Here is a 72,089-nt window from a genome sequence, read left to right as displayed (position 1 = left end):
TTCATATGCAGTCTCTGTGCTTGCAACAGAAAAAGAACTCCACCTACATTAGCTCTCATAACGACGGAACACCTTCTGATTCAGCTTTTTTTAAACTGGCTACCGGTAACAGAATAATCAAATTCAAGATGTGCATTCACCCCACCAAGGTGCTGTGCAGTGACAATAAAAAAGCTGTCTTTTGTATCCCGCCTGGGAGGTGGCGCGTGGGTAAGGGACAGGAACAGGAACAGGAAAAGGTACTAATCTCTCGGTACTGCAAATACGGTTTCAGCACCTTTACTAATGGATAAACATATGAAAACACATTACATAACTTGCAAGGTGGTGCGAAGTTGAAGCGAAGTGTCCTGGCTGGCTGCACCTGATCAAATGGGCTGAAGCAGTCGCGGAACTCTTAGACTTCGACAGCATCGGCTAGAGGGCGCTGTCGTCGGTGTCGTAGTGCCAACCTAGCAGAGCGGAGCTACGTTGTGGCATCGTAGCTATCGATACCACACTGTATGTGAAGTTAGACATTGTCGAATGCTGTGTGCGACTTCACTTGGACGCTGGAGCTCCCGTTACATTGCTTAGTCGTGCCACTTATGAACAGTTGGTCTCGCCACAGTTACCAAAATCTCGCACGCAACTTACTGTGTATAATGGTCGTGATATTCCAGTGCTTGGTACTTGTAGTTTGCCTGCCACGTTCCAGTCTCAGACCAGAACAGTGACATTAACAATTTTGCGTTTGCGAGAGTGAAAACGTTTCCGGATTAGATTCATTTGATTTGTTTCTTCTTCATATTCAGGACAAAGTACTTTGTTTCTATTTTAAACCCAAAAGGCAGTTTTACTCAGTTGATCGAGAAATTTTCTGAATTATTTTTTGGAGAACTTGGCCGAGCAAATAATTTTGTGGTGCACGTTACAATGAAGAACAATGCGTCCCACCCCTCATGCACTGGGAGACAAACTTGCAATTGAACTTAAAGAATGGGAAGACAGTGGAGTTATTGCTCCTACCCAGGCTAATCAATGGGCTTCCCCTTTAGTAATCTTACCAAAGCCTACTGGAAAATTTCGTCTTTGTGTTGACTTTAACTCCACTGTGAACCCACAAACAATAATTGATACTTATGCGTTGCCTCACCCTGAGGGATTAATGGACAGGCTTGATGCAGTCCGCTATTTTTCAAAAACTGACTTACGCGACGAATACTTGCAAATTCCGCTGGATGAGGAGTCTCAGAGTGTGTGTTTAAAACACGTTTAGAACTTTTCACACTTTTGCGCTTATCCTTTGGCAGAGTTTCCGCACCTACCATATTCCATTGCTACTTAAAACAGCTTACTGTAAAAGTTCCATTCTGTTCCAATTATTTGAACAATATTGTGGTGTCACGACGTACACCAGAGGAACATATCAGTAACCTTCGTACAGTTTTTCAAGTTCTTTCAGCTCCAGGTTTGAAGTGTCGACTGGACAAATGCGCCTTTTACAGACTGAAATTGAATACTTGGGCCATGTTTTTAATAACCTAGATGTTCGTCCCATTCACTCACATTTGCTGGCAGTCCGGGACCTCCTGCACAGCGGAACGTTACGGAACTGCAGTCATTTCTCGGGAAGATGACGTTTTATATCCAGGTTGTATCCATTGCAGCCCAGATTGCGATTTCGTTGCATCGGTTGCGCTCGAAGAATATGCTTCCTGTTTGGACCAAACAATATCAGGGAACTTAACAATGGCTTGTTGAGTGACAGATAACTGGTTCATTTCGATCCCGCTAAGCCTGTGCTATTTGCAGTGAACGCTTCTTCATATGGGATCAGAGCTGTGCTCACGCAGGTTTGGTTCACAGGACAGGACGACTGCGTTCACTTTCAAGGTATTGCCCAAGCTCAATGTAACTATTTGAAAGTCGGGAAGGAAGCTCTCGCTATTATCTATGATGTGACGAAGTGCCAGTATTATCTATGTGGTCGAAAGATTTACCTAGTGATGGACCATAAGCCGCTTCAGTCTGTTTCATCCGTCCAAACCTATTCTGCCACACAGAGCTCAGATGCTGCAACTTTGAGCTTTGTTATTGTCACAATATCGGTACGAAATACTGTTCTGGCCTAAGGTGAGGGAACAATTGACAGGAATGGGGGAAAGAAATACAGTAGAAGAAGAATGGGTAGCTTTGAGAGATGAAGTACTGAAGGCAGCAGAGGATCAAGTAGGTAAAAAGACGAGGGCTAGTAGAAATCCTTGGGTAACAGAAGAAATACTGGATTTAACTGATGAAAGGAGAAAATACAAAAATGCAGTAAATGAAGCAGACAAAAAGGAACACAAACGTCTCAAAAACGAGGTCGACAGGAAATGCAAAATGGCTAAGCAGGGATGGCTAAAGGACAAATGTAAGGATGTAGAGGGTTATCTCACTGGGGGTAAGATACATACTGCCTACAGGAAAATTAAAGAGACCTTTGGAAAAAAGAGAACCACTTGTATGAATATCAAGAGCTCAGATGGAAACCCAGTTCTAAGCAAAAGAAGGGAGAGCAGAAGGATGGTGGGAGTATATAGAGGGCCTATACAAGGGCAATGTACTTGAGGACAATATTATGGAAATGGAAGAGGATGTAGATGAAGATGGAATGGGAGATACGATACTGCGTGAAGAGTTTGACAGAGCACTGAAAGACCTGAGTCGAAACAAGGCCCCGGGAGCAGCCAACATTCCATTAGAACTACTGACAGCCTTGGGAGAGCCAGTCCTGACAAAACTGTGCCATCTGGTAAGTAAGATGTATGAGACAGGCGAAATACCCTCAGACTTCAAGAAGAATATAATAATTCCAATCCCAAAGAAAGCAGGCGCTGACAGATGTGAAAATTACCGAACAATCAGTTTAATAACTCACGGATACAAAATACTAACGCGTATTCTCTACAGACGAATGGAAAAACTGGTAGAAGCTGACCTCGGGGAAAATCACTTTGGATTCCGTAGAAATATTGGAACACGTGAGGCAATACTGAACCTACGACTTATCTTAGAAGCTAGATTAAGGAAAGGCAAACCTACGTTTCTAGCATTTGTAGACTTAGAGAAAGCTTTTGACAATGTTGACTGGAATACCCTGATTCAAATTCTGAATGTGGCAGGGGTAAAATACAGGGAGCGAAAGGCTATTTACAATTTGTACAGAAACCGGATGGCAGTTATAAGAGTTGAGGGGCATGAAAGGGAAGCAGTGGTTGGGAAGGGAGTGAGACAGGGTTGTAGCCTATCCCCGATGTTATTCAGTCTGTATACTGAGCAAGCAGTGAAGGAAACAAAAGAAAAATTCGGAGTATGTATTAAAATCCATGGAGAAAAAACAAAAACTTTGAGGTTCGCCGATGACATTGTAATTCTGTCGGAGAGGAGGAGGAGGAGATTAGTGTTTAACGTCCCGTCGACAACGAGGTCATTAGAGACGGAGCGCAAGCTCGGGTCAGGGAAGGATGGGGAAGGAAATCGGCCGTGCCCTTTCAAAGGAACCATCCCGGCATTTGCCTGAAGTGATTTAGGGAAATCACGGAAAACCTAAATCAGGAGAGCCGGAGACGGGATTGAACCGTCGTCCTCCCGAATGCGAGTCCAGTGTGCTAACCACTGCGCCACCTCGCTCGGTCTGTCAGAGACAGCAAGGGACTTGGAAGAGCAGTTGAACGGAATGGACTGGGTCATGAAAGGAGGGTATAAGATGAACATCAACAAAAGCAAAACGAGGATAATGGAATGTAGTCGAATTGAGTCGGGTGATGCTGAGGGAATTAGATTAGGAAATGAGACACTTGAAAGTAGTAAAGGAGTTTTGCTATTTGGGGAGCAAAATAACTGATGATGGTCGAAGTAGAGAAGATATAAAATGTAGACTGGCAATGGCAAGGAAAGCGTTTCTGAAGAAGAAAAATTTGTTAACATTGAGTGTAGATTTAAATGTCAGGAAGTCGTTTCTGAAAGTATTTGTATGAAGTGCAGCCATGAATGGAAGTGAAACGTGGACGATAAATAGTTTAGACAAGAAGCGAATAGAAGCTTTAGAAATGTGGTGCTACAGAAGAATGCTGAAGATTAGATGGGTAGATCATATAACTAATGAGGAGGTATTGAATAGGACTGGGGAGAAGAGAAGTTTGTGGCATAACTTAACTAGAAGAAGGGATCGGTTGGTAGGACATGTTCTGAGGCATCAAGGTATCACCAATTTAGTATTGGAGGGGAGCGTGGAGGGTAAAAATCGTAGAGGGAGACCAAGAGATGAATACGCTAAACAGATTCAGAAGGTTGTAGGTTGCAGAAGGTACGGGGAGATGAAGAAGCTTGCACAGGATAAAGTAGCATGGAGAGCTGCTTCAAACCAGTCTCAGGACTGAAGACCACAACACAACACAAGATGAGGCATACAAATGCTGACGCCCTTTCTCGTCTTCCTGTTGGTCCTGATTCAGAATTCGATTCTACTGCAGCATGTTGTTGTCAGATCGATGCGCAAGACAATGAACTTCTACAGTCTTCTCCATCGCACTACAGGAAAATTGCACAGGCCGCAGAAGCTGATCCTGACCGTGGGTGAAGCAGCTGGAACCATTTAGAAGGTCCGCTGGCGACGGACCGTCGAGAGCTTTAGCGCAATCAGTTGAAGAAGAGCAGCAGCGCTTGCTCCCGTGTGTGGGAGGCACGGCCGACAGCTGTGACCGAGCGGTTCTAGGCGCTTCAATCAGGAACCGCGCTGCTGCTACGGTCGCAGGTTCGAATCCTGCCTTGGGCATGGCTGTGTTTGATGTCCTTAGGTTGGTTAGGTTTAAGTAGTTCTATGTCTAGGGGACTGACGACCTCAGATGTTAAGTTCCATAGTCCTTAGAGCCATTTGACCCTTTTTTTGTGGGAGCTACATAGTTTCTTTATCTGTTGCTTGAACATACGCAGAAATCGTTCAGCTTCTCTGTTCGAATGAGGATGAAAAAACGGAGCACTGGTAAGGTGAGTGATAGCATTGGCTGTACAAAATCGTTCAATGTCCCGTAAACTGTGGTCCGTTGTCTGTAACCAATACTTCAGGCAAACCTCCCAAGCAAATAATAGATGAGAAAGCCTGAATGGTACCACGTGACGTAGTCGAGTTCATGGGCACTCCAAACGGATATTTGCTGGAAGCTTCCACAGCAATAAAGCAACGAGTGGTCCAAAAGGAACCAGCAAAGTCAATATTCACTCACTGCCGTGACGATTGAGTCTTTGGCCAAGCTGAAAACGTTTTCGGCAGGGGCGGCAAATTTTCAGCACAAGCGCGACACTGTGACGTCATCCGTCCAATGTGGGCGTCGATGCCCGGCCAAGTACAGCGCCGATGCGCTAAGTCTTTCGAGCGTACGTTTCCCCAATATCCTTGGTGGGGCAATCTCAAGACACATTTTTGCAACATTTTGACATAGGAATAAGCAAACGCGATTGTCCAGATAAATCTTCCAACAAAGTCACACCGTGCTGGACGGAGAGGCTACGCAGCCAAGCAAAATATTCAAGTACAAAATAATTCTGAACGTTTTTCGTTGTTCGAGGCCAAGCAGTAAGGATGTAGTGCAGCAGAAGAATCAAGTCAGGATCAGCTTCTGCGGCCTGTGATGTTCTACAAGTATTGTTTTACGCATAATAAGCATATTTTATCAGTTTTGGTAAACATTTTTGGAATACAGTGATCAATAGATTCTTATATTTTGACTAAAGTTCAGTCTTGATCACACCATTTACGTTTCAATGAGATCTCATTGAAACATAAATGGTGTGATCAAGACTGAACTTTAGTCAAAATATTTTTTATCAGAGTTTTTGGTCTCACCAGACGCTGGGAGAGAGGATCAATTCTTCGAAATTTGGGGGTTTCCATGTATTTAATTCAAGATCCTGCTGGGTTGCTGCGCCGGCATCAGAACCAGATTCTTACTTGTCGATTGCGAGATGGTTCCGCAGATTTTCTGTCGCCAGATCCGCATCCTACAGCTATCTTGCGGCCGACAAGGACGCCCCCAGGTGCCTCTTCGGCACCGCCTGCGGAACCGATGGATCTGAACCCACTGCCTTCGTTGCCGCAGCAGCCCAACTTCCCGGAACTCGTCCCGGCGCCCACTATGGATCCTGCGCCGCCGCCGTCATCGCCGCCTTCTCCGTCTTTCGTTGGACCAGCTGAGGAAGAGCGTGGGCGCCTTTTTGGGGGTTATCCGACCGATGTTCGCCTCAGAGTGCAGGACGGATGTAGAGGAGCCGCCGGGGGGTTCGGCGTCAGTCCCAGTTACGGCTCCCGGCTCTTCACGCAACACAGCTTCTTGTCCCCGCCCAGTCCCCCATCCCCCCACCACAAGCCCTGTTTTTGTAACATGCCTCCCTACACGACACCGGCGCGGCGTATTGTGTGGAGGAAGGTGCACTTCTAAAGCGTCGACTGCACTCCGACCAGCGCAGCTCGTCCCGGCGGAGGTTCGAGTCCTCCCTCGGGCATGGGTGTGTGTGTTTGTCCTTAGAATGATTTAGGTTAAGTTGCGTGTAAGCTTAGGGACTGATGACCTTAGCAGTTAAGTCCCATAGGGTTTCACACACATTTGAATTTTTGAACCAGCGCAGCGCTGCAAAATGGCATCAACAAGGCGCTGACCCGCGAGCCAATGGAAAGAGCGGACTGCGCCACACCTCCAGGAAGACAGAGTTCAGCGCCCCATGTCAACGCTGTCCATCGCTGGTCGTGCCCCAGTTTGGTCGTAGATTTCGAGAGAATCAGTATAGAGTAAATAGGAAGATGATACTTATCCTGCGTTCTGGCAGCAGTGAAAGTGTACGAGGTGTGGCTAGAAAAAAACCGGACTAGTACTGGTGAAACAATAAAACGAATGCAATAAGGCTGAAAGTCGCGTGGCCTGTCACGTGACTCTCGCTCCGCCTACTGCTCGACTTTCATCTGCCTCCTGCACTCAGTCTGCCCGTGGCGTCTGTTTTAAGTAGTTGACGTTTTGTCTGTGCGTCGGAAAATGTTGAGTGTACAGAAAGAACAGCGTGTTAACATCAAATTTTGTTTCAAACTAGGAAAATCTGCAAGTGAAACGTTTGTAATGTTACAATAAGTGTACGGCGATGATTGTTTATCGAGATCACAAGTGTTTGAGTGGTTTAAACGATTTAAAGATGGTCGCGAAGACACCAGTGATGACACTCGCACTGGCAGACCATTGTCAGCAAAAACTGATGCAAACATTGAAAAAATCGGTAAACTTGTTCGACAAGATCGCCGTTTAACAATCAGAGCAGTGTCTGAGTTAACAGGAGTTGACAAGGAAAGTGTTAGGCAGATTCTTCATGAAAGTTTCAACATGAACAACGTGTGTTCAAAAATGGTTCCAAAGTGTCTCACAATTGAACAGAAGGAACGCCGAAGAATGATTTGTTCTGACATCCTGGAAAACATTGAAAGTGATCCCACCTTCTTACAAAATGTTATTACATGCGATGAATCGTGGTTTTTTACTTACGATCCCGAAACTAAACGCCAATCGATGCATTGGAAAACTCCCGGTTCTCCACGACAAAAGAAGCACGAATGTCAAAATCGAAATTCAAGGCAATGATGATTGTTTTTTTTTTTGACATCAAAGGGATTGTGCACATTGATTGGGTACCAGAGGGACAAACAGTGAATCAGCATTACTACATTAGCGTCCTGGCTACCCTACGTGAGCGAGTACGGAGAAAACGGAACGATTTGTGGAGAAAAAAGTCATGGATCCTTCACCAAGACAATGCCCCAGCTCACAGTGCGTTATCAGTGAAGACGTTTTTGGCAAAACACAACATTCCCATCTCAGATCATCCACCCTACTCACCTGATTTGGCCCCCTGTGACTTTTTTCTTTTCCCTAAAGTCAAATCAGCTTTGAAAGGAACTAGATTTGAGACTGTTGAAGCAGTAAAAGAAAAAGCGACGGAAGTAATGTATGGACTTACCGAAAATGATCTGCAGCATTGCTATGAACAGTGGAAAATTCGTATGGAGCGGTGTAGAGACCGAGTAGGAGAGTACATTGAAGGAGATAACATGAAATTGTAAATAATTGTAAATAAATGTTTTTTCCAGCATCAGTCCGGTTTTTTTCTAGCCGCACCTCGTATAATACAAAAGAAGGGTTTCAGCCACAAAGGGTGCAGGCCGAACACAGGAAGAACGTAGATACAGGAAACATCGGTATAACAGTCGTAAATTGTCGTAGCTGTGTTGGGAAAGTACCAGAGCTCCAAGCGCTAATACAAAGCACTGATGCTCAAATCGTTATACGCACTGAAAGCTGGCAAAAGCCGGAGACAAGTTCAGCCGAAATTTTTGCGAAGAACCTAACGGTGTTCCGAAAGGATAGGCTAAACAGGGTTGCCGGTGGAGTCTTTGATGCTGTTAGAAGTAGTTTATCTTGTCACGGAATTGAAGTAGATACTTCCTGTGAGTTAGTATGGGCAACCGGAATAAAATAATGATTGAATCCTTCTACCGACCTCCCAATTCAGATGATACTGTTGCTGAAAGGTTCAAAGAAAACGTGAGTTTGATTTCAAACACGTACCCGACTCATACGATTCTAGTTAGTGGTGACTTTAATTTACTCTCGATATGTTGGCGAAAAACATATTTACCTCCAGAGGTACGCATAAAACACATCCGAAATTGTGCTAAACGCATTCTCTGAAAATTATTTCGAGCGCTTAGTTCATGAGCCCACGCGAAAAGTAAACGGTTGTGAAAACACACTTGACCCCTAAGCAACAAATAATACTGAGTTAATAACGAGCATCAAAACGGATACAGGGATTCGTGAACACAGGGTTGTCGTAGCGAGACTGAATATTGTAACCCCCAAATCCTCCAAAAGTAAACGAAAAGTATACCTATAAAAAAAACAGATAAAAATTCACTGTACGTCTTCATGAGAGACAAACTCAACTCCTTCGAAATTAATAATATAAGTGTAGACTAGACGTGGCGTGAATTCAGAGAAATAGTATCGGCAGAAATTATGAGATATATACCAAATCAATTAACAGATGAACGAGTTGATCCTCTTTGGTACACAAGCAAATCAGAACACTGACGCAGAAACAACGAAAAAAGCATGCCAGATTTCAACAGACGCAATATCCCCAAGACTGGTGTTCTTGTACAGAAGCTCGAAATTTAGCGTGGACTTTAGTGCGAAATGATTATAACAGTTTTCACAATGAAAATTTGTCTCGAAACCTGGTAGAAGATCCAAAGAGGTTCTGGTCATATGTGAAGTATGTTAGCAGCAACAAACAATCAATGCCTTCTCTGCACGATAGCGATGGAGATAGTATTGAAGACAGTTCTGCCAAAGCAGAGTTATTAAACATGGCCTTCCGAAATGCATTCACAGTGGAAGACGAAGTAAATATTCCAAAATTCGAGTCAAGAACAGCAGCCAACATGAGTAGCGTAGAAGTAAATATCCTCGGAGTAGTGAAGCAACTTAAATCACTTAATAAAAGCAAGTCTTCTGGTCCCGACTGTATACCAATTAGGTTCCTTTCAGAGTATGCCGATGTATTAGCTCCAAACTTGACGATCATATAAAACCGATCGTTCGAGGAAAGATCCGTACCCAAAGACTGGAAAGTTGCACAGGTCACACCAATATTCAAGAAAGATAGTAGGACTAATCCTCTTAATTACAGGCCCATATCATTAACGTCTACATGCAGCAGGATTCTAGAACATATATTGTGTTCGAACATTATGAATTACCTCGAAGGAAACGGTCTGTTGACACACAGTCAACATAGGTTCTTGTGAAACACAACTAGCTCTTTATCCGCATGAAGTGTTGAGTGCTACTGACAAGAGATTTCAGATCGATTCCGTATTTCTGGATATCCAGAAGGCTTTTGACACTGAACCACACAAGCGGCATATCGTGAAATTGCGTGGTTATGGAATATCGTCTCAGTTATGTGACAGGATTTGTGATTTCCTGTCAGAGACGTCACAGTTCGTAGTAATTGACGGAAAGTCATCGAGTAAAACAAAAGTGATTTCTGGCGTTCGCCAAGGAAGTGTTATAGGCCCTTTGCTGTTCCTTATTTATATAAATGATTTGGGAGACAATCTGAGCAGCCGTCTTAGGTTGTTTGCAAATAACGCCGTCGTTTATCGACTAATAGTCATCAGAAGATCAAAAGAAACTGCAAAACGACTTAGAAAAGATATTTGAATGATGCGAAAATGGGCAGATGACCCTAAAACGAAAAGTGAATGATCATCCACATGAGTGTTAAAAGAAATCCGTTAAACCTCGGTTCCACGATAAATCAGTAAAATACGAAGGCTGTAAATTCAACTAAATATCTAGGAATTACAATTACAAACAACTTAAATTGGAAGGTTCAAATGGCTCTGAGCACTATGGGACTTAACATCTGTGGTAATCAGTCCCCTAGAACTTAGAACTACTTAAACCTAACTAACCTAAGGACATCACACACATCCATGCCCGAGGCAGGATTCGAACCTGCGACCGTAGCGGTTGCGCGGCTCCAAACTGTAGCGCCTAGAACCGCTCGGCCACTCAGGCAGGCAAATAGGAAGGAACACACAGAAAATGTTGTGGGTAAGGCTAACCAAAGACTGCTGTATATTGACAGGACACTTACAAAATGTAACAGTTCTACTAAGGAGACTGCCTACACTACGCTTGTCCGTCTTCTTTTAGAATACTGCTGCGCGGTGTGGGATCCTTACCAGATAGGACTGACGGAGTACATCGAAAAAGTTCAAAGAAAGGCAGCACGTTTTGTATTACAGCGAAATATGGGACTGTCACAGAAATGACACAGGATTTGGGCAGGACATCATTAAAAGAAAGGCGTTTTTCGTTACAACGGTATCTTCTCACGAAATTCCAGTCACCAACATTTTCCTCCGAATGCGAAAATATTTTGTTGTCAGCGACCCACATAGGGATGAACGATCACCACGACAAAATAAGGGAAATCAGAGCTCCTACGGAAAGATATAGGGTTTCGTTCTTTCCGCGCGCTATACGCGACTGGAATAAAAGAGAATTGTGAAGGTGGTTCGATGAACCCTCTGCCAGGCACTTAAATGTGATTTGCAGAGTATCCGTGTGGATATAGATGTAATTGCCTGTAGGAGGCACAGGAAGGACATCAAACCATCTCGTAACGATTAGTTATGTTTCTTTCCTTTTTAGAAATAAAGTGTGGTACGAATCTGCAAGTGTTAGGTATGATCAGTCTGGATTCTTTCCACCGTCGTCGAAACTTCTCTCCTTCCTCGTCTACGTCGGTGCTGACTGTCACAGTAGCCGAAAGAAGTTTTACCATCATTCCTGCAACATACACCTGAAGCCATTTGCGGACTGTAGGGCCGTCTGCCTTTTCCGGCGAGATGTTGACGTTGAGTAGCATAACACTCGTTTTATGAGTAAATTCTGTCTTTGCCTGCCGTTTCATTGCTAAAGTGCTTAATTTACGCTCTAAATGTTGGTAATTTTATAACAATTTTCCGAGACAGTGTCTTCTTCTCTCACTATATACGAGCATTACAAAACTTACGCGTTAAAATATTGCTTTCCAAAACCTATAAACTTTCACTTGTAAACTGTGTAACTCTGCTGTGCACCGTATACTTGTCGTACGTCCAATCTTTGCTACTACTCGTAAACTATAACTCGTATTTGGCCAGCGGATGTTTTAGGGAGCGGGCAGAGCGGATAGGGTATCTTGCGCGGTAGGTGGGAGGCTGAGGGGACACAAACTCCGCCTTCACGTACTGTAAGTATGCAGTGCAGGCAACAGAAACTTGTGTTTGAAGCTTCCACGAGCTGCTGATAATTGGCTTTCTTTCTGAACTGGAGTAAAAGATAACCCTGGAATGTGCCAAAAACGACATCATGACTCATTTTCCAAAAAAAATCGCAATGAAAATAACGTAACGAAACACCAACAGTGACGTTACGGCTCAACAAGCAATCAGACGACAATGCAGTTACAATCGCGCTAATTGTAAGCTGTCAGCAAACATCTAAAAAGCCACTACGGCACGGAGTCTACAGACGGTTACCGACTGCTACCGATTAGAACAATAAGAGTCCGCGTCGCACGTTACAGTTTCCACTTAGAACTTACTTTGGTCACTTTATTTATTGCCCGTAAACCAGGGCTCGGAAGTACACCCACCCTTTGTGCAGTCGGCCGTGCAGCCAGTAGACGACATTTGGAATTTCCAAGAATATGAGCACTGCAGCATGAGGAGACAGGCTGTGATGGGATTCCCAGGCACACCGAGAACAACATTCCAAATATTTCGTTCCGCAAGAGGTCTGGAATCAACGTTGCTAATGCTTTGTACGAATTACTTAGAAAGCGCCTAGCCCTCCATAAACCCTTTCATTCTTTGGCATCATCCCACAAACAGACTTTCTGGAATATTAAAGGGAACAGGTATTCCTTCCTTGTAGAGGAATTCTTGTTCTTTCTTCCCTTTTTTCTTCTTCCCCGGAACAAAATTTCAAGCTCATTATTCTCTACAAATTCGCTGTAATATCGCGAAGTAAGTAAATTTCTCTTTAAAACGACCTTATCGCTTTAATTCGCGGAAATGAGGTCTTTATTTTCTTAACCAGAACATTTGATTCATAAACACTTCGCAGAATTGCTTAAAAATATCGTTTGTCGCCTTTATCGTTAACGCAAAAAAAATATAGGTTGCCGCATCCAGCAGTAAAGCATGTGGCTACCAATTAATGTAACTAAAACTAATTTGGCATATTGTACTTGAAAGCCTTTTACGTTGGGAGCCATCTAGACAAATTTCATCAATCGTACATGACACGCTATAATTTTCTTCCTTAATTATGCCCTATGTAATCTATTCACTAGTGGTATATCCGAAGCCTGGTATTTAATTACAACAACCTTTCCGGTGTAGGAGTAACACCGAGAAAAGCTAGAATTAACTAGAGGAGTGGCAATGCTCCGGAGCAATATTGAAGCTAACTTGCACTTTCACCGATGCCAGTCCTGAGTATGGGCAGCAAAGCGATACATTCTGATCTATCCTTGTTCTTTGGTGTTTAGCTCACCCGTAGATTGCACCAATTGTTTACCTGCAGATCTGATCTGCAGTGAACACCTGTCACGAAATCACACGCCATGGGTAAGTCAGGTATGTGTAACAGAAATGACGGAAACTTATATTGAAATGGAATTCCAGTTGAGTGGATGGCTTACAGGTGGGAGTAATGATATAACATAGGGAACTATTAAAATCAGTCTGTTTCTGGCCGAAGCGAAACGGTATGTCTGGGGTACAGATGCATGGTAATGTTAGATTAAAGTGACAGTTGACGTCATAGGCATAAAGCACAATCTGCTGTTACCAACGGGGGTAAACATATGTGACTGCAGTGCAGCCACTAATGTAAATCCTGTCAACATAAAGGCAAAGCACAGTTCGTGGGGCCGGGGGTTTAGTGAAGTTGCCAACATAACGACTGAGTGTCTCTCGGTCAGAACCGCCAGTTCCAATCCTCCGAACACAATTGATTCTTGGGTCAGCAAGCGATAACGTGTATTGCGTGCGCCGATCTCTGTTAACAGCCGGCAAGTCGTGAGACTTCCAAGTAATGTGTTACTTCACGGTTTTCCATGCAACAGGAAAGGTATGTAGCAGGAAGAATTCAAATTCTCAAGTGGTACAAGTTGTACTACCCCACCATCTACGCGTTTAGGGGGCCGAGCGGTTCTAGGCGCTACAGTCTGGAACCGCGCGACCGCTACGTCGCAGGTTCGAATCATGCTTCGGGCATGGATGTGTGTGACGTCCTTAGGTTAGTTAGGTTCAAGTAGTTCTAAGTTCTAGGGGACTGATGACCACAGCAGTTAAGTCCCATAGTGCTCAGAGCCATTTGAACCATTTTTGAACGCGTTTAGGTAAATTAACATTTATCCGTATGTAAATCCCCAATGAATACTGCAAACTATGATTTGTTGCTAAAAGATTTTTTTTTATCAACGCCAGTTTATAACTCTACAGACTTCAAAAGGGTGGTGAAATTGTGACACTGTAATTTAATTTTGTGACCGGTTGAGATACGTATGTAATGAAAGTCAAAGTTGTTGTAAGTTTTATTGTTTATTAAAAATCCCCACACAAAATAGGTGGAATAGTTGCTCCAACGTATGAAACGAACATGTTTAATATGTTTAATAACATTCTGTTCACTGACAGATCATCACAAGAGCATGAAACAGTTACAAATAACTAAGGTTAGTGTAGATTGAAGGAACCGGTAGGTGGGTTACTACATTATTAGCACGTTGGTCCGTTTCCATGATCTGACGACAGCGACTGTCAAAATCTGAGTTCGCAAAATTAAGAAGTCCAGAAGGACGTCTTCCTCCTATTCACTAACACCGTAACGTTTACTGAGCACACCGAAGCCGATTGCAGATCTTACAATTTTTTTTTTTTTTTGAAAGCGTTGTTGTGTTTTCCGCCAGTGCTGTTGTCGGCGTCCGCTGTGTCGTGTGAATCCCGAAAAGCTACAAACTTTACTCCATGTTCCAGTTGGAGCTGCAAAGTGAAATGACTACTTCTCACATCGAATTTTACAAGCAAAATTATAAGTGATTCTCTCACTAGCAGTGGACGAAGTGTCACCTTAGTTACTCCTTTCTTCCATCGTAACATTCGTTCCTTCTTCGAGAGCCAATCGTAGCTTTTCACGAGCAGTCAAAACATGGTTCAAATGGCTCTGAGCACTATGGGACTTATCTACAGTGGTCATCAGTCCCCTACAACTTAGAACTACTTAAACCTAACGAACCTAAGGACGTCACACACATCCATGCCCGAGGCAGGATTCGAACCTGCAACCGTAGCAGTCGCGCGGTTCCAGACTGCGCGCCTAGAACCGCTAGACCACCGCGGCCGGCACGAGCAGTCATCTAATGGTAAGTGTCAGACCTGGAACGTCCTTCTAGTTCTCCATAATTTTACGAAACTACTATGTTAGACCAGGCTGACCGATGAAGTCCCCACATTTTCGCTCCCAGAGGCCTACAGGTAAAGAAAGGAATGTGTTTTGGCTCTGTCATATCGGTGCCTTAAAAAAGCGCGTTAGCTTGTAGTTTCTCATGACCGTATTAGGGTTCCTATGTACTCTATAAACATGAGGTGCCAGCGAAGGCATTTGTGGGACGAGAAAGTTGCAATCTCACACGTATAGAGTCCTCATGCTTCTTCTGCCATGTTCTGCCGAGTGCATAGAGCCACAAATACCGGTATTTTTCAGTGAGCCTGCATAGTGTCCACAGGTACTTTGCTCTCCTACTGACAGACTGGCGCCGTCTTCTCTGCATTCTCTGCCCAAGGTTCACTGTTGCCCGACTTCTGAGGCCTGTACTGTGCTTTACTATGCACGCACCATAGAAAAACGCGTTATGAATGTGGGAGAGGTGGTCATTTCGTGCAAAATTCCGAAGACTCCTCTGCAGCCGTCCGGATGGCCGCGGGTTACATGCTGTCCACATTGTGTTGGCTCGCAACGGAACCCCTCTCGTCCTGTCCTACCTGGTGTCGGTGTCACCTTCTACAGCTTCCATTAAGTTAATGGTTGGCTTCGGCTCACTTTGTTATACTGCCTGTCTGTGAAACTGCCAGCCCAGCCAAACATAATCCTCAAGAAATAAAAGCCTACTACATTACTTCATGTATTGACAGTCACCATCCGACATCTTTAATAAGAAGAAAGGATTACACTATTTTCAAATCAAATTAATTCGATCTCCATACCACTCTATGTAATTTGCATCTAAATTATCGATAACATGAAACTCGAAGAAATCATCAGTTTTGCGGTCTTTCAAAGTCACTGGCGCACGATCCAGTCACATTAATGTGACCCATGCGTATGTTCGACACGTCAACATGTAATAACCATCCACAGATGGCAGGTGGCAGTGGTATTGGTGAGTATGTAAAGTGTGTCAGGGGATGCAGAAAACAGTACAGTCTTTGTCGTAATGCACAAATAGGGCGATCTATTTGACGTACAAAAGGGCATGATCTTTGGCGTCCGCGGCAGGGTCGAAGCATTTACGCAGCGCCTTAGCTTGTAAACTGTGCCGTGGTTCTAGTATACCCTACGTAGTAAAAAGGTGCCATCCAAAACTTGCACTGAGACGGCTGTGGTGCACCATGGGCCATAGGGGTGAGTGACAGTTCCACATAAGTATACGGCCGAACAGACGTGCAACTGTTCAACAAATCACTGGCCAGATGAACCAAGGGGCTACCAATTGTGTCACCTCAATGACTGTTCACGAATGTTGGTGCGTATGCGCCTTCTCAGCGAGTGCCTGGTTCCTGCACTCATGGTGACTGCTGTTGGTCGGCGGGATTTGCACGCCAGTACCACAACTGGACATCCAGTACGCGCTGATAGGTGGATTTTTTTAGATGCTGAAACGTCTCTGTGAAGTCGTTTCATGAGACACTTGTCGAATTCGGCACAACTTATTCATTTTACTACCTGATTTTAGCTCAGTTCTTGAGCTCTTCCAGACTGAGCACTCAAATATGGCCTATTGAATATTATATGCGTGTTTCAATGTGGGGTTTCGGTTTTGTTTTGTGGGAAACGCTGAGTTCGTCATCGTCTGCTGGGAGCTGACGATGTTGCTTCTCGTTCGAAGGAGACCACAGGATGACCAACTTAGGTTTCCAATACCTGAACAGAGAGGTTTACCCATTTTAGTAGAAGGCTGTTTTTGTGTGTGAGGTTAGTGACGGAGGACTGCCCCTCTGGTAGCTTCCGCTGCACGGGGAGCTAGGTAATCTCGAAAGAGAAAGGGGCACTCTTCGGTGAATGCTTGGTGAGTACGGATCGCAGCTCTTAAGGGGGTTTCAGGTGATAGGAAGCAGGTTGAGTTAGGACTTCGTTATGTGTAACTGTTGAAATACTTAAGAACTTCACCTTAACTGCAACGTGTGAAGCGAGTTATTTTTACGAAAGTGCCATAATTATGTTGCGTTAAATAGGCGACTTTTGGGTGTTTGAGTTAAAAGTGTGGAAGTTACTTTTTTTCATTTTGAACAGCGATGAAGTACAATTACAAACGGTAAATCCGATTAGGAAAAGCTGGTTAGGATCACTCCAACCGTACGTGATTGTAATACTCTGTCGAAGCAAGTATGATTTTTAATGATTTTTAATCTTATATTTTGTGGAAGTTGCTTTTGTCTTTGTGTGTCGATTTTGTGCCACGTGTTTGGTAATCAATGACCCTTCTGGTCCACCACGGCAGCGCAATAGGCTTTATTTTAACAGTTTGCTTGTTTAATGAGCTATAATTTCTGCAAGAATATCTGTTCTTTCGTGCACTTTCTACAAAGCAGCACAACAGTTTGATTCGGAATGCACCACGTGCTCTTGTTCGGCCTTTTGCAAGCAGCACACGCAGTTAGTATGTTGAATAATTCAAATGGTTCAAATGGCTCTGAGCACTATGGGACTCAACTTCTGAGGTCATTAGTCCCCTAGAACTTAGAACTAGTTAAACCTAACTAACCTAAGGACATCACAAACATCCATGCCCGAGGCAGGATTCGAACCTGCGACCGTAGCGGTCTTGCGGTTCCAGACTGCAGCGCCTTTAACCGCACGGCCACTTCGGCCGGCTTGTTGAATAATTATCGCACAATCTCGTGCATTGGTTAATCCTCTGTCCAGAGTAGTGCATGCGTAGAATCGTAATGCGAATCTCACTGAGATATTTTTATGGTATGAATGCAAGGGAGATGATAGCACCATTGTCTCCCACCCCTGTGTTTCTTCTTGCTGTAGTTAAATTGTGCTCTGTTACATTCTCACATAATTCTTACTTAAACATTTCTAGTCACGCACCAGTTATTTGCAGTTAGGATGTGCAACCAAATACTTAGATAAAATAAATAATCTACGTGAAAGATAAATTCTGTTGTGTTGATCTTACCCACTTACTCCGATCTCCAATCCTGAATTAATCAAGTTGCTTCATGCACGACATGGAGTGCTATTTCTCTGGCAACTTAAAGAACTTTGCATACTTGTAATTAAATTAATAAAGTAATTAAACTAATAATTTTCCAGCTCCGTTCTTTTCTAAATGCTTAGGAAGGGCTTGGGCTGGTGGCGACCCCGAATTTCTGAATTTTTATCATTATTTGTGTGAGAGAAGCAGCTAGAAATGCGAGATAACATATATGGCTCGATGAGAAACGTCGTAAAGATAGTAATACGTTACAATGCATCACGTTTTATGCTCCATTTGACAGGTGGTCGTTGCCGTGTACGGTGTGAAACGTCTAAATGTAAACGCCGTGCGCAATCGCCGGAAGGGTCCAAGCTAGAGGAGGGAATCTTATGCTCTGGGGAATGTTTACGTGGCATTACCTGCGTGATCTCGTCAGTTGGGAAGTCACAATGGATCTACACAAGTCTGTATCATGTTCATCCCTACATGCAGTTTGTTTTCACTCGGGACGATGGCAACTACCAACTGGACAATGCGATGTGTCATACAGCTCACAATGTCGGAGCGCGGTTTGAATAACAGCAGGATGAGTTTACCGTGCTCCCTTGACCACCAAACTGCCCGGATTTCAACGCAGCTGATAATCTGTTGGACCACCTCTATCGGGCTCTACCCACCATGGCTCCTCAGCCGGGAATCCTAGAGCAGCTGGTTGGTTGTTGGTTGGTTGTTTTTGGGGAAGGAGACCAGACAGCGTGGTCATCGGTCTCATCGGATTAGGGAAGGAAGTCGGCCGTGCCCTTTCAGAGGAACCATCCCGGCATTTGTCTGGAATGATTTAGGGAAATCACGGAAAACCTAAATCAGGATGGCCGGACGCGGGATTGAACCGTCGTCCTCCCGAATGCGAGTCCAGTGTCTAACCACTGCGCCACCTCGCTCGGTAGAGCAGCTGGCCACGTCACTAGAGTTGGCAAGGCTCCAGGGCCCCGTTGGTACCCTCCAGAGTTTCACTGACTCTCTTACTGTACGTCTAGTCCGGTCCGCACAGCAAAAGATAGTTATCATGGCTTCTGACAGGTGGTCACATTAATGTGACTATGCTATTTGGATTTACCTGTACGATAAGCTTGTGATAATACGAGGGCGCAGCATAATAGTAAGGCAGGTAGGGTTTCGTAAAGGGATAGATCTTCTTTGAAGTTGCCATAATGCAAGCAGTGATATTAATTTAAACATGCACCAACAGGTTGTAAGGCAAGAGGGCTGGGGCTTATATTAAGGAATCGTTGCTTTATTAATAAATATTTGTTATTTTGGCTATCCATTGATTGATTGGTAAGTGAAGTTTTTGTAACTGATATTTTATGTGGTTGTTAAACAAAATTTTGAAAGCATATGTCATTCAGAACTCGACCCAGACATACCCCTTCCCTTATCACCGGCACAGCGATACCCCATACATGTACGGTTTGCTGCTCTGAAAACTGAAGCTGACGCAGGAGTAACAGAGCTACCATATATAGGAAAAGAGCAGTACAATATCATCACTCATGCAAATTGATTTAAGAAAGAAATTTTACAATTCTAGATTTAAAAAGTTAATGCAGTACCAAAAGGTTAATCATTACGCCACATTTTCAAATATGAAAGATTCTACGGTTCAACGGAACTCTTAAAAATAAGATGTTCAAAACATTTACTACATGAGATTCCTACAAATGGATTAGTATTGTTCAAGACTTTGTTAGACAGTACAGCCACACAGAACTTGATGTAAAGGATAGCAGACTCTTATCTGCAATAAACGAAAAAAGAAATCTTATCTAAATTCAAAGTGAAAGGTTTCTCTACAATTAGCAAACATATGGGTTTTTGAGAAGGGTTATGCAGCAAACAGGCCTACTGATTTATTCAGAAACTTGTAAAGTATAATAAACTAATCGAAGAACATATATTCTTGGAGATTACATTTCAGAGAAGAGAGCAGGGTTTCTTACGTAGCAGAATTGTAGAAAACAAACTATCTATCCAACTCTGTTGTCGAGAAAATTATACGTAAGAGAAAGGCAAAACTTTTGTCAAATGGTTAGCAATGATCATAGCGAATTGCTTTTGAGAGACAATAGTAAGCCTGAGCTTACAAAGAAATAACATGCAGTGTGTGTGTTTGTGTGTGTGCGTGTGTATGTGTGTGTATGTGTGCTGACGAAGCTGTACAGGTTCTGCGAAGGCTGACAAAGCATTCTGCCTCTTTCCTCGCCGCAGTCTTGTCTCTGCATGTAGACAACCTGTGTATGTTACGTCACGTGTATGGCACTATGGATGGTATGGCACACAGTTTATTAACATGTGAATACCTGCACCAGTCATTAAGGGGATACGGAATCACCTATCCCCGCAATGTTAATATATGCCTACTATAGGGAACATTTTCTCACAAACTACTGGAGACAGAGAGGTAAAAATTTTACTGTATGTGCATTCATATGTTACAACAATACTGAAACAACAGTTTATTGTCAAAGTATTTTCTTACAGAGATATTGTACATTTATTTTTAAGTAAATTTTTTCCATCGCTTTTTACTAGACTATCACCCCTAAGTCTTTTGTAAATCAAGTAATTAAAAAATCGTTGTTTCAGTATGTAATAGGGACCTATGTTACTACGTCATAAAAATTTCAGACTTCTAGGTTGACCAGTACCTGAGATAATGTTCCTAGATGAAGTAAAAAGTAAACTTACGGGAAACGGAGAAAGAAGATTAAAACATTCCTGATCCGTAGCTAATACCCCCTTCACAGTCTTCATAATCATCTTCAAGTCTTCTTTTGGCACCCCTCTGCACCTGTCTTGCTTTTTTCACTAATGTCTTGATTATATTATCAGCATGCCTTAGTCTGTGCTGATCTAAAAAGAACATAGCACGTACCATACGGGAACCAACACACATACCCAACTTTTGAAGGACCTGGCATTTAGTTATATTTCCAAGATTGAAGGTTGCCACAGCATCATACACACCAAAATGTAGTGTATTAATTCCGACAAACACTGTTTTTGGGAGACGATGCCATATCACACTATTCAAGCACTCGTTGAGGTTCTGCGTTTTTCCGTGAAGACATTTCATCAGAAGACTTCTGTCAGCCAGATCTCTGAAAATGGGCTTTATTTCTGCCATGATGGCTGATGGTAGACTGTGGTGGTGAATGTATTTCTCTCCTGTTGTTAGTCCCCTATTGTATTTACACCAGCTGTTTTCACCTTTGGGGCACAAACCATGTTGTGGATGCTCATCCGTGGATGCGGTGTGGAAATATAAAGCCCATATAGCTCTCCTCATTTCTTCAAGATTGCCTGTATTTTGCCTGATTGCAAGGCCATAGCAGTTCTGAATGTGGTCTATTATGGAATCAGTCAATCTTCCTCTGCCATCCAAGGTTTTCCCATCATCTAGTTTTTTCCCTTTCATAACTGATTTTAACCTTCTCAGCCTGGCACCCATTCTCTTCTGCACATGTCCTATACATTCAAGTTTGCTTATATTTACACTGTTCCCATATGGTTTGCTTTCCAAAACTTCTTTGAATGCTTTAGAGTCACCATCTCCCAGATATTTGACATAGCGAACATTATACCACTGTGAAGAGCGATGAAAAATTTTCTTCACCCCAGCAACCTCCATGCCACCACTACTACCATAATAATTAGCAATACAGTCATCACTGTGTTCATTTTTCAGCCTGCCTGTGCACCTACAGTATTTAGACATTATTGCAACATCAATAACCTTGCCAGTATCAACACCAGTTGCTGTTACAACACCATTGTTGGAGGTGTGGCCCCTTTTCTGCCACGTGCCATCAAACGCCACTGTGAGGTCACGACTGCCGTCATTTTCTTCCACTGCTTCTTCCACAGCAACCTGCATTGACTTCTGTGCTACATCTTCAACTGCAGATCCTAGTACATAATTGTAAGCATCAAACTTTGAAGGTGCACTTGGAAGATTTAGAACACCACATAGCATATCACCAGCTGCTTTGCCCTTACCAATTGCTCGCAATCCATAAACTAACCTAATATTTACACTATAAAGTTCAGTTTTCTTGTATCCATTATTTACAGTTACTGAAACCGAACTTGGAACCTTACAGCTGTATTTACAAACACTGCATATTAAATTAAACTGGGCAGCCAGGCCAACATGGGATTCTACCTTCAGAGAAACGTTTCCATGACATTTTTTGCAGCACAAACTGTTTTCAAGAGCTTCACACTATATATTCGTATCAATGAGTTCAAAAACTTCATTCCCTCTATCAAGTAAATTATATTTCTCTTCCAAATCTCTTAGTTTTTTATGAGTAGCACTGTTTTCATTTGGTGTAAGTTCGTTCGGCAAATCAGTAATAAGTGGATTCACATTTTCCAACAGTGATGATGATGAACTGCTTTGCTTTGCTAATGAATCATTATTTCTTTTCTTTTGCCAGTTCACACGCTTTTTAAATACTTTTGCTTTAGCTCTAGGCATTTTCACTGCGAAAAATGAAGCACTAAATACGAAATAACTCAACAACAACTACTTTCTTATATCACACTGTTTACAAAACAGTCCCGCCACAAAGTCAAAGAGTAACTTGAGGAAACCAGAGAGAAACATTTTCGGGCAACTAGTGTATAAATAGTCGCTGGAAACCGGGATATTTGAATTCATGTCACTTTAAAGGTACTGCCAAAAAGTTCATGGTCAGCCACGAGAGACGTGTATAACTAAAGCGCAATACCCGATCTCACAAATATATAAAAATAAAATAGTTATAATTGTAGTAGAGCTATGTATGATACGTCATTTTAAAGAGGAAACATGGCAGAATATAATACGCCAATAAAAAAAAATTCGATTTTTTAACCCAAAATCCGATTCCGTATCCCCTTAATACACATAAAAAAAACTTTTTGTGCATGGCATGGTAATCTCTTAATTCTCTTAGTAACTAATAGATCTGAGCTTTTCCAAATAGTTAATGCAGAGGAGGAAATTAGTGATAATAATGCTGCTATACCATCATTGACTACAGGATTTCCGAGGAATGTCATGAAAGATAGCAAGAAGGATAAGAAACTAATTTCTAAGTACCTGAATAGTAAACATCGAACATTCAGCTTTTAGAACGAAGATGTAGAGCACTTGCCGTTAATGCAAAGAAAGTGACAACATATATTAAAGCAATATCAAAATTTAGTTATGTGACGTCACTTACATTTAGAACTGCTATTTGCAATGAGCCCGATTATTGTTTTCAGTAATTATTACTATGAACCTATCATGTAGTTTGAAAACGTTGTTTGTATTTGGTGCACGCCAACGACCTAACGTCGTTGAACACACCGGTTCTCGTTCGTTCACCGAATATAAATAATGTCGGGCGGAACCAGCACTTGGATGGGTAACCGCCTGGGTACCCCAAATCCTGTTGGCTCCTTTCCTTCGACTTTACGCCAAAACGGAGAAGGGGTCGTGGCGTGATGTCCCTGATAACAAGTCTTAGGGAAAAGTCCTGTATTATATTCCAAACGTCTCCGCAGCGTCTTATGAAGTGAGGGTGTGTGACACAGTTGATGATAATTCGTCCATCGGTTGGGGACGTTAAGCCCAGCGTCCTCATTAGTGTTGTTCAAGAGGTGCCGGTGATGTGCCAGCGCCAGTTTCCACTCTCTCCTTTCTCTCATCACCATACAGCACAAACAGGACACCACACTACACACACCCCTTTCAGTCACCTACATTTCCCAGCATGGGCGCCAGCTTTCCAAAATGTCTGTGGGTGTATATCGATGGCAAAACTAGGTATGTGTATGCAGGGCGGTCTTCATATTTTTTAAAATGATTTCCTTTTATTTGTTTGTTGTTAATGTACTACAGAAACTGGCAAAAGGCATATTCTCGGGTACCTTATTTTTTGGCTGAATTCGGTTACCACTATGCTCAGAGTCAGTAACATCCACCTGGCTGACGACGACAAACGCATGACGAACTTTCCCATAGCGACTAGCAACCGTGCTGTTCGAATTCGAAAGTACATTAAAGAAGGTGCGTTCAGTATTGTGTTTAAGTTTTCCACACGAGTCCAGTTAGGTGGCACGTTTGAAAATAGAAAACTTTTCTGCCTGCACAAGAGCGGTTGGTACACGAATCCGGTCAGTAGACCCTCTTCTTTGTATTACTGCATGGCTTACATCTCTTTTTTCTGAAAATGGGAACTTCCTGCTCCCGCGTCCTTCCAAGCCATTGTGTCTCGCAGAAAAAGCAAAACGATGACAATCCAGATAACACGAAAACAACTTCGCTGAAAACGTAAACCACACCGCTTTTATCTGACTGAAACGGAAGAAGAAAACAATCTGCTACAGTACTGAGGTAATGGGCCACAATCGGCTTCCTTCTGTTTCGGTTTATTCTTTGTTTGTGCGCAAGTAGTTATTTTGAAAAAACTGTTGACAACTGGAGTGGGTGAATTGTAGTGTATCGTTTGTAAGAAAAGCAAGTTGAAAAGATGTGATTATATTCACAGTATACTTCCACTGTTATTGTGGGAACTGCCTTTCACTTGGCCAAAGACAGGTAAGAAAGGGGGGGAGTGTGTTGCCTGGCTGCCTTTGCATACTTTTGAAAAAAAGAATTACCACTTTTATTTTCACAAGTCTGTCTTGACCACATATATTTCTTTACTCTTCATGACGGGTTTCGGCTTATCGCCATCATCAGATCTGTTGGAAATATAAATATTGTGTAAGCGACCAGGTTCAATTACTTAAGATTAAATCTATACAAGTCTTAGTCATGCATGAAATATAAAATATTTATAACCATGAACGGCAGCCATGCATACCGTTAAAATATTCTGATATAAATCTTCGTCAAATTAAATATGTGCGGTGCGTGCTACTACTCAGACTGGGTCAGTATTTATACAAAAACCTAATGCCAGCAGAGGGCACTTTAGCCAGAGTACGTAGTAAACAAGTGTCGCCAATATAAAGATTAAAATGCGGTATGCATTGCCTTTAGTTAAAAATTTTTCTCCCTTGGCTAAATGAGCGTCTGTCATTAAAAACATATACTGATATACTACACAGTGTGGTCGGAAATTCCTGTTACAAACTTCTAGGACATGTAGAGGGTAGTGAGTACAGAACATTTTGAATAGGAACTAATGTCCGCAATCTTATCCTTTCAGTTTCATTTCAGATGCGTACCTCGTCAACGACTGCTTAGGGCAAGAGAAACGTCTCAGAGTTCCCTGTCCTGGTATGCAACAGGGTAGACACGATGACGTGTACTACGTCAAACGATTCTCAGATGTCACTTACTGTCCGCTTTACTGTGAGACGGAGTCAATACCTGTGCATCACCGATAGAGGGAACATGGTGCTTTAGACGTTGCGGAATACACAGACATGCTCCTTGTGTATGGCGAAGCTGGAGGTAACGGAAGAGCTGCTAGTAGGCTGTACCACGAACGTTTTCCACACCGTCACACTCCATCGCACAAACTGTTTGCCCAAGTTACACAACGGCTACGAGAAACGTGTACCTTCACCGTGAGGCGGCAGGACTGTGGTGCTGCACGGCGACGCCGCACTCCCGAATTTGAAGAAGGTGCACTGCGTCGCATTGAAGACAGCCCGTCAACGAGTTCGCGAACAATTGCGTGTGCAATGGCTGTTAATCACAGTACCGTCTTGGACGTCTTGCATGAGCAACAATTACATCCGTTCCACTTGCAAAGAGTACACGCTATGGGTTCAGCAGACTTACCACAACGCGTCGTCTTCTGCACATGGTTCCTTCACCGTTGCGTCGATGCGCCCCTGTTTCCACGTAAAGTTCTCTTCACAGATGAATGTATGTTCACAAGGGATTGTGTTCTGAATGCTCGAAATAGCCATGTCTGGGCGGACGAAAACCCTTATGCTACGGCCGGCCGAAGTGGCCGTGCGGTTAAAGGCGCTGCAGTCTGGAACCGCAGGACCGCTATGGTCGCAGGTTCGAATCCTGCCTCGGGCATGGATGTTTGTGATGTCCTTAGGTTAGTTAGGTTTAACTAGTTCTAAGTTCTAGGGGACTAATGACCTCAGCAGTTGAGTCCCATAGTGCTCAGAGCCATTTGAACCTTATGCTACGCATGTTCAGGGATTTCAAGACAGGTTTGGAATTAACGTGAGGGAAGGTACTCTGGACGGTCATATGTTTGGACCGTACCTCCTTCCTTCCAAACTCACGGGTCCCGTATACTTAGTCTTCCTACGACACGTAGTCGACCCGTTCTTGGAAGGTGTGCCATTGGATGTCCGTCAGGGAATGTGGTTTCAGCATGATGGAGCACCACCTCACTTTTCACTGGCTGTTCGGACACGTCTCAACAGACGGTATTGTGAAAGATGGATGGGCCGTGGTGGTTCAACTGCGTGGCCGCCACGATCGCCGGATTGAACACCTATGGACTACTTCTTGTGGGATCGTATGAAGAGCCTAATTTATGAGACACCTGTAGAGACAGAGGAAGATCTGGTGGCACGAGTTCTGGCCGCTGCACAAGACATTGAAGAGACACCATGTGGGTTTGAGATAGTGTACCAGAACATGCTTCGGAGGTACAATGTGTGTAACAACGTTGGTGGTCGCCACATCGAGCCGCTGTTGTAATGCATCGGTACGTTGCGGCTGGTGCCGTAGATCGTGGGTTCTTGTTGTTGTCGACTAATGTAAACCATAAGGTGTAAGTTGTAATGCAAATGCGTAAGTTAAAACGGAACGAGTCGGTATTCTTTTCAAATGGATTGCAACAAGTGTACTGGGTCACGCCTAAGTACATTCCTTACGTGGGTGTGGATGAGATAATCATCTGCATTGAAAGTGTCGTAGAAGGGAAACGATACGTTTTCGGACATGGCTTCGTATTCAGAATTTTATGTACTCACTACCCTCTACATGTCCTAGAAGTTTACCGAGCGAGGTGGTGCGGTGGTTAGACACTGGACTCGCATTCGGGAGGACGACGGTTCAATCCCGCGTCCGGCCATCCTGATTTAGGTTTTCCGTGATTTCCCTAAATCACTCCAGGCAAATGCCGGGATGGTTCCTTTGAAAGGGCGCGGCCGACTTCCTTCCCCATCCTTCCCTAATCCGATGAGACCGATGACCTCGCTGTCTGGTCTCCTTCCCCAAGCAACCAACCAACCAACCTAGAAGTTAGTAACGGGAATTTCCGACCACCCTGTATGCGAAGTTAGACTCATACTTGAAATCCATAAGAAGTATAAATAATATACAATATAGCTCTTAGCCTAGTAAGGTAATATACAACATTTATGAATAACACTATAAAAGTATAAAAAAAATCACAAAATCTTATATCCTAAGGTCAGTCAACACTGAACGAAATCATAATACAACTAGTAAATTAGTGACCCTTAATTATAAATAGAAAATTGATAATCGATATTACATTGGAGTGCAGTATTGCTGGCGAATATGCCTTGTTTTTGTGTGGTTGAGCTCACGGAGGACGGCCCAGTCCCCTCGTCGCCGGCGACCGGCATACGCCAATCCGCTAGGGTGCTCCACGCTAATCAAACTTATAGGTTTCTGAAAATATAAAAGTAAGCATTCAGGTTAAACCTGTTCTGTTCATTCAGCAGTAATTCCGGTTGTTGTTTTCTGTGCACATAAATCTCCATTTATTCCAGCAGGTTCATTAACTGTCCCTTTGGCGCCCTATGCAACACCTTCATATTACTATATATACGTCTCAGCGAATGTCTTTCTCTGTCCAAATGTGTACCGAAAGCACTCTTATTTTGATTATATGTATGTTCTCTAAAACGAGTCTGTAAATCTCTTACTGTGTGACCGACGTCAAATCTATCAAACTACTGCCAGTTACTCTCATAAACACCAGATCCCACATATTTATTGCTGCCGTTGCCAAACTTGTGCCGTAGCTTACAACCAACTGCACCTTTCGTTTGAAACCCACTTTTTATTTTCGTTTTTCCGGTGGCAATTCTTTCTGAAAACGCACCGTTGCATGACATAACCACAAACTTCTTAGCCTCTGGTTCTATTGGCTCCATCCTGTCACCTATGCCACTGTTATAACACCACGGCATCGGCAACTACGACTGAATTGGGCATGTGACCATCGGCACTGGACGTTGGTGAAGTGGCAGATCGTTGCATTGTCTGATGAATCCCTATGCCTTCTACATCATGCCGACGGGAGGGCGCGAATCCATCATCTTCCAAGGCAACAGTTCCTTGACACCTGTACTACAGCAGGGAGACAAGCTGGCGGTGGCTCCATTGTGCTGTGGGGAACACATACGTCAGTATCCATGGGTCCAGTGGAGCTCGAGCAAGGCACCACGACGGCCAAGGTGTATCTTACACTGGTTGCAGGCCACGCACACTCTTTCATGTATCCTGACGATAGAGGCATTTTTCAGCAAGATAATGCGCCGTATCACAAGGCCAGGAGTGTGGTGGAGTGGTTCGAGGAATGCAGTTGAGAGTTCCAATTGATGTGCTGCCCCCCCCCCCCCCCCAATCCCCACATTTGAACTCGATCGAAGACATGTGGGAAGTGATTGAACGTGGCGTCAGAGTTCATCGCCCCCACTCCGGAATTTACGGGAATTAGGTGACTTGGGTGTGCAGATGTGGCGCCAACTCACTCCAGTGACCTACCAAGACCTCATTGCTTCCATGCTACTACGCTTCGCCCCTGTTATACGCTGCAAAGGCGGGCATACCGGCTATTATCTTGGCGGTCATAATGTTCTGGCTCATCAATGTATGTATTCCAGGCACAGTGTAAAGTAATATAACTTAAATACAGGGTGTTACAAAAAGGTACCGCCAAACTTTCAGGAAACATTCCTCACACACAAATAAAGATGTTATGTGGACATGAGTCCGGAAACGCTTAATTTCCATGTTAGCGCTCATTTTAGTTTCGTTCTTCCACCTACGCTCAATGGAGCACGTTATCATGATTTCATACGGGATACTGTACCTGTGCTGCTAGAACATGTGCCTTTACAAGTACGACACAACATGTGGTTCATGCACGATGGAGCTCCTGCACATTTCAGTCGAAGTGTTCGTACGCTTCTCAACAACAGATTCGGTGACCGACGGATTGGTAGAGGCGGACCAATTCCATGGCCTCCACGCTCTCCTGACCTCAACCCTCTTGAAAGTTCGTGTCTACGCAACCCCGCTACGAAATGTAGAGACTCTTCGTGCTCGTATTGTGGACGGCTCTGATACACTACGCCATTCCCCAGGGCTGCATCAGCGCATCAGGGATTCTATGCGACGGAGGGTGGATGCATGTATCCTCGCTAACGGAGGACATTTTGAACATTTCCTGTAACAAAGTATTTGAAGTCACGCTGGTACGTTCTGTTGCTGTGTGTTTCCATTCCATGATTAATGTGATTTGAAGAGAAGCAATAAAATGAGCTCTAACATGGAAAGTAAGCGTTTCGGGACACATGTCCACATAACATATTTTTTTCTTTGTGTGTGAGGAATGTTTCCTGAAAGTTTGGCCGTACCTTTTTGTAACACCCTGTATAGGAACACTTTACTTCGTCCGTCCGCAGCTCGTGGTCTTACAGTAGCGTTCTCGCTTCCCGAGCACGGCGTCCCGGGTTCGTTTCCTGGCGGGGTCAGGGATTTTCACCTGCCTTGAGATGACTGGGTGTTATTGTGTCGTCTTCATAACAATTATTCATCCCCATTACGGTCGGAGGAAGGCAATGGCGAACCACCTCTGCTGGGACCTTGCCTAGTACGGCGGTGTGGGTCTCCCGCATCGTCTCCCGCGCTCTGTCAAGGAGTATGGGACATCATCATCACCATCATCATCATCATCATCATTACCTCGTCCACTGAAAACCAGCTTGGTAAAATGTTACGATTCAGACAACTTGAGAGATTTTCGTGAACCGGACATATGAGCGTCACTGAGTCGGACGTGGGTGCTGGTTGGCAGTTACGTCATGGAGAGGGCCGCCGACGCGCCGCCAACGCGCCGCCGCCCGCCCGCTCTCGCCGGCTTCGTGTCCGTAACGGTCCGCGTCGGTTTTTGCCCCATTGTCTGCGCGATTCGTTTGCGGCGCCACCCGCCTCATCAATTCCGATTAGCAGGGCAGGCGAGAGGCCGCTCGCTGCCTTAAACGCAGCCGCGGGCCGCGAAACCGAGAAATGCCCATTTTAGTAAAATAAATGAATTTTCAGGCCCGCTCTCCGCCACCGCCGAAAAATACGTCAGGGTCTTTCTTTGTTCTCTCCGGCACGTCCATGCGCTGCCGAGAGGTATTCATAAGAAACGACGCGAGCGGGCAATTAGTCGAACGAACGGTGACAGTGAATAGGTCGTAGTTTTAGATTTGTGTGACGTTTGCGACATTCCTCAAAAAAACGTTCACCAATTAGACAAAAGACCATACAAAAAAATTCATCGAAAATATGAATCAACGCAGCTAGTCTTCGAGAAATCATATAAAGGTAATATTTCACTCTGCATGTTTTATTTAGTAGACTGTATTCTCAATGAATTATTTCCTTCTCATTTTGGAATGTCTTAATCTAAGTCAGCGAACACCTCATTGTCTTACAAGGAAAATGTAAATCAAACAGGCCACCGATTTCGCTCGTGTTTCGCTGGTTGTTGTTCGTAGTTACACGTAACAGATATTGTTCTAGTACGATTCTCTGCTCACGTTTTCGACAGACTGAAGTTGCACATTTTACGAGGTGTTTGTACTTCGGACACTTTATCGTATCTTATATGGATATTGTGTCTGTTCTCTCGGACATGTCCAAAAGAACAGACACCACATCCATATAAGTATATAGTTCTGGCAATACCGGCCCTGACCTCCTTCTTCTGTGCGGATGCACACATATTCTCCGAACTCTTATGGGACTTGGTAAGAATGTCTTCCACGAGTAATGAGTGCGTTGGGGTGGGACGCTACGAATGTAGTGTGTGGGCATACAAGGTGAGAATGTGGGCCTCGCGGGAGACGTGCCGGAGATAGTCCATGCAGACGCACTATCCTCTGTGTCCTCAGTGGCTCAGATGGATGCCGGCGCGGTAGCACAGCGCGTTCGGTCAGAGGGACGCCGGCACGGTAGCTCAGCGTGTTCGATCAGACGGTTAGCTGCCCTCTGTAATTAAAAAACTGAGTTAATGGATTAACGACGAACTGAAACGGATGTCTTGCGGCCCCGAGCACATGCAACGAACGAAAACGAACAAAACAAAAAAAGAAGAATACGAGGGTTAGCTGCCCTCTCTAATAAAAACAGTGAGTTAATCAATCGACAATGAACTTAAACGGATGTCTTAAGACGTCCGCCACGAGCAGATTCAACGAACAGAAGCGAACAAAATAAGATTTTTTTTAAAAAAAAAAAGATGGATAGAGCGTCTGCCATGGAAGCAGGAGATCCCGGGTTCCAGTTCCGGTCGGGGCACACATTTTCACCTGTACCTGTTGATGTATATCAACGCCCGTCAACAGCTGAAGGTGTTAATATAATTCTAACTTCTTTATCGTTTCAGTTGACAGTTAGGTTCAAATGGTGCAAATGGCTCTGAGCACTATGGGACTTAACATCTATGGTCATCAATCCCCTAGAACTTAGAACTACTTAAACCTAACTAACCTAAGAACAGCACACAACACCCAGCCATCACGAGGCAGAGAAAATCCCTGACCCCGCCGGGAATCGAACCCGGGAACCCGGGCGTGGGAAGCGAGAACGCTACCGCACGACCACGAGATGCGGGCTGACAGGGAAAAAGGACGACGACCTATATTGTTTCTCATATATGAAAACGACATTCCGTCTAATACACAACAGTTAGAAGCAATTCTTCCTGCAGGTGCAGAAGCTCGTAGCGTCTTTGTTTTGCGTTTTGGTATTCCGGCTATTATGGGTTTATTTATCGATTGTCATTTTTATTTCTAGTTCACTGTTGATGTATGAGTTTATATGGAAATACTGGAGCTGTAGACGCTATAAAATGAAGCGCCGAGTGCAAAAATCGGAAAATTTCCGGCACGTTCTTGTGTTTCGGTTCAAAAGAGGTGTCAACAGCTGTGGAGGTGGCCAGAAACATTTGCACGCCGTGTAAGGGAATAGTGGTACTGGGCAGAGCACGGCAAGAAAGTGGTTTTCTCGTTTTAAGGAAGATCGTTTTGACACTAGTGATTCTGCACGATCACGAAGACCCTCGGGGTTCGATGAAGATGATTTAACGTACCAGCCCACAGTGATCTATTTCTGTGTACTCGAGAACTGGCAAATGTAAACCATGCGGCATTTGCAAGCAGTGGGGTAGGTTGAAAAACCGGGTGTATGGGTACCGACAGCTCTAAGCCAAAATAACAAAAATCAGCGGGTAGCCGTATGTACATCTCTACTTGCTGATCATCATCTGGCTTGTGAATAACAGTGACCAATCCTATCCTGCACCATTAAAAGTCACGAGAGATGTTGTCTTTATGCTAACATAAGGAAAAGAAAGGAATGGTTGAGCCCAAACAAAGCAGCAACTCCTCGTATAAAGACCTACGCGTATCCACAAAAAAATAATATTATGCATCTGGTGGGTCAGCGACAGTGTGGTGTACTACGAATTGCTTCCCCGAGGTGTAAACATCACTGCTGACATTTATTGTCAATAACTGACAATCTTGTAGAGGCAATCCAAGAACAACGACCAGGATGACTGCGTCACGTTATGTCGCTCCACGATAACACCCGTATCCATTCTGCTGGGCTCATAAAAATCACTATACACGAGTTGTGTTGGGAGGTCATTCCGCACCGGTCTTGTTCACCTTATCCTGGTCCTCAGATTTTTGCGTTTCCGCTATCGATCGCTAGCGAACTTCATTTGCAGATGAAAATGCGCTGTGAACGTGGCTCGAGAGTTCTACGGCTCAAAACCAAGTGATTTCTACAGTCGCGGTTTCTAAAACATATCCCAGCATTGGCAGACTGTTGTAAATAATGAAGGTGATTATATTATTGACGACTAAAACATCTGCTATGTTTATCTGAAAAACGCTACGGACTTAGGAACCAACCAAGATACATACATCAACAGCTGAAACTTCAAATAATATTATTGAGCGATTTTCTGCAATTGGTCTCAATTTCAATTTCAGAAATACACAAAATGTTCAGTTCTTCACATCTAGAGGTACTGCATAAACGATAACACATGTTGATCAAAACTTTACTACGGTGTAAACAGCAAAAAATTTAGGTCTCTATACTGAAAATTTAAACTCGAAAAAAAAAAAAACACGCTTTCTAACTCCGAAACAACTTCGATTAGCCACAGTTTTACTTCAAATAATTTCAGATCTTGGGAAGAGACAGGTCAGTAAGTTAACATACTTGTATTTTACCTGTTTCCGTTCAGTAATTTCACGTGGAATAATGTTCTGGGATACTCATGTGTAAGAAACAAAGTGTTCATTGTACCGAAACGGTTCAAATGGCTCTGAGCACTATGGGACTTAACTTCTGAGGTCATCAGCCCCCTAGAACTTAGAACTACTTAAACCTAACTAACCTAAGAACATCACACACATCCATGTCCGAGGCAGGATTCGAACCTGCGACCGTAGCAGCAGCGCGGTTCCGGACTGAAGCGACTAGAACCGCTCTGCCACAACGGCCGGCTTTTCATTGTTCAAAAACATGCTATTAGAATAGTATGTGGTCTTCACTTAAAACTTTAAGTCGTCTGCTCAAAAGTGAGCTAGCTGACTCCTGTTTCACTCTATATTAACACTTCCTCGGGAAATTTGTTGTGAATAATTCATTACAGTTCAAAAGGAACAATGCTGTACATAATTACTACACTAGAAGAAAAAATGACTCTCATTACTCCGCACGGAGATTGTCTTTAGCAAAAAAATGGACGCATAGGGCTCCCACCAAAATTTTTGACGTCTTACCCAATGATAAAAAGTGTCTGTCAGACAGCAAAGATAAATTTGAAAACAAACTGGAAACTCCTTGACGAATTCTTCTATTCTGTAGAAGAGTCTACATTTTTGTACCCGTGAAAGGTGATGGGCAGGAATGACTAATTCACGTCTGTATTAAAAGAAGGAAAGACACTGCTCAACTTGTAATCTAGTTACATATGAAGAGGAATGTGCAGAAAGCTTCAAACCTGTAATATGTAAATGTTATCTACAGAGTGAATGAACAGATAGATTGCTAAGGTGCGATAACAGATTTCTATCGGAGGATTCAAAACGAACGTAATAATAAAGTTTAACTGCTGTTGGGGCTGGAAGTATGTAGCAATACAAACTGTAACAGGAATTAAATGATATGTAAAACTGAATAGTACCTGTGTAAAACAAGGAATAAAATACTTCAGTATGCAGTTTTAATTCGAAGTAGTTATCTCAGCTGAACATGAAGATATATTACGTTTTACAATAAATACGTTTTACAGTCAGGAATTCCGGTAAATTAATATCGTTATTTATCACCTTAAGGAATATGAATACTAGTTTACTGATAGTACTCTTTAGTTTGATGTTAGATCTATAGCCGGCCGGAGTGGCCGTGCGGTTCTAGGCGCTACAGTCTGGAGCCGAGCGACCGCTACGGTCGCAGGGTCGAATCCTGCCTCGGGCATGTGTGTGATGTCCTTTGGTTAGTTAGGTTTAATTAGTTGTAAGATTTAGGCGACTGCAGACTTCAGAAGTTAAGTCGCATAGTGCTCAGAGCCATTTTTTTGTTAGATGTATAAATTCGTTTTTGTATGACCAGAAGTACAAACAGCGGAGGACAGTTGACAGCAGAATTCAGAGGTGTTACCTGAGATATTACAGTGACGATTGCGGCGTAGTTTCTAGAGCCGACGTTCTGCTGTTCTAAAGTATAAATATCGCTGATATTGTGCTAAATTGATGAGGGTGGCATTGTCGATTGAAATATTCTCTAAACTAGAAAATAAAAACTTTGGGAAAACATTGACGCTTCACAGTTTGAATAAAATACGGTAAACAAATCTTTATTTGATTTCTAAAGGAGCTGAATGGGAAGATGTCGGATTACGCCTAATATCAGGATCACGTTGTATAGCAGTGGACAACGGCTTAGTATTAGTATTAATGGTAGATCGTCTGTTTAGTACACGGTACAAATTAACCATTGCAAGCTGCGTTGACACAAACCGTATTTATGTGTAATTGAAGGCGAGAGATTTGGGTGACACCTCTGTCGCTATGAAACTAAGTAATAATTTTGAGAATAGACGATTGCAGCACACGAACACTGTTTAAACCTCAGTAAAGATATCTGTCTCTCCAAGTCAAGCACTTAACATTTGACACTGCTCAACAAATTGACACAATGGGCTGGAATGTGAATCGAACTCTTTTTGTCCCCTTTTTACATGTAATCCTACTACTAATTCGTGCGGTTCTAGGCGCTACAGTCTGGAGCCGAGCGGCCACTAAGGTCGCAGGTTCGAATCCTGCCTCGGGTATGGATGTGTGTGATGTCCTTAGGTTAGTTAGGTTTAATTAATTCTAAGTTCTAGGCGACTGATGACCTCAGAAGTTAAGTCGCATAGTGCTCATAACCATTTGAACTACTAATTACGTCCTGCGGAATCACATCACGCTCCGTCGTAACGCTGCAACGTGTCAGTACTAATCCACTACATATACAGTCATTTAAAAGCTTTGCAATATTCCAACTCTGAATGATTGTGTATGGTAGATAAATAGCTGTCAGCTAAGGCGGTGACATACCTCTTGCGCGTACAATGCGCCTCGTCTCTGAAGCTGGGCGTTCGCTCCATTCAAATCTTTTAAAGGTCCCCTAGAACTTTAAAATATTTCGTTACTTGAACTCGAAACACTTAATCCAACACTGCAGTGAGTAAATTAAAACTGAAGCTTCCTTTACTCAATAACACAGGGAACGTATTCGTATCGATACTTCAGGTACTCCAGACACTACATAAGTAATTGCTAGGCAACGACAGACGACGTTTCTGGCAACATAGTATTGTTAGCATGTCCTGAGATCTACATTACACAGCAGAGCTAGTAACTACAGAGCTCTCCACTGTTTAGCAACGTCGATAGCAATGATTAAATGAATGCTGTTATAAAACTTTAAATAGTGTAAATGTATGTACAACGAGATAACCATGTTTTGCGACTGAAAGATAAATAGTTCAGATGACGCTGAGCACCATGGGACTTAACATGTGAGGTCATCCGTCCCCTATAACTTAGAACTACTTAAACCTAACTAACCTACGGACATCACACACATCCATGCCCGAGGCAGGATTCAAACCTGCTACAGTAGCGGTCGCGCGGTTCTAGACTGAAGAGCCTAGAACCGCTCGCTCACAGCGGCCAGCACTGAAAGATATCCAGCAGTATATAAATGATGAAACCAACCGAATAACTAATAAACTCCCAATGGATTTAAGAGCTATGGATACTCCAAGGGATTAATTCAGTTTCTTTAAGCAACAGCAGAGGAAAAGTCTTTGATCACGATGGCAACTCGACTCACCCTACAATAATCACAGTCAGTATGTTTGTGTAACACGCAACCAAGGAAGATCTGTTGTCATTGTGAACAAAGCAGTTAATTTAAAAGCATCAATGATACCTTTCGTCTTTTATTACTACATGTTACTGGTAACATCGGCTACGCAAAATATATCATTAACGATTCCCTAACTCCCAACAATGACCCCGCAAGTAGGGACTACGTTTGCTTGCCTGCAAGAAGTATCAAACACAAAATTTAATAAAATACCAATACATATATTGGATATATCATACAATAATCAGAGTAAATATCATTGAAACACTGCTAAAAGGAAGTGCAAACTGATTGATCATCCTGGCTAGGGAGCGGAACGGCGCTGTGAGATGTAATAACAAAGAATTTAGCAATAATTCACATTTATTTTCTCGTTAACAGTAACACACAGACACAGAAGTTGAAATACAGTTACTTGGGGTGCCAGCGCGTGCATCCACACACGGCACATTATACAGCGCATTATCTGGACCGTTACATGTGGGACATGACTGCTAAATTATTGGATACGATTTCTCAAGATCATAGACACCACGTTTACATTGGTCACTCACACAACGAAAGATAGGATTTAGAAAAAAGTTTCCCTATTCCACATATAAGCTCAATGGGTGAGACTGCCTTTAACGGTCAATTTAGAGAACAAAGTCCACTTCTCAAATTCCGTACAACGCGGTAAGTTTCTAAATAAGTTTACAAAACAAGAACACATCTATTCCGTCATGAAACTGAGGCTTCAGTTCGAACACGAGAGGTGTTTACGTCGAACTGGAGCCTCATGGTGTACACAGAAACACACGTGGTGCACCAGAGTACGGGCTACTAATACCGTGGGAATGAAATACTAATTGGACGGTAAATTAAATAAAATTTAGCACAAGCATTCCACAAAGCACATAACACATTCACACATAATACGTTAAAGTAACTAAAGCTGTACATCATGTGGGGGCACCGTTGGTCCACGCCAAGTTACTGTTGCACAAAAAATCTCATCGAATAAACTGAATATTAGTGAAACTAACACCGTTACCTGACTGACTTAGTTGGTGCGGCATGATTATCAATGCTGCGCATCAAAGTAACTACCGGAAAATGAAACAAAGCTCTCACACGTTTCAACTCAGCAAACAGAGATGCTAATGAGAGCATCCTTACTCACCGGCGTCCCAGGGAGTCCACACACTGTGGCCGGAAGGCGAGAGCGTAAGCGGTTTCTACCTGTACCAACATGACACTGGGTGCTGACCAGTGGCCACTAATGCCTCTCTGACCCAACATAGCCGTATTCGAAGGTCTACACAGTGGTTGGCTACACTGCTCTACACATTCATGGAACCATGTAGCTGCTCACATGGAGCCGTTACAAGCTTATACGACATTCTAGCAGCGAATAATTGTGTATGATTAATAAATAGCTGGCAGTTATATCAACAGACCATACAGTACCTCCTGCGGGTACAATGAACCTCGTCTCTGATGTTGGGCATTCACTTGGTTCGAAGCTTTTGTATTTCTCCAAGAACTTTAAAACATTTCGTTAGTTGTCCCGAAACACAAAATTCAACACTGCAGTACTTGAATAAAAACTGAAACTTCTTTTACTCAATAACACACAGTACATACTCGTACCGACACTTCAAGAACTAGAGAGAATACGGGAGTAATTGCTAGGAAACGGAAAACGACACTTCAGGCAACGTGTATTGTTGTTAACATGGTCTGAGATGTACATTATACAACAAAGCCGGTAACTGTAGAGCTCTTCACTATTTAGCAACGTCGATAGCGATGCAAAAAACTGTGAATAATTTAAATGTACACTAATGGACATTAAAATTGCTACACCACGAAAATGTGCTACAGACGCGAAATTTAACCGACAGGAAAAAGATGCTGTGATGTGGAAATGATTAGCTTTTCAGAGCATTCACACAAGGCTGGCGCCGGTGGCGACACCTACAGCGTGCTGACATGAAGAAAGTTTCCAACCAATTTCTCATACACAAACAGTAGACCGGCGTTGCCTGGTGAAACGTTGTTATGATGCCTCGTGTAAGGAGGAGAAATGCGTACCATCACGTTTCCGACTTTGATAAAGGTCGGATTGTAGCCTATCGCGATTGCGGTTTATCGAATCGCGACATTACTGCTCGCGTTGGTCGAGATTCAATGACTGTTAGCAGAATATGGGAATCGGTGGGTTCAGGAGGGTAATACGGATCGCCGTGCTGGATCCCAACGGCCTCGTATCACTAGCAGTCGAGATGACAGGCATCTTATCCGCATAGCTCGTCACAATACGCCAGTCACTACTCTTGATGAACTTTGGTATCGTGTTGAAGGTGCATGGGCAGCTGTACCTGTACATGCCATCCAAGCTTTGTTTGGCTGAATGCTGAGGCGTATCAAGGCCGTTATCACGGCCAGAGGTGGTTGTTCTATGTACTGATTTCTCAGGATTTATGCACCAATATTGCGTGAAAATGTAATCACATGTCAGTTCTAGTATAATATATTTGTCCAATGAATACCCGTTTATCATCTGCAGTTCTTCTTGGTGTAGCAATTTTAATGGCCAGTAGTATATGTTTTTATTGTATTTTTTGTGGTTGCACCCTTTTTAAATTTTTATATTCTTATGTTTCGTTCTTATATCAGTACTTTATTCTAATATTTTATTCTTTAGGAAGATTTGGTGCATTGGATGATACTGCCCATAAAAACGTTAGAAACACAGAAACTGCGAACATCACGAACGTAGCGCAAAGGCAGGTTTGCCACAGAGACATTTCTTCGTACGAATGTCACTCGGAAAAGAAACGTCGTTACCGTTGACGATGATTTTACGCACTGGCAATAGTTTCGCTGCAAACTACGCTTAACGGTCACGTGTCCGAAAATTATAGCTTGCAATTCGTTATGAATCAAGATATTCTACAGTAATTTCACCCAAAACAATTTCAAATAATTTTTCCACTCATTTATTGGCTCTTTTTTCTCTTTTCTTTTTTTTAAATTTATTCACCAGACATACTACTTACAGACGAGTAAGAGGACAGCGTTGTTTCAGTATAAATTGAAAAAACTTCATGTAGTAATTTTTACAGACATAGGTGGGTAAACAAAAACCAAAAATGCAAATAACGATCTGGTTTCGAACACGGTGCAGAAAATCGTGTAACGGCGGTCTTCCTTGCAGAGTGAGAGAGAGTGAGAGAGAGAGAGAGAGAGAGAGAGAGGAAACCCTACTACATGAGTAAAATGTTGCAGGTAATATGAAAAAAGCAGCAAAAAACTGTATTGTTTAAAAATAAAATAATATATTCTTCATAAAGTAAAATAATTCTGGAACACGTAAATATACGTTTTCAGCATCACTTTTTTTACATAGGTGATGTAACAGATATTAGACATAAACTGTCAGCACGAAACAAAACGACAACGGACTACGTCCCTCTTTCTATGCACGTTCCTCGCCGATCCTGTTGTACCACGTATTGGTGCCACCTACGTCTTCACGTATGATAGTGGATCCTCTCCCCTGTTCTGGTCCTTTTTTGGTAAGAATAATTATAGGTAGTAATTAAATTCTCCCACCAGATACACCACAGCTGGGTGGGATTTCAAGCCATGCATTTCCTGAAAAAATTGTCTAAAATATTTGCTATCTCGGATCTTAGAAAATCAAAGACCGTCGTTCTTGTAGTAAGGCCCAAACGTCTAGCACATTCTTGCTGCGCTGTCATAAAGGTCAAGTACAGTCAGACTCCGAATCCAAATCACTGCGTCGGTCTTCATGTCATATCTGGGAGAAGTAGCATCTGTGGTTCAATATCCTGCGGCACCACCAGAAGGAGGAAGACGAACATTTTTCGTGCCATACAGCACACTGCCGCCGAAGGTCTCCATATCAGGCGACGTTGATCTGCGTCTGTAAAATTGCACCTAGGTTACAGTGGCGTATGCGTCACGTGAGCTGTATGTAACCTGGAGCGTTTCAGTATTTCCCATTTACAACCTCATATTACAGTGTGCGCGTGCCCATATCGATGTGTACTTGGTGGACACTGTACGCCGTACCACTGACTACGTCACTGCCGACTGCCGCCTCTATACGGCATTATTCGGCTGTCCTCGAGCAAAGATGTGATATATATATCACGTGATGTTGCCGTCCTAGTAGTCTGTAGTTCGATTTGTACATAACTGTGCCCTGCAAAAAATATTCGTATGTGGGCAAGTGGTGCTGAGTTGTGAGGCACCACTACCAATGCCAAAAGAGGAAATGGTCCAAATCTTCTATCAAGGTGCTAGTCAGACTTGTGTGGTATCGTGTCTGTATCTTAATAATCGTGGTTAAGTAAATCACCATTGCTCAGTCGCGGACGCGGAATAGCCCAAGACTTCCACGCCCACTACGGAGGATGATGGTTGCATATACGACTTTAAAAAGCAGCCCTGTGCTCAAAAAATATCCTAATGCCGCCAGGATTCGGCGCGCCAACGCTACCGGCATCGGGAGGGCTTGGGCTAGCTGGGCTATGCGAGAAGACAGGTAGATGTTGTCTAAGATGACTCGTATCATGTCTACCCACTGGGCAACCCCTTGTTACACTGTTTATTCCCTAAAAGACACATACCGTACCTCGAAATCTTTAACCGTCGTTTTCTCAGGAACATTGGATTCAAATGGTCCAAATGGCTCTAAGCACTAAGCACTATGGCACTTAACATCTGAGATCATCAATCCCCTAGACTTAGAACTACTTAAACCTAACTAACCTAAGGACATCAAACACATCCATGCCCGAGGCAGGATTCGAACCTGGGACCGTAGGAGCAGCGCGGTTCCGGCCTGAAGCGTCTAGAACCACTCGGCCACAACGGCCGGCGGAACAGTAATCCTCGAATAAGCCGAGACACGTGTGTATTTATTCTGACCCCTCTTCTACCGAACGAAGTTTCCGGAAAGTCGGGTTGTGGCACTTGCCGTTTAGACCACGTAAGCTGCCTGTCATACGAGGTCAAGAATGTTGGCCTGTCGGCAGACCTTTTCGACTACTTCCTGCGGCAGGAGACGCGTGTTGTCAGAGCGACAGTGGCGCTGTAGTTTGTCGCACGGCCGCTTGTCTGGCGGGCGCGCCCTGGATGAGCCGCGGTGGACGCTGCAAGAAGCGGACAGCCCGCCGTGCTCAGCATACCTGAACGGAACCAGCCCGGCTGGCCGCGCCGCGGGCACGTGCACGCAGCGGCCAGCGGCCAGCGGCGCCACACAAAAAGTCCCTCTGCTTTTCCCCGCTCTGTGCCGCGGCCTGCTGGTCTCTTTGGACGCGCTGCCGCCATTGTCTCCTAGCGGCCACGCCCTGCAGGCGGACAGGGCCGCGTGTCCTTTCTCTGTTCCGGCCGCCGCGACGCGCCGTGCTCTACAGTCCTCTGGAAGGACCAGTGGGGGACGGGGGGAGAGAGGCGCTCAAAGAATGAACGGTAATGGGCCCAGACGCACCGATGATCGCCTCGCGCAGTCGTGACCGCCGCGTCTTCTTTATGCTCTTGTTCTCTCCGAGGCGTTCGAGGCGCACGGCGCGCTCGCCTTCGTGCCACAAGAACTGGATCCAATTTAGAATTCACTTTTCCCGCTCATCACGCGGACTCGTTTTGTTACCCTCAGCTGGACAGCTGTGCGGGGCGACGTCCATTAACCTCTAGTGACCCTACCGATCCAAGTGGCGCAGTGCCGAGACAATGGACTCGCAGTCGGAAGGAAGGCATTTGTAGTGTTCTGGCGGTATAAATACTGAGTGACGAAAGAAGGGTGTTCCCTTTCCCATAGGCATAACCGTCCCGTGAAATATTGGGAGTGTGGTCGTGTAGGAAGGGGGGGGGGGGATGGGGGCAGGCAGCCGCTTCCATAGTTTTTTGGAAAGCAGTTTCAATTTCTTCAGCCTTAGTTCACAAGAAATTACACTGTTGAACGAATACCTAGACCCAGTTCGTCATTTGTGTGCTCATGTTGTCCATAGTTGTTTTATAAATGCAGAGTGTATTTTTGTTTTGTCGTTTACAAGAAAGTGCGTGTTCCTCTCACCAGAGGCCATTCATTCTACTGAAGTAAAGCTTCATCAGTGGTCTGTGGTTACAAGGTATTTACAATCTGATTTGTTTTTTAGATCGAACAACAGTTCATTAACAAACTGTTGGTTTTTATTTACGATAGTTTCTGCTTGGTTCAAATGGTTCAAATGGCTCTGGGCATTATGGGACTTAACATCTGAGGTCACCACTCCCCTAGAACTTAGAACTACTTAAACCTAACTAACCTAAGGACATCACACACATCCATGCCTGAGGCAGTATTCGAACCTGCTACCGTAGCAGTCGTGTGGTTCCAGACTGAAGCGCCTAGAACCGCTCGGCTACTGTGGCCGGCTTTATGCTTGGTTTTTCACCTACATCAGGAACTTACGTCTGTCAGCGCGTTTTTGGTTTCTTTCTTCGTTAGCCATTGGTAATTGTGCAGAATTATATATTTTTGACCTTTAACACAGGACAATTTCATACACCGTAGTTACCTGTTCATTCGTATACTTCTAAGTGTATCGTGTTCTGTACTGTGCCCAACATTGCCACTAGTTTTTCCTTGATCTATTTCTTTTTTTTCTCTCTTTGTAGTTCATTATATGTGTGTTGCTCGAATACTACTTCTTCATTTCTTCTACATACTATATAAATACACAGCAACATAATTAAATACGAGGGCTATTCGGAAAGTAAGGTCCGATCGGGAGCGAAATGGAAACCACAGTGAATATCCGATGAAGCTTTGAACAGATGTATTGGACAGTGTCTCTAGCATGCCCGTCGATAGCGTCATGTCGCTCTTTTCATTTCCGAGCGCACAGTGAGCACTTACAGATTCCTAGAAGATAGTGTCTCGCGCCAAGTATGAGTGCCTGGTTAGAGTTTTCACCTAATGTGATGCAGCCCACATAATATAACTGTCATGTGTTTCCTTCCTTGTGACAATTCTCGGCCGCACTCTACAGGGACAATGAAGCTGCTCATGCAGCATTTTCGGTGGGAAGTGTTTGATTACCCACGATACAGCCCGTAATCGGCTCCCCCTGAGTTTCATCTCTGCTAACATGAACCGCCGGCCATAAAGACGACATTTTGGCACGGTCTACAAGTTGCAGACCAACGTAGAGAATTGGTGGAAACCACTGGCGGCTGCCTTCTGCGACGAGGACATGTGAAAGTTGGAACAACGCTTCGAAAAATGTCTAACTCGGAGCGGCGACTATGTGGAGAAGTAGCAGGAAACTGTAATTGACTGTTACAAATAAAAAGTTTTTGATTTTCGCAGTGGTTTCCGTTTCGTGTCTGATCTTATTTTCCAGACAGCTCTCCTAGAATAATACACATATAATGAACTACAGAGAGAGGAAAAAATGTGGATTAAACAAAAAACTAGTGGCAATGTTGGCGACACTACAAAACACGATACACACTTACAAGTATACAAATAAACAGTGAGCAGCAGTGTACGAAATTCTGCTGCGTTAAACACTAAAAATTAATAATTCTGCACAGAAGCGCAAAACTAGACCACAACTATCAGTGCCTAACGAAGGAAGGAACCAAAATCGTGCTAGGAGACGGCGTGTCCTGATGTAGACGAAAAACCAAGAAGAAACTGCCATAATAAAAGCCAACAATTTGTTAATGAACTGTTTTTCGATCTAGAGAACAAATCAAATTTTAAATACTTCCAGACTATTGATGATCCGTTACGTCAGTGAAACGAGATGCGTCTGATGAGAAAAACATGCATTTTCTGGTAGTTGTAACGACGGAACAAAAATACCCTCACGATATAACTCAGCTTAACTAATTACACCTACTGAAAACTCTTGGGCAATAAAATTAATGGTCAGCCATATTCGTTAACGTGCCAGTAAATAAAATCCATTTATATTATTCACTCAAAAGACAATATTGCAACCTTTAATGAACTATGTTCGTACGATTATAATCTGCTGGGTTTTGCTGTAAATTTGAAGGAGGCGTGACCAAGAGACAAACAGCTTACAATCGAAAGCCACGCGACAATCATTTTAAAGTCAAGCGTTTGTATAGCAATAATGTTATAGAATTAAATTTTCCCTCTGCAGTGGAGTGTGCACTGATATGTAACTTCCTGGCAGATCACAACTGTGTGCCGGACCGAGACTCGAATTCGGGACCTTTGCCTTTCGCGGGAAAGTGCCCTACCAACTGAGCTACCCAAGCACAACTCACGACCCGTCCTCACAGCTTTAATTCTGCTAGGTCCCGAGTTCGAGTCTCGGCCCGGCACACAGTTTGATCTGCCAGGAAGTTTCAATAAAGTTATAGTTAGTCCTTTTGTCAAGACAACGGAGTTCAAGGCAGTTCATCAATACATACTTTTTTTTAAAAAAAAGGCAAAGGAATGATGGAAGTAAATATTCATTTCGAAAGTATTCCAGTTTACACCGTGTTAACACAACAATGCAGTAGAAGACGTAGTTTTTACGAATTTCTCAACCGTTTTTTTCAAACTGATCTCAATACAGCACATATTATGTTCAATACAGATTATTTTTCCTTGATTCATCACTAGAAAAGGTTTATAATAAAGTAGCAGTTTATCCACCCCATCTTCGCCAGTGTTCCTCACTAAAAGTGAACTACGGATTGTGAATTTTTTGAGGGTATTCTTGTAAAGTAATTGACTTCCAGCATTCTCCGCGTTTTACAAGCATAGGTCTATACTTTAAACGACGAAGTACATTGTTATTTCTGGCAGTTTATTTTCATTTATTTACAGTAGTTTTAAAATGTCTGTTATCTTTGTAATCGATAGTCGCGAAACGTGTTAATCCTGGTTTAAATTGCCAGGCTTTAGGAGTTTTAAATGCCATTCAGATATACGGTTTGACCTTTCCTGAATGCTTAAAAATTCGTTTTTGATCCTAATGTTTTCAATTTTTGTCGAGGGCGTATCCCATTTAGAGCTTCCTGTAATCTATACGCTATGTACTGAGTCCTCCGCCCCCCACCCCTCACCCCCCAGTATTTTAGCGCTGGTGACATCCGTGCCCTATTCAAAAAAATGATTTCTGTTCCCCTGATGGGATGTTAGAATAATCTGCACACCAAAAACATGGTAATACTTCGAAGTTCTTTACTTATCTTACAAAGATTCACAATGAGCGCCATTCATGACAGTGCGAAGTTTTTTCTCATCTCCAGTGAATGCCCATACAACTTGCTGCTTGAAAGCGTTGATTTACAATGAATAATCCTGGTTTCTGAGAGAGTCATCGCTAACTCATGGCTCATTTCCCGAACTGACTTTGTGGGGCTGTGTTGAAAGGTCGAACTCTATCCAGCGTATCCTCTGAATGCGAAGGACGCCTGGTGCTTTTGCCTTTGCATAGGCAGCCTGTCTCCATGTAGTACCTACGCTAGCGCTTAATCGATCCCAAACTGTCACCGAAATTTGCGTTGATCTGTGACAACAAACGTAGTCTTCGCGTGCTCTACGGTACAAAACGCATTCTGGAGTTGTGTCGGTAGTGTCTTGATGAAATTATGGTCCTGCGAACGGCGGATATTTCTACCAGAACTAGCAGCATCTGATAGCAATTCTCGAAACGAACATCCCACACACTGGGCGTACAAAAATAAACTATAGAAAACGGTACAATGTTTCTAGGAAACCTTGTGCTATGGAGACAGCTTCATTTATACAACAATGCAATTGCTGGTTGGTTTGTGGATTTGGGGGAGGAGACTAAACAGGGAGGTCATCGGTCCCACCGGATTAAGGAAGGGTTGGAAGGAAGCTGACCGTGCCAAATGGTTCAAATGGCTCTAAGCATTATGGGACTTAACAACTGAGGTCATCTGTCCCCTAGAACTTAAAACTACTTAAACCTAACTGACCTAAGGACATCCATGCCCGAGGCAGTATTCGAACCTGCGACCGTAGCGCCCACGCGGTTCCAGACTGAAGCGCCTAGAACCGCTCGGCGACAGCGGCCTGCTCGACCGTGCCGTTTCGAAGGAACTATCCCGACATTCAACTAAAGTGATTCAGGGAAATCACGGAAAACTTAAATCAGGTTGGCCTGAGTCGGGTTTGAACCGTCGTCCTCCCGAATGCGTGTCCAGTGTGCTAACCACTGCACCACCTCGCATTCTAACTAGACTGTAGGTAATATTTCTTGATAATGGTATGGATGTTAATGTGTGTCTCTGGGAAGTGCTGTAAACATTATGATACGTGATTGCAGTAAACATGGAGCGTTTCACAAGCAGGCGAGAGATTATTTACAGTATTTATAACTGTTGTAAAATGTGAGTCTAAAAGCAGGAATTGCTGACGTTTTGAAGAGACGAGTATGGACTGCAAAAGCATATGGTTTCAATTAATGAATTGTAAAATGATTTGTAAATACCTAATACATAAGCTGTTGAAAGTTAGGAAAGTAAGTATCGTGTCGCTTGGAAGCATCTAAATCACTGGGAAACGGTAAAAGTCAGTCTTCCATTATCTGTGAAGGAGAAGTTGTAACGCTTACGTTTAAGAAGACGAGTAACATAAAACTTCCTGGTTCTTATCAACACCTGTTTACATATTACTATTTTACTGATAATACAGTCTGAATTGCGCTAAAGTGACAAATGTTTTAATTGATTTCGGTGACTTATCGCCAGGCAATCGTTTACTTAGGAGAGATTGTAACTGACGTCTTTTTGACAAGCTATTTTAGTCAAGATTTGGCTACAAACTCATCGAAACATTTCTAAAATCTGTTACTTTTTGACGGATTTGAGCGTATAATACGAAGTACGATTGCAAAATGAACCTGACTACTGTCAGCACCAACACGGAGTGGTGACGTATCGACGCAAACAGCACCTTATCTCCCCCTCACCCCTTCCCCTAACCCTTCCTCCCCCTTCCCACGATGTCTATGGAGCCACGTGTCGGCGAATTTCATCCTATGCCTAAAACGCCTGGGGCTCTAGCCGTAAACCGGGCTGGAGGTCCTGGGATCGAATCCCCATCGGACACGGGTTTTTTGGTTTAAGTTTTAACCTAGCCTTTACTCTTGACCGACGTGAAGAGTCACCAGAAACGACGCGTGGTTCAGATTCTAGATTAATCTGTAGTTTCCATTAGTCAATTTGGATACCTGCGGTAGGTTGGGGACGCTTAAGTCGCCAAAGTGCCATCCAATTGGAACATCTGCACTAAGTCATTCAGACATACGAAATGATTTTTATTATTGTCCCCTCCACACTTCGATACCTGTCTCTGTTTACGCGGAGGTGCCTCGCCACGTGACGCTTGGAAATACTATCAAAACGTTTGTATTTTTATATGCATCAGTTAGTTTTCAGATAACATGTGAAAAATAAAGTAGAGTAAATAATAACAGTCTCAAATATATCTGGGAATTATCAAACTTATGAGGTGTGTCTTCACGGAGGATACTTTCTAGTTGTTTGCAAGGGGACTATTCATAAGCATGGGCCTGCGAAATGACAGACTGGAAATTACACTGCAGCCAAGAAAGGGAGCCCATTCGAAGAGTGACCATGTCTGTTGTCTGCAACAAACCCAAAGCCATGTATGAATTCGGAGGTTGTTGTTATTTTTGTTGTGGTATTCAGTCTGAACATTGGTTTGATTAATCTTATCATGCTACTCTATCCTGTGCGAGGCTATTCCTCTCTGAATAACGACTGCAGCCTACATCCTTCTGAATCTGGTTACGGTATTTGTCTCTTGGCCTCTCCCTACTATTTTCACCTCCAGCACATGCCTCAAATACTAAATTGGTGATTCCTTCACTCCTCAAAATTTGTCCTATCAACTGATCCCTTCTTCTAGTCAAGTTGTGTCACAAGTTTCTTTTCTCAGCAGCTCTATTCAGTACGTCCCAATTAATTAACGGTTACCCATTTAATCTTGAGCATACTTCTATAGCACCACATCTCAAACACTTGTACTCTCTTCTATTCCAGAGTTACCACCGTACGTGATTTACCATACAGTGCTGTGCTCCAAACGTGTATTCTCATAAATTTATTTATCAAAATAAGGCCTATATCTGATACTAGTCGACATCTTTCGTCTGCAAATGCATCCTTGCCTGTGCTAGTTTGCTTTTTATGTCGTACTTGTTTCGTTCGTCACGTGTTATTTTGCTTTCAAAGTAGAATTCTGTCACTTCATCTACTTCGTGTTCCACAATTTGCATGATGTATTTCTATCTATTCTCATTTCTGAAACTGCTCATTATTTTCGTCTTTCTTCGATTTACTCTAAACCCAGAGTCTATATTCATTACAATATTCGTTCTAGTCAACTGGTCGTGTAATTCTGCTTCACATTCAATCAAAACAGCACTGTCATCTGCGAATCCCATCATCGATACCCCTTCACCCCGAATTTTAAACTTAGTCCTGAAAATTTCTTTTACATGCGTCGTAGCTTCTTTCATGCATTCATTGAACTGTAGGGGCGAATAACTGTTTCCCCTTCTTAGATCCTTTTTGATCAGAGTAGTTTTTTTGATGTTCCATTCTTATAGCACTTCTTGGTTCTTTTACAGACTGAATTGACCTTCCAAGGTCTGATTAAGCAAGAGGAACCTCCCAGGTAGACATAAAAAACACTATATTTTGTATAACATAAAGGAGGAACGTCTCATTAACCCAAAACAGATACAGTTACTAACCTGCACTCCACAAAAGCTTCTTGGTTGTAACGAAATTCGGTGTACTATCTTCATAGCAGGAGTCGGAATTGTATGTCCAAAGTGGACGACAATCACTGCGAGTCTAAACGATATAAAATGTATGCCCAAACGGATCACACTTAGTTCAGCTGTCCGAAAATCACAATCACGAAAGTCTAACACCAGGTGGGTACCTAGCCCCGGCGTCTGAGTCCTGAGACGCCACCGAGCGAGGTGGCGCAGTGGTTAGCACACTGTACTCGCTTTCAGGAGGACGGCGGTTCAAACCCGCGTCCGGCCATCCTGATTTACGCTTTCCGTGGTTTACCTAAATCTCTCCAGGAAAATGCCAGAATGATTCTTTTCAAAGCGCACGGTCGACTTCCTTCCCAATCCGTCCACAATTCCATAGGTCGACCTCGCTGTTTCGCCCCTCCCCCAGGTCTACCAACCATCCTGAGGAGCCAAGGTCGGTGAGAATTGTTCAGAGCAGAAGACAGCTGGTGGGTTATACGAGGCTTCGAAGGTGATGATATCCAAGGCGGTGCATCGGCTTCCACTGACTGTGCTGCGGCGACCTGAATACTGTGCCCCCGGAGGAATACAGCACGACCTATTTAGACCACGTGATATCGCGGAAACGATCGCCACTCGTCCCTAGGCATGATCTAGACACCATTTGTTGGCGAAGTGGGCACTGCTGGTCGCATTGGTGGCAGCCAGAGTTGTCCATGAAAAGAAGCTGGTGTTGTTTGTCGCCCTCTGGGATTCTTAGTGATCGACGACATGGCTCCGGCAGATAAGCGTTTAGGCTGCCGACTGGACTGGCATGTTATGCTGGTGAACCACTTATCTTGACACACCACATATTCTACATAACCCCTCTTTTCCTATATCTTACTCCTATTTTTCCAGAGTTTAAAACACTTTGCCTTTTTCATGTCGACAAATCCAACAAACGTATCTTGATATTTCTTAAGCCTTGTTCGATGGTTTGCGACGTGTTATGTGTGGCCTTGTTCTTGTTTCCAGCAGCACGAGGGTTGAGAAAAGGGAAAATTAACATCTTCTGAGATTGGCCTCCCTTCGAGAAGTGGTTGGTGACTCTGCCAGTGGATGGGTGGAAGCATGTCATCTTCCACAGGCAACGAGACACGTCCCTTCGGGTAGGTATGGTAAATCTCAGATCATCGGGATGGGGAGCAGTGTCAGCAGACGTAGAGCTGCTGACTCAAGGCAGCCGTGGCTACTGAGGTACCTTGACGGCTGCTCTTCATGAGAGACACTCTGTTCCTTGTAAATACCGTGCTAATTCTTATAACGTCAAAAGAAAGACATCTTAGTTGTCAGCCCTTTTCGTGCTATGGGCATGTATACACGTCGTGCTGCACCGTTCCCCAGGTGTTGTGGACGTGTATGCCAGCGCCGCTCAGGTTTACCTACAGTGCTATGGACGTCTGAATTCGTCCTGAGCCGCCGACCTCTCACTACCTCGGCGAATAAAGAAGCTTGGAGTATTTATCATACAACATGTGTGCTTTATTACGTGCTGTCGTTTGAAAAAAATCCTCATTTCAATATCTTGAATCGTTTATAAGATATGATGATTGTTATGACCACGTGATTCGCGATGCGCAAGTACATGAATAGGTGCGTCTCGTGCAATCGTCGGCCGTGCGGAGTGGCCGCGTGGTTTGTGGCGCCATGCCACGGATTGCGCGGCCCCTTCCGCCGGAGGTTCAAGTCCTCCCTCGGGCATGAGTGTATGTGTTGTTCTTGGCATAAGTTAGCTTAAGTAGTGTTTAAGACTAGGGACCGATGGCCTCAGCAGTTTCGTCCCTTAGGAATTCACACATATTTGAACATTTCGAGTAATCGTCCTTCGGACATAAATCCCAATAACTCGTGAACAAAATGAGATATCTTTCTACTCTTAATTTTAAATAAAATTTGGATATCGTATCCACATTTCATTTACTGCAGTGTATGAACTAAAGTCAACCATAAGCAATGTTTACGCAAAGTGCTTTTATCTCCGCAAAATCTTTAAAATTTCGCGCAATGTTTTAGTTAATCCGATGCTTCACAGTAAGTTTGGCGAATAACGAAAAGAATTTCAGTTCTTGACCGAGTGCAAATATCAGACTGTAAATGTGTAGAAATAAATTTTTCTCACCCAATATTTTTCGAAAATTTGGATGATAATTGTTCCACATCGGCCGGAACGCCTTCTCTCAGCATTTGGCCAGCAGTACAGTCATAACAAGAGCAGGTCAGAAGGACTGCAAGGAGCACGCCTGTAGCAGCCAAAGGGTTAATCATAAACCGATAGACGTCTCTGCAGTTTTAGCAGTCTCATCATTCTATTGTGTCCCCAGATAGCGGTAACTTTGTAGAGAAATATTAAAAGAGCTACAGAAAATTTCTAGGTGTGTGCATTGATGAGGGGTTGAACTGGAAAAAACACACTGAAACATTTGAGTTCAGCTACTTATGCTTTTTGGGTCATTACAAATTTTGGCGATATACATCTCAGTAAATTAGCTTACCACGCCTATTTTCATTCTCTGCTTTCGTATGGCATCATATTTCGGGGTAACTCATCATTGAGTAAAACAGTGTTCGTTGCACAAAAGCGTGTAATCAGAATAATTGCTGGAGCTCATCCAATATATGGCTACAACACTAGGAGAATGGATGATCTTCACTACTCAAGGTTAAATCAAACTTTGGCTCAGAAGGGGGTTAATTATGCTGCCACAAAAGTCTTTGGTCACTTACCTAATAGCATCAAAAGACTGACAGATAGCCATATAGCATTTAAAAGGAAATTAAAAGAATTTCTTAATGGCAACTCCTTCTACTCATTAGATGAATTTTTGGATATAGTAAGTGGGTAATTCCCCAACCCCCACAAAAAATATTAAGTGTCATGTAATATTTTGTGTAATGTAGTATCTTGTATAGACACCTTTTATTAACCTGACACGTTCCACATCATTACGAAGTGTCGTATTCATGATCTATGGAACAAGTACTAATTTAATCTAATCTCCCAGCTAGTCTGAACTTTAATTCCCGCTCCAAATTTCTCCTCTAGTTGCTTTACTACTTGCTCAATGTACATCTTGAATAATATTGGGAATAGCCTACAATCCTGTCTCATTGACTACTATTTCCATCTCATATTCTTAGACTCTCATAACAGCAGTCTGATATCTGTATTAATTGTAGATAAGCTTTCACTCCCTGCATTTAACCTTGCTGCCTTCTGAATTTCAAAAAAATGTATTGCAGTCTACATTCTCAACAGCTTTCACTAAATCTACAAAATGCTGCAGACATAGATTTGCCTTTCTTCAATCTGTCTTCTAAGATAAGTCGTAGGGTGAATAAAGCCTAGGTTGTTATTAAATTCCTACGCAACCCAGACTGAACTTTCTGAGCGTCGGCTTTTACTACTTTCTTCTGTAAATAATTTGTGTAGTATTTTGCAACAATGACTTATTACGCTAATTGCCACCGATCAGAAAGTGCTTTCTTCCTTCGTTCACACTGGCCCCTTTCCTTGCGAATATGTGAGAGTTACGTAACATGTGTATTTGTAGAATGTGGTGAGAGCAGTGGATGCTTTTACAGTGTAGTGTTACGTTTGTGTTGTATTATGATGATGATGATGATAATGATGATGATGATGATGACGATGGGAGGAGGAGGAGGGGAAAGGCTACTCCTCTCGAATAATACCAAAGGGGCCGCCGAGTTTAAAGACCCCATACGGCGGCAGAAATGTAACATGCTCTTATTTCATGAGACAGTGCTTAGAAATGTCGAATTTAGTCCATATCATAGATGCGAAGACAGGTGATCACGAACTTTACGCCATCATCTTTGTCGCACTGCTTGCCAAATAACGGAAGTGAGAATATTCCACAATCAGTATTCGAGCTAGATTACCTCTGAGAAGAGCGCCACCGCAAAGACCTGCGTTAGTGCCCTTGGCAACAGAGTCGGATACGCATTATACTGATGATGCGATAGTATTCACACTGAGTAGTACTGCTGACAACATGACTCGTGCATGTGATGTGATTTATATGTATCTGGCGATGTTGGTGCTGATTCGCATTCAACATTTGACGATGCCACTATGGCTGCAGTACATTAGGACTTCGTTTTAATGAAACAGATCTGATGATGGTCATTAAAGACCGAAACCGGTAATCTGTTAAACAAAAAGTTTGAGACCATAGACGTAAATTAAAGGAAATTTATTACATATACGGGTCACTGTGTTTTTTCGCGACGATGTCGCAGCTTGTATTCACACTTGTCAATTCACGAGTCGTACATGGAAAGTTGGAACGTCGTTACTCCACTGTAACGGATAGAATATCAGTGTTCTTTTCCTGTCGTGCTCATTTCAAAAGGCATACGTCGGAGGAAGTAATATCTTACCTGACTCTTTTTGAAAACGTACGCACCCGAAATTTAAGCAGCAAACCTGTCCATGACGCAAAACGACTCGCTGGCAGCGTCCGGCACTGGAATGGGATGAACGCCTCTGAAAGCTCTCGCACTACCTAAATTATTCCAAATGAGTCACGCCGCTCTTCTCATTATTTCCTCTGTCATATCTGTTAACTATACCTGACAACTGTATGTGACTGACGGCAGTACTGAGAAATCAGTCGAACAAGAGTTTTGTAAGTCATTCCTCTAGTGGACGAATAACTTGTTATCATAATTCAGACTAATGTTGGTTTTTCTACGACAAAAATTATGTGACAGGTTTGTGCGGATTGATACTCGCAGATATTTTGTGGCAGCTACAGTCTCCATTTATGTTTCACCTCTGGTGTTATGGAATAATAACGGGCATTCCCTTACCTTTATGTCCAAAACAATACACTTATCTGCTTTTGAGGTCGACTGTGAGTTCACACACTAAGCGTCTGTGTTCTACAGGACTTCCTCCGTTTCGCTATAGCTTTCACGCGTTGTGACTGTCCTATGCACAACAGCGTCGTGTGCAAACAGCGTTTAACGCTGTCAGCTAGATCACAACCAAAAATGACCGCTGTAGGTGTCGAGTCTATACTTTTCCGTGTTTCTAGGTTAATTTGTGAAAGATACAAAGACGTTTAGACCCTGACAGCTCGAAGCAGAATTAATTCGATTTTTAATAGGAGGGATGTCCAGAAAGTAATTCCGATCGCTAAGTGGAAACCAAAGTGAAAATCAGAAACATTTTATTTGCAAGAGTTAGCTACACTTTCCAGATACTTCTCTACATAGTCGCTGCTCCGAGTTAGACATTTGTCGGGCATTATTCCAAATTTCCAACACCATCGTCATAGAAGGCAGCCACCTATGCTTTCTGATATTTCTCTATGCTGGTCTATAGCGCGTAGCCTGCGCCCAAGCGTAGTCTTCGTATCCAGCGTTTCATGTGAACAGAGACGATTCTCGGGACGAGCCAATTAGGGCTGTGTTGTGGGTGATCGAACACTTCCCACCGAAAAGACTGCAGGAGCGTCTTCACTGCCCCTGCAGAGTGCGGCTGAGAATTGCCATGAAGAAGTAAGTGCGTGGCAGTTGTGTTGGGTGGGCTGCATTCTTTAGGGCGAAGCCTCTCAGCGGGCCCTCCTACTTGGCAGGAGACATCGTTGTTCTAGGCACCTTTACTCGCTCACAGTGCGCTCACAACTGAAAAGGGTGTTGTGATACGATCGTCGGTCATACTACAGACACTACCCAACACATCTGTGCAAAGCTTCATCGGGTTTTCAGTGTGGTGTTGATTTTGCCACCGATCGGAACTTAATTTCTGGACAATCCTCGTATACTGACAGCTTTAATTCCTTTTCATATATGATGTTGTTGTTGTTGTGCTATTCATTCTACACACTGGTTCGACCCAGCTCTGCATGCTAGTCTGTCCTGTGCAGACCCCTACTATCCAAGCTTTGCTATTCCTCTACAAATTGCATCCTCCAAACCCCTGCCCATTATCCAGTTTACTATTTATTGATATCCCAGTATGTGTCCTATCAACTGAGTGCTTCTTTTAATCAAGATTGCGACAAATTTTTTTTACCCTCAACTATTTTCGGTGCTTATTCGCTACTTGTTCAGTCTACGCATCTAACCTCCAGCATTGTTCCGTAGTACCACTGTGGTGTCGTCCGAAGATCTAGGTGCCAAAACAACGCAACCTCAAGGAATGATAGTCTCTGCAAGTCGCGTCGACGAATGAGCGAAAAATGGTATAGCCAGACTGAAAAACGTTCCGTTACGGTGCCGCAAGCCATCTTCTGCCTATGGCTGAAAACATAGGACCGCTCAGCACAGCCCTCGATCCTCGTCTTTTAATAGGCCAGCTGCGTAATCAGTGTATTAGGCACGACTCTACGTGAAAGTTACTGTTGAAGGTGCTCTGACGGAGAGACTTGTAATTTGTCTGTACCAAGAGACACGTTAATGTTCAGATACAGTTGCAAACACTCATGTAGAATTTTATGCGTTGCAGCACCCACTCGGTCTCCTCCCGGAGCAAACCGAAAAACCCACAGTTGTATCGAAGAGCGTAGTTTCGTCCTGTACAACAAATGGCATCGAGGCTGGCCGTTACATAGATTTGCCTCGCGAAGGGATTACGGTGTGTCAGTTGTGCATGTGCCATAGCCACCTGGAGTTTGCCTTTTCTCTCATTCTATTTTTCTGTGTATCGTATCAAGTGTTTAACTATGCATAGCCGCCACAGGAAATGTCTGTAAACGAAGTGGTCCCGTTTCAGTTACAGCAGACTGAATCCCTGTAGCTCGACGTCCAACAAATAAGCACTATCCTTTCCCAGGAAGCAGCACCACCAACGGTTGCTGCACCTTAGTTTCGACCATTGGCTAGTACGGAAGAGAAAAGGTCCGAATACTGTGCGGAGCTGTAGGCTCATTTCGCGGCGTACAAAAGGTGTAGCGCGCGAGGCTCTTTTTCTATCAATGGTCGGAGCCGACGTGTACCGTCTGTACTCAAGGAGAAAGAGGAATTCAGTGTTTAAGGTCCCGTCGACTACAAGGTCATTAGAGACGTAACACAAGCTCGGATTAGGGAAGGTCGAAGAAGAAAAGCTGCCCTGTCATTTTGAAGGAAAAATCCCTGCATTTGCCTTAAGCAATTCAGAGAAATCACGGAAACCTAAATTAAGATGGCCGGACGCGGGTCTGAATCACCGTCCTCCCGAATGCGAGTCCAGTGTGCTAACCATCTCGCTACCGGGCTCATTATCGGTGTTTGAACATGTAACCCGATTTTCGTCCCGAGACTATTAGTTATGATGAACTGGTTTGGGTGTTGACCAGACATCATGAAAATTACATGCACTTCGCAGCGGAAAGGTTTAAAATTTTCCGACTCAAGAAACAGCCAGCACAAACTTTCAAAAGTGGATTGCTGAACTCAGAGGGCTATCAAAACACTGTAGGTTTAAGTGTTCTAGTGGACGCAGTCTTAGTGATGTCACATTATTTCATACAGTCACACAAAATGTGTCAGTTGCACTATTCGTGCTGCTGTTCAAAAATCGCCAGATCCTATCATGAAAACAGCTCTATCTGTCGCGGAATCTCAAATTATTGTGGACACAACTGAAATATATTTTGAGTCCTCGTGTATTTCTAATGTTCAAAGTGAACTTGACACTCAGTCTATAGGTAATGCTAGTGTTAAAGAGATTAAAAACAGGACTCAGACAAACAGCATACGTATAAGTAAAAAGTTTCAGTCTTGCGGGGCACGGCGTATACTACAGAATACTGCGAGGCAATGTTGTCCTCAGGTGCTTTTCGAATAATGGCTGGGAAGCTTGTCCTACTCATGGCATAAAATGTTTTCAGCGTGGATGGCAACGCCACACTGAAAAAGTGTGTTTGCATGACAACTCAGGCTCGAGTAGCTGCCAACACCGTGTGGTACATGGCCACAGAAAAGCTATCAACAAATGCATTCCGTAACGACAAGGAGGTCAAAAGCTTCCTCAGGCAACCGCTTGCACAACCATATCGCGGAACTCTTCTGCTGCAGTATGCAGACAGGGAAACAGACTTTTTGTTCAATTATGAGTGGTTCAGAGGACTATTACATTGTTGTTAGGTACTCTCATTAATAAAGACACAAATGATAACACCCTACTTCTGTTTTGTCTGCAAACAACCGACACGAAATTCCACTACCTGAGGTGTGCAATTTGCCAGCAGCTTTTCGTGAAGTTGCGAAATGTGTATCGTTTCACGTTTTCAATTCTAGAAGCAATTCGGGTTACAATTGTTTGAAATCTTCAGACCTGTGAATCCAATACACTGTGTTACAAATCACTTTTTCAGCACCTCACACTAATGTTTCTGACTTGCATAATAACAACAAGGACCTATCTGAACCTTGTTTAGGAAAGGACAATAATTTTAAAGCGCACATTACTGTTAAAGAAAATGCGCAATCGCGCTATGTTTCTTCTCCGCGCGGCATGTCACCCTTGTCATACGTGAGCTGGTTGCTCAGAACTACGGATATGGACAGACAGTTGCTTTATCCAAGCCGTTTCTGCAATTCAGTGGGCAACAAACTTGGTAATTCCGAAAAAGTTTTCATGAGTTTTACATCTTCCTGATGATTTTAAGGCAACAGTAAACCCATAAACCGCTGTGGGTTCTTTTCCTCTCTCACGACCGGAGGAGTTAATAGATAGACTTTGACAGGAAGGATTCTTTTCCAAGATTGATTTACGTGAGCCGTACTTCCAGTAACCGCTGGACGATCAGTCCTGGCAGTATTTTGTAATAAACATTCACCTAGGTTAGTTGCAGTTTTAAAGACGACTGTTCACAGGTGCTTCAGATCCTGCTGTTTTTCAACCGTTCCTGGAACAATATACTTGGACGATATTTTCATCGCGGGTCGTCCGCCTGTTGAAAAGTTAGCAAACTTAGAGTGCTTGTTCAATATATTTCTGCGTATGGCTTAAAATACAACAAGGAAAAGTGCTAGGTCTTCTAAGAACGACTTGATTATTTGGGACGCATAATAAATACACCGGAAATTCTTCCTGCTTCTTCGCACTTGACTGCTATAAAACCTCTTCCGGGTGCAGTAACATTAAAGAGCTCAAAGTTGTAATGAGGAAGGTTGCCTATTATATCAAATTCATCAATAACACTAGGCAAATCGCTGCTTCGCTGAACCAGCTAAGATCAGGACGCGTTTCAGCAATTATAGGACGCGTTATTAAGTCTTCGTGTTTGTTCATTTTGAGCCACCTGAGCCTGTTGTATGAGCTATAAATTCGTCTTCTAATGAAATTTCAGTAGTGCTTTGCCATAGAATTGGTTCCTCTGATAGATGTATTCCTTTTGTCTCAAGAACTCGGAACAAAGAGCAGTGCGGTTACAGCCGGCTTGAAAAGGGGGTGGTGGCCATTGTCAGATTCCACCAATATTTGTACGGTCGGCAGTTCTACTTGATTACAGATCATCGGAATTTAATGGCCTTATTCTGTTCTTCCACGACTGTCCCATCTCTGACAATGCAAAAATTGCAACGTTGGGGATTGATATTGTCTAATTATCAGTATGAATTTTTGTACAGGGCCACTGCTCAACATTCTAACACTGAATTGTTGTCTCGGTTACCGTCGGTACCGACGCAGCGTTTGATTCCTTAGAAGATTCGTTTTTTCAGATCGATAGACAGAAATCTGATAATGATCGAAGCAGACGAAACCGTGTCTACTTGCTTACTACATAGAAATGCTAGCCATTACACCACCACCGTACGATGGTCCATCACCATTGGTGATCTTATTATAATTAAAGCACTCGGCTTAGGTAGTTCGTGCGGCTTTCTTCCCCATTGTACTGCAGTGGCGTAATGGTTAGTATATCTGCCTAATAAGCAAGAGCACCCGGGTTCGTGTCCCAGCTGCAACACAGATTTTAAATCATTTCATCTGCTCCGATCATTATCGTTGATTATAAAAAGAGACTTAAATGTCTCAGGGAAACATTTAATCATAGTATCTATAAGATAACCAATGGTACAATGACGTCCCATTACGTCCAATGCTGGGGGATTGCCAATATCGGAGAGCCCTGGCAGTAGTGACAATACGTGAGGGAAAAATGAATTGAAGTTTGTGTTGGGGAGGGCACTCACGTTAGGTATTTCGTGCAGAAATGTTCACCAACGTAAAAAAAAAAAGTCATGCCTCACCAAAAATTTTAATTCATTTCGTTTGCATTGATGATGTCTCAGGGAAGCAATTAATTATAATATATATAAGGAATTTGATAGTCTTTAAAATTTTTCCTCTAAATTTTCGGCGTTTTGCCAAAGCAACTGTTGTTTTGCAATACGTGCGCCGTGGGTGGCCGCATAGCTTGAAAGAAATTCCCCGTCCGGTGGCCCGTTACTCTTTCTCGCGTCATCACGCGTTGTCCGCGCGGTTAGGTGTTCTGAAGTAGCATACGGAAATAATGATGAACGTGTTGTGATTCCTCGCTCCGTTTCGTCTCTATTGCATCAAAGTCATTGGCGCCTAGTTCTCACGAAGCGCTCGGCCGACATAATTGTACTTGCCACGACATGGACTTCTGTACTGGGTCAATGATCTATTGTTGCTTTTTTTAGTACCATCTTCATCTGGACTATAGCAACACATCCATATTCATTTGGCTGGTCCGTTCTGGGACACGCATTGATTCGTGGTAATAGATGCGTACAGTATATTTTCTTTTGTTGTCGCCATGGTATCTACCACCACGGCACGTACAGTATCGGCTTTGCCATCTATTTTTTGTGTTGAAAGTCTTCCTCAGGTCATCATATCGGACAATGGACCACAATTCACGTCAGCCAATTTTCAAAAGTTTTGTTCAGTGAGCAGAATCTACCATGTGTACACTGATCAGTTGTACCATTAAGACCACTTACCTAATATCTCGTATGTCCACCTTTGGCACAGACAAGAACGGCGACGCGTAGTGGCATGGAAGCAGTGAGGCCTTGGTAGGTTGCTTGAGGGACTTGCAATAAGTCTGCACACACAAATCTTCTCAATCCCGTAAATTCTCGGGAGGGGTGATGAGCCCTGAACATACGTTCAATCAGATCCCAGATGTGTTCGACCGGTTTCAGATGTGCCGCGTTGGGGGCCAGCACATCAACTGGAGCTCGCCACTGTGTCCTTAGAACCACTCCATTACACTCCTGGTCTTGCGACCTACCGCGTTATTGACATGGTGCGTTATCTTGCTAAGAAATTCCACTGCCGTCGGGAAACATGATCGTCGCTAAGAGTTGCATGTGGTCTGCAAACCAAACAAAGTGGAAGATTTATGGGAAATTCTTGAACACGGAACACTGAAATTACCAAAAGAATATATCAAAATTTTAGTGAGTGACCTTATGCACAAGTTGGCAATAAAATTTAAATCAGTAGTTGGGGATTATTGAGCACATGAAAGAACCAACAGAAATGGGCAAAGACTCATAGATTTTTGTAAACAATTTAACCTAAAACTAATGTTGACATTTTTCAGGAAACTTGCAAGAAAAAAAGTGGGTATCACCTGGTCCAAATGAAGGTGAGTATTAGTTAGACCGTGTGGTAATAACGACTCGTAAATACAAGGAAATCTAGAATGTCAGAGTGAGGAAAGGCGTAAACATAGACTCAGACCATTATCTGACTGAAATAGAGACCATGTTCCAACTGAACAAACCTAAACGAAAACCAAAAAGATTTCCAAGAATAAACACTAAATTTCTCTCGCGAAATCAGGACAAATTCTTCGTTATATTAAACACAAGAAAAATGGATGATTGGGAAGAAATTAAAGAAATAATGCTAGAATCAGTTAAAGAAATGGGACGTCCACGAAGAATACCAAGACACAGATGGTGGAACGAGCTGTGGGGTGAAGCAATTGAAAATCGACTAAATACATGGAAAAAAATGGAACAGTAATAAGAAACGTGAATACTGAGAAGAGTTTAAAGAAGAAAGGAGAAAGACAGCAAAGATCATCAGATCAGTGAAAAGAAAATAGGACAAAGACAGATTAGAAGAAATGGATTCAGACTTTAAAAGGAACAACACTATAGAAGTGTATAAGACTTTCAGAGAAGTTTTAACAGGATGCCAGTCACCAAGACATTTTGAAGCTAAAAATGGAAAATGGTTTTAAGCAATAAAAAGAAATGCCAAATATTTGCTGAATACTTTGAAAATCTATTAAATTGTGAAGATCCTAGTGACAGATTACAATTTCAAAAACCACAACATTAAAATCCATCATCGGAACCACCTACATTAGAAAAAATAGAAAAGATTATCAAAGCACTGAAGAATAACAAAACACCATGAGTGGATGGGATCGTAGCAGAAATGTGGAAACTAGAGGCTTATACGCATGGCAGAAAATTCACAAAGCAATAAAAGACATTTGGGCAAAAGGAATCAAAGGAATCATACCCTGTGACTGGAAACAAGCACTGATCCGTCCTCTCCATAAAAAAGGAGACAAAACAGACACCAACAACTACAGAGGTATGTCCTTGTTACAGTAATATACAAACTACTGTCTAAAGCACTTTATAGGAGATTATCAAGCAGGATTTAGAAATGGTAGATCATATGCAGAACAGATTCTTATTTTAAAAACAATTTTGAGAGTGAGAGCTATACAAAATAAAAATGCATTAGTGACATTCGTGGCCTGCTACTCAGCTGACTGACATACACGATTCCAGATACTTTAGGGATAGACGACAACACCAGAAGTTGGACAAACGCTCACAGATACATCATCAAGGATTAAGTTTCAAGGCGAAATTTCTGAACCATTCAAAGTCAAAACATGGGTTCGACAAAAAGCATGGGACAAGAAAAGAACAAATTTGAAGTGAAATTTTTAGCCTTTGCGGATGATATGGCATTGATAACTGAGAACCGAACAGTCGCAACGGTTACGCTTGATCTGTTACATGAGATTGCTGAAAAGACTGGGCTAAAAATATTCTATGAAGAAACCGGGTATATAGAACGCAAAAGTAGTACAGAAAAGTTTATGAAAACAAAGTATGGAAAAATTGAAGGAGGTGATAAGTTCAAATACCTTGGAGAGTGGATCCAAGCCAAAGGACTGGATAACACAACAAATAAAGAAAGAATAAAAAAATTAGAAATTGCATATAAATTAACACAAAACTACTACAATAAGAAATCAATATCCATACTAGCGAAGATTAGCCATTATAATTCAGTTATTAGTACACGAGCAACATATGGATCAGAGTGAATAACATTGAATAAGAAAGGCGAATAAAGAGAACTAGAAAAATACTAAGAAAAATTCTAGGTCCTGAGAAAAACAATGAAAATAGGTGGATTAAAAGGAGAAATGAAGATTTATACAAAAATACAGAAACGATCACAGATACAATGAGGAAGAGATGGCTAAAATTTTATGGACATTTAAAAAGAATGGAGGAAGTACTTATTACAAACAAAATTTTTAATTACGTCAGTAAGCTGGAAAAAAAAACTGTAGGCTGGATAAAAACAGTTAAGAAAGATGCCAACAAAATAGGTGTTTATCGGAATTACTATTCTTGATATTAGCAGCCTGTATTTTATAGAGAGCAGTCAAATGAAAATTGAACACCTGCAAGAATGGGAACATGGAGCGATTCCATTCAGAAGTAATCGTCATAGGCGTTAAGACATTTATATCATTGGAAGACGAGAGGATCAATTCCTGTGTCGTAGAATGTGGTCGCTTACCGACGGATCCGGTACCACACCCACTCTTGCACTTCTCATCCGACTTATAAAGACGTCACGCATGTCTTACTTTAGATCACTGAAGATGTGAATATCACACGGTAAATACCCGAGCTGTACGGAGGATGGTGACGTGAACCATTTCACGCTACTGATAGAAAACGCAGACTTTGAAGAAGATGAGCCGAAACCTCGACCCGAGAGAGTGTGGGCAGATGAGTAGAGACGAGTAGTTGGAGAGGAAATGATGAAGTACTGGGAAGAAAGGAAGAAAAAGAAACACCATAAGTATTAAGTTGTATGCGGTCACATTCATAAATAAATGAAAAAACAAAACAGGTCACATCTATGTAATCAAGTAGTAGAAATATAATTTTTAAATACACCTTCCTTCCGAAATGTTGAATAGAACTTTTATCACCTTAAAATAGTTGCTCTTGAATTTTTTCCCGTGAACGGCTATTTATTTATTTATTGCTTATTTAGCCAGACCAGATTATGGTATTAAGGCCCTCTCTTACATCTGACCGGAAACAACACATACCGAAGATTTCACAGAGAAAGTTCCCAGTGATAATAATAATAACAATATTAACATGATAGTAGTAATATAAGTAATAACAATAGTTGATACTGATAATAAGAATAACAGTAATGATGCACAGAAGGAATTATACGAATTACTTTAGTACATTTGAGTCTACTATTAGAGTTATCGGGAGTGAAAAGAGAAGATTGAAATGACAATGGCAGAAGAAGATAGGAAACAATAAAATACAAGTAGAGAACTTGGCTGACAAGAGGGGCGTGGGGGGGGGGGGGGCAGCTGTGGGGTAAAAGGAATTTGCGAGACTATGCTGCAGATCTGAGTATGAGATAGATGGCTATTGTGGTCGAAGATGAGCCATTAGCTGTCTTTTCAAGCTTGGAAGGGTTTTGGTTTCTCTCTTTTTTTGTGGACGATTGTTCCAGAGTCGGGTTCCTGATACGGAGAATAATTTAGAGAATATGGCATGTTATTTGCTGGTACAGAGAGGATTTCACTGTATTGAGAGCGGGTGTTTCTTCCTTGCTGTTCAGAGAGTAGTGCGAACGCTGACGATGAATAAGAGATTAGCAGGGGCTGAGAAGTTGCCAGAGGAAGCACAGGGTATGATAGTCTCTACACTTGCTGGCACGTAGCCATGATAATTTTTTGTAGGCAGGAGTAATATGGTCGAAAATCTGAAAGTCACAAATGCATCGTGCACAAGCATTCACCGTCAGTTCCAACTTGCGTGAGTTTTCGTAAGGATATCATCGCCACATTCGAGTAGGGCAGCATAAGTAACTCTACAAGCATCTTCTTAAGCTTGAAAGGAAACACCTTTTTATACTACTGTAGTGAGTGAGGTGATACCGACACCTTATTACAGACTGAAATTGTGTGTTCATTCCAGTCTAGGTGATGGTCCAGAATTATTGCCAAGTGCTTTGCAGAGGAAGAAGGATTAATGGTGGAGGAGATTCTCTGTTTTGAGGGGTAATGAGTCTTTTGTGAGTATCTGAGCTTGTGTTTTAGACGGGTTATGTTTCGGACCTAATTTCTGCACCCAGCCAGACAAAGCAGGTAAATCAGCATTTACACGGTGCACTAGTTTGTCGGGTTTTGCGCGTAGATAAGCTGGAGATCATCAGCGTATAAGACATATTTAGAGTGGGAGAGAACAGTTGAGAAGTCATTGACATACAATTAGAATAGTAGCGGGTCTAATAGTGATCCTTGAGTGGCTCCTGATGCTACGTTCCTCCAATGTGATTTTTTTGTTCCAATCATTACGCATTGCTGGCGCGACAGGAGGGTACGAGTGGAACCATTCTGCACTACTATGGGAAGGGTTATAACAATTGCTGCTCACGACAACCTCTGCGCTGCATCCAACTGGCTTGCATCAGACCGGCACTGGTGGCTCTGCGTGTAGCTCTCTGGGTTCATCTTTCCGATGTTACTGGCGGTCATCGTTATGCGTTCAGCCAGCAGCAGCAGACGCAAACGACTGCTGTGCGTTTTCGCGTAATCTAAATATCATTTGACGCAGCGACCACACTGCTCCTCGGTAACGCTTTGGGAATTCCACTTTGATGACCGAATAAAAAGAGAGTCCAAAAGACCGCAGACAGGTCTCACTGTTGTCAGAGGTGGCAGTTGCCCGGCTTATAGCTATTTGATTAGTTGCTCTCGAGAAACATGTGTACTAGAGGTTATTTGAAATGTAGGCATCCTAGGGGCTTGAAGTAAATATTTAGACTTTTGATTGTAAAAACATAAGTTAAACGATTATGGAAGCCAGAAAAGAAGCCAGGAAGATTACTTTCAGTCATTTGTTTTAAGATAAATCAGCTTCTTTGTGGTGGTCAGGTGTTATACGTGTAGTAGGCGTTAATCACGCTGTTAAAGACATGTGTTAAGTAGCTGACTGTCGCTCTTCTAAACAGGATGAATCATGGAATTTGCAACACCTGTTTCGTTTCGCGAACGGTTTGAAATGTAAAACCGAAGTTTTCAAAAAAATAAAAACACACAAACTTTAATTTTTAATGTGATTTGTAATGTGATTCCTGTATTTTCCCGGCGTATTTGTTCATCGAATTATGTATGGATTTACTGCGAATTACACACTGAAGCGTCAAAGAAACTTGTATAGGGATGTGTATTCAAATACAGAGATATGTAAACAGGCAGAACACGGAGCTGAGGTCGGCGAGTGTCTGTCGCGGTTGTCACATCGGTTACTGCTGTTACAATGACATGTTATCAGGGTTTACGTGACTGAAAATTGGGGCTATAGTCAGCGCGCAAGCGATGGGACACAGCATCTCCGAGGTAGTATGAAGTGGGGATTTTCCTGCACGACCGTTTCAGGAGTGTATCACAAATATCAGGAATCCTGTAAAACATCATATCTCCGACATAGCTGCAGCCGGGAAAAGATCCTTCAATAACGGGACCAACGACGACTGAAGAGAATCGTTCAAAGTGACAGAAGTGCAACCCTTCCGCAAGTTGCTGCAGATTTCAATACTGGGCCATCAGCAACAGTCAGCGTGCGAACCTTCAACGAAACATCATCGACATGGGCTTTCGGAGCCGATGGCCCACTCGTGTACCCTTGCCTCGCCTGGGCCCGTCAACACCGACATTTGACTGTTGATGAGTGGAAACATGGTGGATGGTCGGATGAGTTTCGTTTGAAATTGTATGGAGCAGATGGACTTGTATGTGTATTCGGACAACCTCATTAACCCATGGACCCTGCGTGTCAGCAGGGGACTGTTCAAACTGGTGGCGGCTCTCTAACGGTGTGCGACAGGTGAAATTGGAGTAAAATGGAACTCGTGATACGTCTAGATACGTCTCTGACAGGTGACACCAACAGAGTTGCTCCAGGATTACTGTTTTGAGTTTAAACACTTCCGCTGGCGACCAAACTCTCCAGATATAAACATTATTGAGCATATTTGGGATGCCTTGGAACGTGCTGTTCAGAAGAGATCTCCACCGCCTCGTACTCATACGGATTTGTGGGCAGCCCTGCAGGATTCATACTGTCAATCCCCTCCAGCATTACTTCGTACATTAGTCGAATCCACGCGACGTTGTGTTGCGACACTTCCCATGCTTGTGGGGGCCCTACACGATATTAGATAGGTGTACCAGTTTTTTTGGTCACTCACTGTATTTAGACCTTTTATTTTAAGCTTACGGAAGCCGGAAAAGAGGCCTGGGAGACCACTTTCAGTCATTTGTTTTAAAGTAAATAAGCTGCCTTGTGGTGGTCCGCTTTTATAGGTATTGTAGGTGTTGATCACACTGTTAAAGACAAGCGTTAATCAGCCAGCTACCGCTCTTTTATACTGGACGAATCACGTAATTTGAAACACCTCTTGTATTTCGCTACCGATTTAAAACGTAAAAACGAGGTTTTCGAAAAATTGAGGTACACAAACGAAATTTTTAATATGATTCTTCAGTGTCTTCCGGTGTATTTGTTCATTGAACAGCGTACGGGCGTAATGGTGGCTTATAATATCCAACGGGCACAATATTTCGGCGATCAGACATTACGTCATTATCAGGTGCCCTGACGAACTGAGCCCCTGGGGGACTTTTTTCTTTTAACTGGTAAGAAGACATTTCAAAAGGGATGGCGTTAAGGCAAAGTGTTGCTACATAGATCCGTATCCTAAATTCTGTCTCTGTGCTGTTCAGACTTAGAGACAGAAATGATGACGCTTTCTGCAGCACTTGACCATCATTCTGCAGGACGATGCTCAAGCACGTACATTGCAAGCTCTTACTGATTTGGTTGGCTGACAGGGCTGCTAAGTGCTATACCATCTACTGCATTCCCCTGACTTAAGCCCTCGTGAGTTCAACTCGATTTCTAATCTGAAGGAAACACTTCAAGGCATTCACTTCCGAACTGCTACACGTTCGTCGTGCAACAGACCTCGCGGCTCGAACTATCAAGACAACTGGCACTACTAAGAGTATCCTACGACTTCTACATCGCTGGGAACGGGATATACACAATGCCGGTGACTACTTTGAAGGTCACTAAAACTTTGAAACACGTATATATTTTGTACGAGCTGTTAATAAAGGGTTGCCACTATTAAAGTTCCAACCCTCATACATACGTCAGAGCTGAGTGTGACAGGATCTTGAAGGATCCTTAGAGTCTTTTTGAGAAGGTCGTGGTTGTGTGATGGTTATAGTAAGTGTGAGTGTGTGTGTTTTAGACACTTGTTCTCTCATCGAGGTGTGTGGTTCCAGGATGGGTGTCACGTCTGGATATGCTTTACCAGTGTTCAGGGCCATTGTACGGGATATGCTGATGTAATTGAACCTAGACTTTCGTTGCCTTTTGTGGTTGGTGCCAATGAGGTCCCCCACGTCTGGTGTTTTGTTTAATATGCGTCTTCCATACCTTGTTCTCAACCTGGTCAGTCTGGTTTGGAGTGGCTCTATTCTAGTTGTTTAGTAGGGCTTACTGCTGTGTGTGATGTTGGGGAGTTTCGCAATTCTGCGAAGGGGTCTCCTCTCTGTGTCGTAAAGTCTATTTGTTACTGGCCCCTGGGGCCGCGTGGTCGACTTAATCACCTCCCCCCCCCCCCCTCTCCCCTAACCGAGGGCGAGCGTCGGTGGCCACGAAGGCGGTGGCGTCGGCATCTGCAGTAGCGCAGGGGTAGTTACTCCTTCCGCCCTGGCCACCAAATCGTTGTATTAGCTGTGTGTAGTGCTGGTTCCTACGGTCGTCAGAGCGGCCATCGAAATTCGCACTAGGGACAATCTCATCACCCGGGCCTTCGACTGTAATCTCAGCAAAGCTTGCGAACGGGTACTGCGTCCAATTAAGAACACACGCAGCAAAGACAGCCAGCCATCTGGCGGCCAAGGTGGAGAACAGTGCAACTGCATTTGCGGTACCATCGACGCCGGCGCCGTCGACTCTGGGACCACCCATGCGCACCCTCGGGCACTGAGTCGTAGAGAACGGTTTGCGGGGTGAGGAGATACAAGCCGGTCGCGCACCCCCTGGAGCTCCTCAAGGCACCAGGCGATCGCAGAATGCCTGATCGCCGAAATACTGTGGTCATTGGACAGTGCCAACATCCAGCATATGCTCAGAGTGTTCGATAAATTTGTTAACTCTTCTGTCAACGAATAAATTCAAGCAAGTATGTCGTTTCTCCTTTTAAATGGAACGTTATACACTAAAGCACCAAAGAAACTGGCATAGGCATGCGTATTCAAATACGGAGATATGTAAATAGGCAGAATACGGCGCTGAGGTCGGCAACGACTTAAATGAGTTTGAACGTGGTGTTATAGTCGGCGCACGAGCGATGAGACACAGCATCGCCGAGGTAGCGATGAAGTGGGGATTTTCCCGTACACCCTTTTTAAACTTGTACTGTGAATATCATGAATCCGGTAACACGAAGTAGATGGAGATAAAGAATTCTGCTACCTATGACGGACGGAGCAAGGAAGTCATAAAAAGCAGACTAGCACTGTCAAAAAGGGCGTTCCTGGCCAAGAGAAGTCTGCTAGTATCAAACATAAGCCTTAATTTGAGGTAGACGTTTATGAGAACGTACGTTTGGAACACATCATTGTATGGTGCTGAAGCATGAACTGTGGGAAAGCCGGAGCAGAAGAGAATCGAAGCATTTGAGGTGTGGTGCTGCAGAAGAATAATGAAAATTAGCTGGATTGATAAGGTATGGAGTGAAGGGGTGTTCTGGAGATAGGCGAGGAAAGATATATGTGGAAAACACTGACAATGAGAAGCGGCATGATGATAGGACATCTGTTAACACATCACAGAACAACTTCCACCGTACTATAGAGAGCTACAGATGGTGAAAACTAGAGGAAAACAGAGATTGGAATACATCCAGCAAATGAGTGAGGACGTAGGTTGCAAATGCTACTCTGAGATGAAGAGGTTGGCACGGAAGAGGAATTCTTGGTGGGCCACATCAAAGCAGAGGACTGATAACTAAAAAAAGGCTTCACTTGATCTACATTTTTTTACCAAACACAATCAGATAACCCTTTAAGACTTACTGAAGGCACTGAAAAAAAAAATTCATTTCACATTTGCTTTGCATTTAAAGATTAAGTTACATTTGTAGTAACAAATTTTTTTCTTATTTATTTTATATTGTTAATGTTCATCCTCACAGATACCTCCTCAAACGCATTCTGACACTATCTGCCTGTTGTGTAGAGCACTCTAGATGTCAGGCGTTAACCCCCATCCTTTTTGCTCACAGAGCGACAAAAAGGCGAGTTGGTACCACTTTGCCATCGAGTTCTGTGCTATGCTAAAAATTTTAAATCTCTAGCTTATCTGGAAGTTTGTTTGAAATCAGTTGCGAAATTTGTACTGAACAGAGAGACAGACAAGAAAGCAAGCTAATAATAAAAAGCGAAACAAAAAAACAGCAAAAACAAAAAATAGAAAAACGTCGTAAAGTATTTATTATTACTATCGATCGCTTGCGGTGCACTGGACTAAGATCGCAACTTTAATCTAAATTTAATTACGATAGCTGACATCCGCGGATATACACTCGCATATCCACTTGGGTGTGGGCTTTTATCGACAAATTAATTAGTACTGCGGATATTCCTTGACATGTCCGAATATCCGCATCCACGGAATCTTAGATATATAAGATATCGGAAATGTTCTGGGAAGGTGCAGTGTACCTGAACGGAAAATAGCGTACAAGAGGCTAATGTGACCACGTCTATAGTACTTGCCCAGCTTTTGGACACATTATGTCTTAGGCGTCGCAGCAGGCATTGAATGAGTTCAGTAATGCGCTGTTTTGAACGTAAAAAGTTGGTATGGACCGAACTACAATGTAACGGATAAATTTGTGGAACTTAATAATTGGAATCTTTGGCAGAAGGGCACGTTGTTCTTGCGAAATAGTTTTGGGAAAATTGTGAGAATCGGCAGTCACGGAACAGTGGGCTACAATACTGCTGCGACCACAAAATATTTCCTGTAAGGGTAAGGAACGTACGGTAGGAGAGATTAGGGCGTGTACGTTCATAGGTGTACAGTCATTTCTTTCCTGAGTTCAATACACGAATGGAACCACACAGAAAATCGGTTATACTACAACGAACTGCGGTGCATGCCGCACGGCGTGGTAGTTAGCGGAACTGGTTGGTACGCTGCTGGGAGCCAGCTGAAACCATGTCGCCACCAATTACTCATATTTGTCCTTTCTGGCAGTTTCTTGAAATATTTTATGCTCTATAATGCAGTAAAACGTCGATTATCCGAACTAATTGGGGGATATGGATGTTTGGAACATGGGGATATTCCGCATAACTGAATTGTATACTTTTATTTACCAATAAATACTAACTATATTGGCAATAAACTGAATCGATTTTATCATTACAAAGGCAAGTCGATAGGAAAGTGTGTAGTGCTGGCTAGTAAACAAGAGATGTGTAATACATTTATGTTTGTACTTACAGTACAAATGTATAGAATTAATGCTTAAAACAAATCCTTAATTGTGGTCTGTCTAAGCAAGCTGATCCGCTTACGAGCAGCTAAGTCAAGCAATTTTTTCGGGACAGATACCTGATATTGGACACTTTCATCTTGAGCTTCAGATACATCGCAAGGCAGTATCTGAACAGGCAGATTCTTCCAAAGCAGCTGAAGTATTTCGTCTTCATTTTCTGGACCACTAGTTGATGAGATTCTGGCAGCGTTAGTTTTATCGGTGTCATGGTATACAGTTTCGCTATCATGGATGATGTCGTGCCCTGGATCTGCATTTTCGACATTCATCCGTTCTTGACCGTTTTCTTCATCACATTCGTGGCAAATGAGTTCTTTTAGCATATTCGGACATATCGTTCTGTTCGTCATTTTCCATTAGACTTCGAGAACTTTCCTCCACATCCAAAATTTTATTCCACGTGCGGGTAACATTTCGGTTAAGCGGTCGTTCATTTGACCGTTGTTCGGATGATCGACACTTTACTGCTTTTGTATATTCTGTAATAATCGATATTTAGGTCACTGTAAATACAATCATTCTGCAATATTCTGTGATAAACAGC

This window comes from Schistocerca serialis, chromosome 1 (assembly GCF_023864345.2).
Source record: "Schistocerca serialis cubense isolate TAMUIC-IGC-003099 chromosome 1, iqSchSeri2.2, whole genome shotgun sequence".
Classification (NCBI taxonomy): Eukaryota; Metazoa; Arthropoda; class Insecta; order Orthoptera; family Acrididae; genus Schistocerca; species Schistocerca serialis.
Note: the sequence above shows the minus strand (reverse complement) of the source record.